General features: G+C 42.8%; 2 protein-coding genes and 1 long non-coding RNA gene across 5 annotated transcripts; 2 read left to right on the top strand and 1 right to left on the bottom strand.

The window, feature by feature from the left end:
* The first annotated feature begins 39,837 nt into the window (after positions 1–39,837).
* On the top strand, positions 39,838–45,408 carry LOC133798759 (D-xylose-proton symporter-like 2). The gene is made up of 14 exons (XM_062237229.1): positions 39,838–40,171; positions 40,420–40,508; positions 40,611–40,689; positions 40,795–40,854; positions 40,996–41,062; positions 41,150–41,274; positions 43,314–43,415; positions 43,585–43,953; positions 44,039–44,086; positions 44,217–44,279; positions 44,416–44,496; positions 44,657–44,755; positions 44,857–44,994; positions 45,097–45,408. The coding sequence occupies exons 1-14, from the start codon at positions 40,127–40,129 to the stop codon at positions 45,226–45,228; spliced, it is 1,497 nt and encodes a 498-aa protein (XP_062093213.1). The 5' UTR covers positions 39,838–40,126; the 3' UTR covers positions 45,229–45,408.
* A 1,638-nt stretch (positions 45,409–47,046) lies between these two features.
* On the bottom strand, positions 47,047–49,260 carry LOC133798758 (uncharacterized). Its single transcript, XM_062237228.1, has 8 exons — positions 48,981–49,260; positions 48,763–48,871; positions 48,557–48,672; positions 48,349–48,468; positions 48,139–48,228; positions 47,810–47,958; positions 47,436–47,703; positions 47,047–47,344 (listed from the first exon to the last, which is right to left on the bottom strand). Exons 1-8 carry the CDS (start codon positions 49,203–49,205, stop codon positions 47,192–47,194), a joined length of 1,230 nt encoding a protein of 409 aa, XP_062093212.1. The 5' UTR covers positions 49,206–49,260; the 3' UTR covers positions 47,047–47,191.
* A 10,377-nt stretch (positions 49,261–59,637) lies between these two features.
* LOC133794838 (uncharacterized) lies at positions 59,638–61,988 on the top strand. Of its 3 annotated transcripts, none has more exons than XR_009875323.1 (4): positions 59,638–60,416; positions 60,497–60,571; positions 61,039–61,100; positions 61,536–61,988. It is a non-coding gene; the product is annotated as an uncharacterized LOC133794838 (long non-coding RNA). The 3 variants fall into 3 exon arrangements; XR_009875322.1 differs by having other exon boundaries at positions 60,199–60,416; positions 61,819–61,988; XR_009875324.1 differs by lacking the exon at positions 61,039–61,100.
* The last annotated feature ends 10,101 nt before the right edge of the window (positions 61,989–72,089 follow it).

Genomic DNA, 72,089 nt, shown 5'->3' with positions numbered 1-72,089 from the left:
GAACCTCTTGTTTCCTCGCAACACATTGAAGAAGGGGACACATTTGTCAGTGGCCTTAGATACGAAGCGGCTGAGTGCAGCTATCCTTCCGGTAACACTTTGGACATCCTTATGCTTCCGGGGGGAAGGCATATCTATGGACGCCTTAATTTTCTCAGGGTTTGCCTCCACTCCGCGGGAGCTGACAATGAAACTGAGGAACTTCCCAGACGAGACCCCGAAAGTACATTTCTTCGGATTCAGTTTCATTCCATACTTTTGGATCACGGCGAAAGCTTCCTCAAGGTCGTCACTGTGGTCCCTGGAGGTCTTGGATTTTACCAACATGTCGTCTACGTACACCTCCATGTTCCTCCCCAGCTGGTCCTTGAACATCTTGTTTACTAGACGCTGGTACGTCGCCCCAGCATTCTTCAAACCGAAAGGCATGACCACGTAACAGTAGACACCCTTGTCCGTGAGGAAGCTGGTGTGTTCCTGGTCCGCGACATGCATCTTGATCTGGTTGTATCCGGAGTACGCATCCATGAAGGATAAGAGTTCATACCTGGAAGTAGCGTCTACCATCTGATCGATTCGCGGAAGAGGGAAACAATCTTTTGGGCAGGCTTTGTTTAGGTCCGTGAAGTCAATGCACATTCTCCAGGACCCATTGGGTTTCGGGACCAGAACCGGGTTGGCCAACCACACGGGATAGTGTGACTCCTGGAGAAAGACTATGGACATCAACTTGTCCACTTCAGCTTTGACTACTTCGGCCCTCACTGGGTCTAACGGCCTCCTCTTTTGGCGAACTGGAGTTGCAGATGGGTCTATGTTGAGTGCGTGGCACGCAACATTAGGATTAATCCCCGTCATATCAGTGTGGGACCATGCCAGGATATCCTGATTATTCTTCACAGTGGCCACGATCTTTTCTCGAATGGCCGACGGAAGGTTTTTCCCTACCTGAATGACTTTGGTGGGATCTCCCGGGTTGAGGATCACCTCTTCGACTTCCTCCATCAGCTCTATCGCTCTCTCGACCCCCACTCTAGGGTCGATTTCGTCAACGCATGCCCCTTGGGCACCCCCAGTTTCTGGTAAATCTCCCGCTAAAGGAGCGGCAACAACCGCCTCCTGGACCGTGTAGACGGATCGGACGGAGACGTTATAACAGCTTCGTGCACTTCGTTGGTCTCCCCGGAGGGTGCCGATACGCCCGTCGTCGCATGGAAACTTCAGGCATAAGTGGCGTATCGAGGTTATGGCCCCGCAATCGATTAGAACCGGTCGGCCTAGGATAGCATTATACGCCGTGGGGCAGTCGACCACTACAAATGTGCAGTGCTTGAAGGCGCAAGAGTCGCTTTCTCCTCTGAGGGTGACTGGAAGTTGAATTTTGCCTAATGGCATGAGTGCATCCCCATTGAACCCCTAAAGCTGGATGGGGCATGGGGTCAGGTCTGTCTCGGTTAATCCGATAGCGTGGAAGGCAGCTTTGAAGAGGATATTTACGGAGCTTCCATTATCGACAAGGATCCGTGACACCTTCTTATTGGCAATTTGAGCTTCCACTACGAGGGGATCGTTGTGGGGGAAGTGCACATGTCGGGCGTCATCTTCCGTGAAGGTGATGGGAAGATCCATCATTCGGGGACGCTGAGCAGGTGACTGAACCAAGGCGCACATCTCTCCGGTGTGTTCTAACTCCCTCAAGTACCTTTTTTGGGAGTTGCGGGTGCTTCCGGCAAGGTGCGGTCCTCCGGAAATGGTGGCTACGTGTCCGTCAACGGGTGGCGGAGCAAGGCCGGGCGGATATGGGTTTCCGGGTCCCGGAGCCAATAAGGCAATGGGTGCCGGAGAGGTTGGAGCAGGGAGCGCTGGGAACTGAGACCCAGGAGCTTGGGGGTGACCGGCTCCAGGAGCGCTAGCGGTCCCCCTCTGTCCCGGAGAATATGCAGCTCCGTGAACTACTCCCTGTCCGGGATAGATTATGGGTATCCTCACCCATTGACCGAGGTGTCCCGCTCTTGCCAGGGACTCGATCTCATCCTTCAGCTGAAGACATTCGTTTGTGGTGTGCCCCACGTCTCCGTGGAACTCACACCTCTTATTGGAGTCTCGCGGACGCCTTCCTCCGTGAGACACTTTCGGGGGCTTCCTGTAGTTGACCATATTACAGGTCGCCCGATAGACATTCTCTCGTGAATCTATTAAACTGGTGTACTCCGTGAACTTGGGCTCATAGTCCTTCCGGGGTTTCTTTGAATGGTCTCCCCGGTTGGAGTTTCTTCCGCCTCGTTTATTCCGTGATTGGCTCAGATTTCGTTCTGGGCCTTCTGCTTGTGGTTGCGATGGTCCGGGAGCGATACTACATCCTGTTTGTACAGCTCCGTACCCAGAGAAATGGGTTTGACTCGGCGTCTGAGCAGACGCGGAAGGCCCATACACGCTTGGAGTGAACTGGGCTCCTGGAAGCGTGAGGGCTGGTGCGGGAGCTTGCGAAGCAAAGCTCGGCGCGGTCACGGAAGGTGTCGGAGCTGGGGGAACTCCAAAGGCCTGCTGGTAGGCATCCTCAAGGTTGATGATTCCCTGAGCTTTTGACATGAATTCGGACAGCGTTTCTGCCCGTCTCCTTTGCATTTCCCCCCATAGCAGGGAGCCGACAGTAAGGCCCGATTGAAGGGCGATCAGCTTCATGTTGTCGCTGACCTTGGTCTTAGCAGCAGCTTCCATCATTATCTGAGTGAAAGCTTTGAGGTTCTCATTGGGTAGCTGCTTGATGTTGGTTAAGGAACCAACCTCCATGTCGTGGTCTCGGGCAGCAATGAACTGCCTTCTGAATGCAGACTGTAGCTCCTTCCAACTGTGGATGGATCCGGGAGCTAATCTCTTCCACCAGTCCTCCGCGGACTTGGTAAGGGTGAGTGAGAAGCACATGCATTTGGCATCCTCACTGACGCGTGCCACTTGCATCATTTTGTTGTATTTAGCTAGATGGGTGCGCGGGTCTGTCCTCCCCTCATATAATTCTATGTGAGGCATTTTGAAGTTATCCGGGAGGGACGTTTCCGCGATCCTCCGAATACATGGTTCTGGGTCCTCCTCCTCGGAGTCTGACAGGGCCCCACTTTGCTTCCGGACCAGCTTGGTCAAGGCAGCGATCTATTCCTCGAGCCTCTTTGTATCACTCTCCGGGAGGTCACGTCCCCGGAGCTTGTCATTAAGATGATTTCGCAGGTCATCTCTGCGAGGCCGGGCCTTTTCTCCTTTGGCCTTTTCATACTTGGCCTCCAACCTTCTTCTTAGGTCCACCGTGGACCAGCTATCTTCGGAGTGCGTGTCCGCAGCCCGACCGTCCTGGTTGACGGAATCACTGGGGCGGTTGTTCCTTCCCCTAGGCCTGGGTGCCTTAGCACCGGGCCCTTTAGGCACAGAGTGCCCCCTTGGGGCTGAAGGACGTCTGGGCTTAGGAGCGCCAAAGACCTTTTGCGCGCGGGGGGGGGGGGGGGGGGCAGTCGGCCTGGTGATTCACGCCTTTAGGAGGTGCAGGGGCGTTAGTGCGCACAGGCTCCCCAACCTTTTCTTTGCCCTTGTTAGGGGCGGCTTTGGATGGTCCAGCAGCGGCTGGATCCGGCATGGTGGCATCAGCACCACCTAGAACAGAGGCATCCTCGTCCGAGTCGCCTAGATCTCCGAACTTGCTTTGGAGGCGCTCCATTATGCGCTGCATTTTTTCGGAGACGCGCTCCTACTCAGCAAGCTTGGCCTTAGTGACCACCAGTTCTTCGGCTACTTGGACCAGTTCTGGATCCTTCTCGTAGTAGTAGCCGTGTTTGTAGTAACCGTCTCGGACATACTCTTCTTCGCTTTCTAAGTATGTCGTATCTTCAGTACTGACCCGATCCTGGCGGGATGTCGGGTCTTCACCTTGGTGGTCCGAGGGTTCGTTTTGTACCACATCTTCCATCATAGTATCGGGGTTGACCCTAGCATTTTTGTCAACCGCAGATTTTCTCATAGTCACCATCTTTTCAGTACGCAGAAAAAGAGCTGACTAACAACTTCCTACAGCTCTCAATGAAAGCACCAAAATGTTTACCGAGTTTTTCGGAAACGAATACGAACGGAATAATAAAAAGATAAGAACTGTAGAAGTGCAGAAATGTAAATAAACAAACAGTGTTTTTACGTGGTTCAGGCGTTAACGAGCCCTAGTCCACGAGTCGATGTTATTATACTTGTAGAAAATAACAGTTAAACAGGTGGTGTACAAGAAACTCACAACCTCACAGTGTTTCTCTCGGGTTCTCTTGGAGAAGATGAAGCTAGAGAGATTTTAGTAGAGTTCTTGCTATGTGATTTGTTGGCCGTCCCCACTATCGTAAAATGAGGGGGTCTTTATAGCTAGGGTTTTGGATTAGGGTTTTTCTCTACTCACATGAGTCTTAATTACACCAGCCATAAATAGGGGATACAATTACCGTAGTCGCCTGGCTACCAGGCTCTATGTGGGTATATTTACGTGAAAGTATGGGGAATACACAAAGGCAGCCGTCTTTTCCAAGTTGTCAGCGGAACAGTAGGCAAAATGGTACTTTTAGGCGTGCTGGGATGTGTGCGGCCTTGACCTGTCGGGCGTGTCAGGCGGGATCCTGTGTCAGGCGGATATCATTCCAACTATGCCTCCTCCATGACTCGACCGCTTGGTCTTGTTCCGTGCGAGGCACGGAACTGTTTCTGCGAAGGCAACCTGAAGAGCTTCTCCTGGAAGGAGCTTCCCCGAAGGATATCCTTTCGGGAGTCCGGGAGAGTTGACGAGCTTCCGTGTCGCGTTTGCTTGAAAGAGTAAGCCGGACACTAAACGGGAGAGGCGAAGCCTTTCTGTCCACCCGCGAGCTCTGGTCACCTACCGTGAAAGACTTTGATAATTCTGCTTCCCCGAGGATATCCATCTAAACGCTATCCGGAAATCTGGATAACAAGCCACAACCCACCCCTGTCTAGAGGCCCAGCTTCACCAAATAACAGACACGGGCCATGGCCCAACACTCCCCATGCCGCGGCCCGCCCTGCATCCTCAGCTCCCATCTGCTCCAGAGGACCGCGACACACCAAGAACAGAACCGCAACTCGACCCCTTCGAACCCATAAAACTCACCATTTTTAACAATCAAACCTCACTCAATTCAACCCAAATCCATCCTAATGACACGAATTAACTTTCACAAACACTTTAACATATTCCCAGCAGTAAAACCCAACAAAAACCTAACTTAGAAACTCATCAAAACTACACTTCAATCTATGAAACCCATAAGCTCAAAAACTCTAAAACCCAGCCAAGAAAACACAAAATTTAGTTCAAAGCTTACCTCAATTCCTGATTGAATCCTTTAGTTATCACTGAGCTAATCCCCAAAGTTCCAGCTCAAATTCTTGAGTCTCTAGCTAAATCCTCTGTTGGTTTCAATAACTTCCTTGAGAGAGAGTTTGAGAGTTTAGGAAAAGGTGAGTGAGCTGAGTGAAAAGGGAAAGGGTCAGTTTAGCTAAATTCTATTGTTTTCTTAATTTTTGTTTTATCCACCCTTATTTAATTAAGTTAATCCCAAAGCTTGGGGTACCAAAAACGTACCCGAGGGCAAAATGGTAAATTTCCCCAGTATTACCTCCTAAGCTTCCTAACCTCAAATATATCTCCAATTATTTATTTCTATAACCCGATAACCCAAATAACTGTCTAATACCAAAAATACCCCTTAACTCGCCCCGAGTCAAGTATTGGGTCCCGTTGTGACTTTCCTGCTAACTGGCTCCCTAGGATCGTCTCTGTAACGACCCAAATTTACTAATAAGGCTTAGGGGCCTTGATTAGTGTGTCGGGAGAGCATAATTGGAATATATGTGATTTAATGATTAAAATTATGCTATATGACTATTTGAATATCTGAGATGCATGACTATGTGTATTAGTATGCATGTAGGCCCTGATTAGGTTAGAAAGGGCATAATTATAATTTTGGCCCGTTGAGGGCATAACTGTATATATATGTGATAATTTTTTAGACCACATTTTTATGTGGATATATTTGTGATCTGTGATTCGAGACGATCCTAGTGAGCGGGTTAGCGAAAAAGTCACGACAGGGATTTATACCCGGCTCGAGGCGAGCCTGGAGGTGTAAATGAGAATTTAGAGAATATATTGGGGTTAATTTTGACATTGAAGAATATAATTGGTGACTAGCTAAGCGTCGGGAAGAAAGCGGTAAATATTAGAGACACTTGAGGAATTAGCGGGAATTGGGTGAAATGACCAAAATGCCCTTAGGTGGATTAAAAGATTTAGAATTAAAGGGGAGGCTATTGTGGTCATTTGGCTTATAAAGGATAGGTATAACTGAGGCTTTACCCTTAGTGGAACTTGTAGAAAGAAATAGAAGTCTGAAGGAAAGAAAAGAAAGAAAAAGAAGGGAAAGAAAGGGGAAGGAAAAAGCAGGGCATTTCCAAGGTCGGTTTGGGACCTCTTCCTCATTTTCATCTGGGGGTTTGAGGCTAGAATCAAAGGAGCCTAAGGCTGAGATTGTGAGCTTAATGTCTTGATCAGATTGGGGAAATCTAGCTGGGATTATTCATCAGTTGAGGTTTTCTTTAGTTTCTGGTTTTCATGTTGAACTAAGATGTCTAAGCTAAATTTGATGGGAATTCTAGGGAATTCAAGCTAAGGGTTTGAGGAGGAGTAATCCAAGGAGGTGTAGAGGCTAACTTAAGGTCGAATCCCCATTGAAGGTATGAAATTCTAGCTCTAAATTATGAGGTTTTGGTTGTTTTGCTGAAGTTTCTGAGTTTGAGGTTCAACCATGGTGAATTTTGAGATTGGGAGTGCATGTGTTAAAATTTTATGTGGTTGGGATGCTTGGGATGAGTTAGACATGTTAGTAAGCTTGATTCTAAGTTTGGTGGAAGTTTGGAGAAGTTTTGGTAAGGATTGGCTCAGGGAAAATCGAAGGAGGGAAAAACAGCATTTGTTGTTCTGTGACTAGCGCTACAGTGCTAGCCTTTGGGCGCTGTAGCGCTAGGCCATATACCCTAGGATGATTTTGGGCTCTGTTTGTAGCGCTGCAACACCCTCATTAGAGCACCGTAGTGCTACCCTATTTCCAAAAAGGGGTTTTTGTTGGGTTTTATGCCCTTATAAAACCATGTCGGACATGTAGCACGATTTCATATTATCAATAAAAGTAGTAGAAATCATTTAGTTTGACAACTGTGTTGCTTGCTTGTTTTATTACATGATTATTGAAATTGTAATGCCCCAGATTCCCTATTATGGTTAATGGCTGGATTAGTAGGCTGGGAGGGCCATAATTGTTTAATTATGCCATTAAATGTATTTACGCATGCTTGTGAGAATTATATTATAATATGATGTTAAATGCGTGCATGTGAGTCCACATTTGTTTACAGGGGTGTTTTGGTAATTTGGCCCGTTGAGGGTGTTGACGCGGTTCTTCGCCAACAGGTAATTAAGAGAAGAGAAAGGGACTAGTACTGAAAGTAGAACCGTCACAGATATGAAATCTTATAGGATGAACTAGGTGACTCGAGACACTTTTTTTTAAGTGGTTCGAAGGTTAAAATCCTCCTACTCCACTAGTCAATATTATTGATATCTTCTGGGTATTTGGTTTACACAGTATATAGTTCTTCAAAGACTATTTTTCCCAACCCCTATCAACTCCCAGGGTCTCCATATTTATAGGAGAAGGCACCTGGAAGTTGGTAGGGAGGTCATCCCGTGACCTTACCATTTGTCATATCAACTCTGTGACATTCATGATTAATTCCTAAACCTGACACATAAGTGTGGTATAATCAGCATGGAAGGAGAGAATGGGCCGCACGGCCCAATCCAGCTGTGGGTGTCTGATACGCACGTTCTTGCTGCGTATCCGAGAAGTCAGGGGGATATCGGACACGTGATGTCAGATATATGCACGTTTATCTTGCGTGTGTTGACTTCATAGAGGGTCAGAGCTTCGTGGGCAGCCCGTGCCATGAGAAGCTCGTAATACGAGCTTCTCCCCTGATCTGACTTTCCGCCTTCTGATTCTGGGCAATTTGGGCGAGCTAATATCCTCGGTCTATGGCGCCTCGGACTAAACTTGACTAATCCGAGGCACGACCTTCTAATAAGCCCGTGGGAAAACCAGGGCGTACATCTGCCCCCCAAGCTCCTGCTCGTGGTACGTGATGTCATATATAGGAGACCACAGTAGGGGCTTTCAGACTTTCCCCACAACCCTTCACATTCCATTCTTTTCGCAGGCGTCTGACACGTGGAACATCGTGGGTGGCGACGGTACGTTTTACGAGAACCGCATTTAATGGCCTAGCCTATTGCCCAGCCGTCACTTCAGGTTTCGAGTGGAAGGCCTCAGATCCCTCACTAGGGTCACCTAAGGGTCTTCTACACGTGATCCTTTCCTGGTATAAAAGGGGGTGGCCACCCTACGCACGGGCCACCCTTTCATTCAAAAAATTCTCAAATTTCCTTCTTCTTTCTCTGATCTTCCGAAGAACGAAACCCTCACCTCTGCTGCCCCCACTCTCCTTGTTCAGGAAGCTTAGGCGCACAAGTTTCTCCAAAGCTTTGGAAGCCACTGCATCAATGAAGCCCTCACCAGCGCAACACTCTCGCTCATCACCCAGCAATACACTGTAAGTTTTCTGACCCTGTCCGTTTTGAAAATATGCTACTGTAGCTTAGGTAAGAAAATTTTTACTGTAGTCGCATGCTTGGGGTTTCTGGGTTGCGTGGGTATGGAGGGTGACAGCCCTTTTTAGACTAGGGCACTCTTATCGTAGGAAATCTCCTTGGGGCATGGGTTTCAAAATGCTCCTTCAGGAACCATTTCTGGGTAGGATCTTTAGAAATTTTGGGTGCAAAACCGGGTAGCTTAGGGAATACGCCTCAAAAGCGGTTTTGCAACGTTCTGCCTGCTGAAACTTTCCCCCCAAGGCAAGTTTTTACTCTGAACCTCCTGACACACGAATTCCGAGTAATCGGGGATCTGTTAAGGGCATAGGCGCGTGTTCATTGTACCGCGTGGTTCCACTCTCCCCGGGCTGGGCTTACCTCAGCTCGGGTAACGAATAATTGGTTCGTCCTCCCGCTTAGGTCGCCTTTTCTAAAGTGTTTCTTTTGTTCGATAGGCGACCAGATGGCCCCGAAGAGGAATCTGTCCCAGAAGAACGTGGGAAGCTCGGCCTCCCAGAAAGAGAAAGGAAAGGCGGTGGTGCCTAGCTCGCCGATTCCCCACTTTGGGCCGGCCGTGGAAAAATAGGTCGAGGTTGCCCCCGACGCATTTTTTGAGGCGGAGAGAATCGTCTCGAAGATAACCGACCAGGCAAAGAACACCAAAATCTTCCTCAACCACAACATTCCCCTGGGGAGGGCCTCCGTAATTGCCCGACCTGCTGCGGAGGGTGAGCGGAGCTGCACGCCGCTCGACGAGTCGTTCGCGGCCTGGAGCGGTGAACACTTCAAGGCAGGGGCCTTCCTCCCCCTGGATCAGTACTTCGCTGATTTCCTGAATTATGTGGGGTTGGCCCCATTTCAGCTCCCTCCCAACTCTTACCGTCTGCTGGCGGGGTTGAGGTATTTATTTTAGAGGCATGAGTGGGAGGTCCCCACTCCTGTCGACATACTATACTTCTTTTGCCTCAAAGCTAGCCCGGACCAGCGGGGGCGAGGCGACGGGTTCTATTACTTAACCCGTTTCCCTAATACAGCGGCGGTCATCGAGCTGCCAAGCCACCCGAATGACTTCAAGGACCAGTTCTTCATGTCAACTGGGTTCCGCAATTGCGATCACCATTACTTTAATCGCCCTCGTAAGTGATCCTTGACCTCAGCCCGCCTTTTAAGGGTTATTTTGTTTTAGCTCCTCCCTTATTCCACTTCTGATTTCACCCAATCTTGCAGCCATCTACGCGAGGACCGAAAAATCTGCGACCCTCGGGGGTCAATACGAAACACTGGCGAGCTTGCCCCCCAGTGAGAAAGACTATCGCGCGCTCGTGACGGACGAGACGATGGTATACTGCAAGCTGATTTTCCCAAATCAGACTTTGAACTTGAAGAGGCCCCGGGGGCCGCCCCCAGCTCGCGACAACCGACCGACCGTCGTGGAGGAGATTGCCGACGACGAAGGTGAGGAGGAGGGCGACGAGGTTCCTCTCGTGATGAACAGGAAGAGGACCTTTGAGGTCGCCCAGAGGATGGGCGAGGAGAGGGTCCAATCCGGAGCAGCCGCGGGTCCTTCCAGCCAAGGTAACCCTTACTTATTTAAGAATGTAGATAGGGCCACTGCAGACCCCCGGCTGGTTAGGTTCAATCCTAGGCAGATCGTCCATCGTCACGGGAGGAACTCGGACCTGGACACACTCCTCCTCCATTGTGTTGACCAGCTCGTGCTGGATCACCAAGAGAGTCGGCCTAGGGGTACCGTAGTAGTAGATAACACCCTAGCTTTTAGGTCGATCATTTTTTAGGAGTATGGGACCAACTTACGCACGTGGCGTCGCTCTAGAGGGGCATCTATGCTCCGGGGGTTAGGCAGTATGTAGAGGAGTCCAGCCCCGAGTCAGAACCGGACCTAGAACCTGCGCCAGTTCGTGAGATAATCGCCTTAGGTTCTTCCAGCTCGGGGGGTAGGGCTCCCTTAGCATTCATTTACTTGTTGCTTTTAAACTTTCGCTTCTATTTCTGTATGATTGGATCCCTGTAATAACCATGTTTTTTGTCCTTGGCAGAAGAGATGTGTCAGCCCGGAGGTAATCTGTGGGGCGTGGTCTTCGGCGGGAACCCCCCAGCGGGGCAAAGGTTGAAAAGGCTTCGAGAGTCCAAGAGCTCGGCTGGGACCTCCACCAAATCCCCGGCTAAGGAGAAGGAAAAGACCCCGCCGCCCCAGCGGTCTCCACCAGCCACCCAGAACGTGGTACTGGAGGTCGGGACTCTAGACGTACGCATCCCGGTCGATCCCCAGGATCTTGGAAGGATCCCAGAAGCATTCCGGGGGACGGTGTATGAGTCGGCGAGCTATGTCGTCGGCCGCTTCTACAAACTCAAAGAGAAGAATCTCCGGGCTATCGAAGCAACGAGCCCGGTCCGAGTCATAGAGTCTTCGCTGGACATGACCCTAACGGTAATCTGCCCCACTCTTTTAAAGCTATAACACTTGCACAATGCCTTGTTTCTCCGCTTAGCCAACTTATCATTCCTTTCTCGCAGGGCATTGCTGCCGCTCATTGAGGTATCGCTAGGACCAAGGCTAAGCTCGAGGAGATGGAGGCTGAGTGCCAGGCCGCCCTCCAGGAAGCTCAGGCGGCGAAAGATGCGCTGGCGGCTTCGAAGGTCGAGCTAGAGAAGAGCCGCTCCGAGAACCGAGAACTTAAAACCTCCCTTGCCACTTCGCGAGCAGATCTCGAGGCAGCGAAGACCGAGGCCCAGACTGCCCTGGAGGCCGCCTTGGAAGCCGAGCGGGCCATCTCGGAGCAGTCCATGCAGGACCTGTTCTATCACTGCTGGGCCCATAACCCGGATGCAGACTTTTCTTTCATGCCGCCGGACCTCTGGGCTTTTTTGCTGCCGAAGCTCCAAGCCCGACTAAACAAAGAGGTACCTCCCTCGGAGACTGGAGAGGCCTCCGTCGTGGCGGAGCAGGGCGAGACCGCGACCTCCAAAGGGCCAACTGATGGGGCTTAGGACACTTCTCTTTGAGCATTTTGAACTATTTTATTTTGTCTTTGTAATTTCAACTTATATATTTTTTCATGCCTTTGGCTACGCTTCATCTCTTTATTTTTATAAATTTAGTTCGGGTTAACCGTTATTTATATCCCGAGCTCTTTAAAGAAGAACCACGGTCAATACATTTTAGTTATCTTCTAAGTTTTATGACCTGGTTAAAACCAGGAACTTATTTTGAAAACTTAGTCCACCTCAACTTTTATCCATATCCCGAGCTCTTTAAAGAAGAACCACGGTCAATAAATTTTAGTTAACTTCTAAGTTTTATGACCTGGTTAAAACCAGGAACTTATTTTGAAAACTTAGTTCGCGTCAACTTTTATCCATATCCCGAGCTCTTTAAAGAAGAACCACGGTCAATAAATTTTAGTTAACTTCTAAGTTTTATGACCTGGTTAAAACCAGGAACTTATTTTGAAAACTTAGTTCGCGTCAACTTTTATCCATATCCCGAGCTCTTTAAAGAAGAACCACGGTCAATAAATTTTAGTTAACTTCTAAGTTTTATGACCTGGTTAAAACCAGGATAGGACTTAGTTCGTGTTAACCCTTATCCATAGATAAGAGTCAACATCCAAGTCGTTAAGGAGACCTGGTTATATCCAGGTACCATATGCCCCCCAAGTAACTGGGAAAGGGTCTTTCGTGGTTACTTTAAAATCACACTTGCAAATAAAGAGAAACATTTGATTTTTATTTATACATAGAAAGTGGCCTTCCAGGCCTTACAAGTGGATCATTGATAGTATTTCTTTAGGTGGATGGCATTCCAAGTTCGCGGGATCGCCCCTCCATCAAGTCGAGCTAACTTATAAGTTCCCTCCTTGATGACTTCGATGACCTGGTATGGTCCTTCCCAGCTCGGTCCTAAAACCCCCTCTCTGGGATCTTTCCCGGCCAGGAAAACTCTTCTTAAGACCAGATCGCCGACGCTAAAGGCACGTCTTTTGACTTTAGTGTTGAAGTAGCGAGTGATCTTTTGTTGGTAATGGGCGAGTTGGAGTTGTGAATCTTCTCGCCTTTCATCGATAAGGTCTAGCGAATGACATAGGAGCTCATGGTTCCTATCTTGGTCGTAAGACCGGGCTCTATGCGACAGGACTCTAACTTCCACGGGGAGGACTGCTTCACTCCCAAAGGTTAGGGAGAAAGGAGTGTGACCTGTAGAAGTCCGATGCGAGGTCCGGTATGCCCACAAGACTTGGGGGAACTGTTCTGGCCAGACCCCCTTTGCCTCATCCAGCCTTTTCTTGAGGCTTGCCTTTAGAGTTTTGTTGACAGCCTCGACCTGGCCGTTCGCCTGAGGATAGGCCACGGACGAGAAGCTTTTCACGATCCCGTGCCTTTCGCAAAATTCGGTGAACAGGTCGCTGTCAAATTGAGTGCCGTTATCGGAGACGATCTTCTTAGGTAGGCCAAATCGACAGATGATGCTTTTAACCACGAAGTCTAGCACTTTTTTTGATGTTATTGTCGCCAACGGCTCTGCCTTGGCCCACTTGGTGAAGTAGTCAATGGCTACCACGGCGTAACGGACCCTGCCCTTTCCGGTGGGCAGGGCGCCTACCAAATCTATTCCCCAGACGGCGAATGGCCAAGGAGACGAAATCATTTTATCTCGACCGGAGGAGCTCGGGCAACCACAGCGAATCGCTGGCACTTGTCGCACCTTTTCACATACGAGATTGAGTCTTTGGACAGAGTCGGCCAATAATAACCTTGCCTGAGAACCTTTACGGCCAGGCTCTGCCCCCAATGTGGTCCCCGCAGAATCCTTCATGAACTTCCTGGAGGATGGCCTTCACTTCACTTGGAAGAACGCACCGGAGGAGAGGTAGGGAATGCCCACGTCGGTATAACACTCCCTCGACTATAGTATATCTAGGAGCTTGATAAAGGACTCGCCGTGCGTCGTTACGCCCTTCGGGTAACTTGCCCTCGACGAGATACTCAAGAATGGGAGTCATCCATGTCGGCCTAATGTCAATCATTTCAATCTCTGCCCGATCTCCTTCTATACTTGGTCTCTCCAAGAATTCTACAGGCACCAACCCCAGGGTTTCCGTCTCCCCCGAGGTGGCGAGTTTGGCGAGAGCATCTGCGTTGGCGTTCTGCTCCCGAGGTATCTGTTCGACCGACCCTCGCCCAAACGCAGACAACTCGGACTTTACCTTTGCCAAATAGGCGGCCATCTTGGGTCCCCGCGCCTAGTATTCGCCCAGAACCTGATTCACCACGAGCTGGGAATCGCTGAAGCACTGGACAGAGCTCGCCTTTAGCTCATTAGCTATCCTAAGTCCGGCCAACAAAGCCTCGTACTCTGCCTCGTTGTTAGACGCCTTGAACCCGAACCTTAGCGCCGAGTGGAATCTATGTCCCTCGGGGGATATCAGAATGATTCCGGCCCCGGAGCCGCTCTCGTTAGATGAACCATCAACGAAGATCTTCCACGACAAACGCGGGGGGGCGACCTGAGGTAATTCTTCCGATGGATTCTCCTGGAATCCCATGCATTCCGCCACGAAGTTAGCCAAGGCCTGACTTTTTATGGTAGTTCGGGGAGTATAGAAAATCTCGAATTGACTGAGTTCGACCGCCCACTTTAGCAAACGTCCCGATGCTTCAGGCTTTTGCAAAACCTGCCTTAAAGGCTGATCGGTCATGATGTGCACAGAATGGGACTGGAAATATGGCCTGAGCTTTCGTGAGACCGTGATTAGGCAGAACGCCAGTTTTTCCATCACTGGGTATCTTGATTCAGCTCCGAGGAGTCTCTTGCTGATGTAGTAGACTGGTTTCTGACCCTGATCCTCTTCTCGTACCAGCATAGCACTAGCTGCGTCCTCAGTGACGGCCATGTAGAGGAAAAGAGGTTCTCCTGCCTTGGGTTTGGATAGCACAGGTGGTTCAGCCAAATGCGCTTTCAGGTCGAGGAATGCGCTTTCGCATTCCACTGTCCACTCAAATTTCTTGTTTCCCCAGAGTAGGTTGTAGAAGGGCAGACACTTGTCGGTTGACTTGGAAATGAACCGGTTGAGCGCTGCCACCCTTCCTGTGAGGCCTTGGACATCTTTTCGCGACCTGGGGGAAGGAAGCTCGAGCAGTGACCTGATCTTGTCGGGGTTTGCCTCGATTCCTCGGGTATTTACTATGAAACCCAGGAATTTCCCCGATGCGACGCCGAAAGTGCATTTCTGAGGATTGAGCCTCATGCCATATTCTCGCAGTATGTTAAAACATTCTTCCAGGTCGGCAACGTGGTTGTCGGCAGTCTTTGACTTGACAAGCATGTCATCGACGTACACTTCCATGTTTTTTCCGATCTGGTCCGCGAACATTCTGTTTACTAGCCTTTGGTAGGTCCCTCCGGCATTCTTCAGGCCAAACGACATGACCTTATGGCAATAGACGTTAGTCGGGGTCATGAAGCTGGTATGCTCCTGGTCTGCTGGATTCATTGCGATCTGATTGTAGCCTGAGTACGCGTCCATGAAGGACATTAGCTCGTGCCCCGCCGTGGCATCCACCAGCTGATCGATCCTCGGCAATGGAAAGCAATCCTTGGGGCAGGCTTTATTCAGGTCAGAGAAGTCGATACAGGTCCGCCACTTCCCGTTTGGATTTGGAACTAACACGGGATTGGCAACCCAAATGGGAAATTTGGCTTCGCGGATGAAGCCACACTTTTTGAGCCGGGCTACTTCTTCTTCAAGGGCTTCGGCTCGGGTCGTCCCTAAATGCCTCTGCTTTTGAGACTTGGCAGGGATGCTTTTATCTAGGTGGAGCATGTTCATGATGACGCTCGGACTGATCCCTATCATGTCTTCGTGCGACCATGCGAATACGTCTAGGTTTCTCTGCAGAAACATAGTCAGCTCCTCTTTTCTTTTGTCATAGAGGTTCTTTCCGAGCTTAACTGTTCGTGATGGGTTTTGTTTATCAATATTCACCTCCTCGAGCTCCTCAATAGCCTGGAGCTCGGACCTGTCCTCGCCTATCCGGGGGTCAACGTCCTCACTTATGGCGAGCTTTTCTTCTCCGGGAACCTGAGGTTTTTCAATCTCAGGGGCCGCCTTGGGTCCCTGGGATTCCTCTTGGCCCTGAATGGCCATTGTTAGCTGCCCGGGTTTAGATTTTCCCTTCATAGAAATGTTGTAGCATTCCCTGGCAGCGAGCTGATCGCCCTTGATAGTACAGACCCCTGTTGAAGTAGGGAACTTCATGGCGAGGTGCCGGACGGAAGTGATAGCCTCGAAAGCTATGAGCGTAGGTCGGCACAAGATGGCATTGTAGGCAGCGGAGCAGTCAATGACCACGAACTCGAGTAGTCTGGACACTGTTCGAGATTCTTCTCCTAGGGTGATCACCAGCTCGATCGTCCCTATCGCTGCTGATCCTTCTCCCGAAAAGCCATACAGCATCACCGAGGTCGCTTTTAGCTCGGCGACGGTCAGGCCCATCTTTTCTAAGGTGGATCGGAATAGGAGGTTCACCGAGCTCCCATTGTCCACCAACACTCTCCTTACTTTCCGGTTAGCGAGCTGGACTGCTACAACCAAAGGATCGTTATGAGGGAATTGGACATGGCCTGCATCTTCTTCCGTGAAAGTTATCGGCTGTTTCTCTAATCGTTGATGTTTCGACTGACGCTGCTCCGGGGCGAACTCCGCTCCGTTATGAGCTTTTAATTCATTCACATACCTCTTCTGGGCGCCTCTACTCGTGCCAGCCATGTGTGGCCCTCCAGAAATGGTGGATATCTCTCCCTCGACCACGGGAGGAAGGACGTCCTGATCTACCCGAGGCCCGGGCTGAATGGCCGGGACCTCCGGAACGGGTCGACTTGCCGGGACCCTGTTCAGCGAGTACTGCGCCAAGGGGCCTGCTCGGATGAGAGTCTCGATTTCATCTTTGAGATGCCTGCAGTCGTCGGTGTTGTGCCCGACGTCGTTATGAAAACGGCAGAATTTGGAAGCATCTCTCTTTCCCTTGTGGTGTTTCAATGGCTCCGGCCTCTTCCAGGGGACCCGAGTAACGTTGGCCAGGAAAATATTTTCCCTGGACTGGGTGAGCTCGGTATAAGTTGTGAACACGGGCTTGAATTTATCCACAGACTTATTCTTCTTCTGGCCGTGTTGGCTATTTTCACCATGCCCTTTTCTTTTGCCACCACCGGGCTGGTTATTCTGCGCGACGTCGGGAGTCGCCACTATGATCTTCGTCCCCATCCCAGCGGGCTTCTCGGGGACCTGGCTGGTCCCTGCAGCTGAAGCTTCAGCTTCTTCTAAGTTTATCCACTCTTGGGCTCTGTTAAGGAATTAGCTAACCGAGCTAACTCCCCTCCTTTGAATATCTTTCCACAGGTCTCCGCCGACCAGGATTCCGGTCCTCATGGCCATGAGCTTGGAGCTATCGTCAGCGTCCCTTGCTCGAGCAGCGACATTTGCAAATCTTCTCAAGTAGGCTTTCAGCGTCTCACCGGGCTGCTGCCTCACGTTAGCTAGGGAATCAGCCTGGACTCAGGCGGCCTGAGAGGCACGAAATGCCCTCTTGAAGTCAGCCGAAAAGGTCTTCCAGGAGCTGATTGACTGCCTTTTACTCTGCTTGAACCATTGCCTGGCAGGCCCAGTCAGTGTGGAAGGAAAGATCAAGCAACGCAGCTCCGGGCCGATGTTATGGGCCATCATTAGGGTGTTGAACATCCCTAAATGGTTAGATGGGTCTCCGTCCCCGTTGAACTTTGACAAGTGGGGCATACGAAAGCCAGAAGGGTATGCCGTTGCCGCTATATTGGGGGCGAAGAGTTCCATCTCGTCCCCTGAATCATATTCGTCTTTTTCTTTTTCCGATAGGAGCTTCTTCATCAGTTCCTCCATTTGAGTTAGGCGCTCTAGGGTTTTGTCCTGAGATCCTGGGTTATTCCGGTGCTGTTCAACAGCTCCGGACCCATTGTACATATTAGGTGGGTTGTTGCGCCTCCTATCTTGAGACAGGTTATTTGGGACATTCCCTCCGTTACGTACTTCGGATCGGGCTCCCACTGAGCGGGCCTGGCTACCATCCCTAACTCGATCTTCTCTGTGAGAATTGAGGCGGTCTCGAAGGTCGCCCCCCTGAGTAGTCTGGTGACTCTGTGCCGAACTTAGTTGTTGACGCAGGTCTCCTCCCGAGAGATTACTCCGTCGACTACCGGTCCAGTGACTCCTACTGGACAGGCTCGGGGTGCGTCTCTGGCGGCTACGACCTGATCCTTCCCCTGGCACCCTGCTGCGCCAGGAAAGCCCAGCTGACGGCGGGTCTCCCCTACTACCCCCGTAGGCCGGGATGTCCCGGACGGGCTGAGGAGACGGATGTCTGATTGGAGAAGGAGGATGCCTGACTGGGGAAGCGATCCTAGTTCCATCTAGACGAATCAAATTTGGTGGGGCCTCTCGGCCCTGCCAGCTTGCTGATCTCGTTCTGGGCGAGCTGGATGAGGCGCATGACGGTCTTCGGGGACGGGTTGTCGTCGCTGGCCCTCCCGGGCTCTTCTTCGGGAATTTCCTCGATCTCTCCTGGGCATCCTCGAGGAAGGCTGAGAGCTAGGAGTTGACGTCCTAACCGAACGGCTGTATTGCTGCTGTCCGGTTCTAGGCACTTCCCTGAAGTTTGCCTCGTGATGGTGTGATGAAGGGGTGGAGTTGGCTGCAGGGAGCCTATCCGAATGGCTACGCCTGGATCGATTACCTCGGCGAGACTTAGGAGCCTCACCTTGCCTCTCTCCAACGTTAACGTTGGTTGCGAGAGGGGGTAGTCGGTCCAGAATATCCCAGATTTGATGACCAGCGGCTGCTAACTGGCTCCTCAGCTGAGCATTCTCCATCTCCACCGCAGTATAATAACATGGGTCCGGATTAGGCGGCCGGGGCGCTGAACTACCAGTGTCGTCATGGCCTGCCGGCTGCTTTCCTGGTCTCTGCTGGACTTCAGGAATTTTCTCATCAGGAATGGCAACATGGTGGGCCTCCTGCCCATCCTGCTGTTCTGCCTCGTTGCCATGTCTGGATCGGGTAGTCACCATAGTTGGATGTTGGTGGTAGTACTAATCGAACTTGCTCTCAATGAAAGCACCAAACTGTTGACGCGGTTCTTCGCCAACAGGTAATTAAGAGAAGAGAAAGGGACTAGTACTGAAAGTAGAACCGTCACAGATATGAAATCTTATAGGATGAACTAGGTGACTCGAGACACTTTTTTTTAAGTGGTTCGAAGGTTAAAATCCTCCTACTCCACTAGTCAATATTATTGATATCTTCTGGGTATTTGGTTTACACAGTATATAGTTCTTCAAAGACTATTTTTCCCAACCCCTATCAACTCCCAGGGTCTCCATATTTATAGGAGAAGGCACCTGGAAGTTGGTAGGGAGGTCATCCCGTGACCTTACCATTTGTCATATCAACTCTGTGACATTCATGATTAATTCCTAAACCTGACACATAAGTGTGGTATAATCAGCATGGAAGGAGAGAATGGGCCGCACGGCCCAATCCAGCTGTGGGTGTCTGATACGCACGTTCTTGCTGCGTATCCGAGAAGTCAGGGGGATATCGGACACGTGATGTCAGATATATGCACGTTTATCTTGCGTGTGTTGACTTCGTAGAGGGTCAGAGCTTCGTGGGCAGCCCGTGCCATGAGAAGCTCGTAATACGAGCTTCTCCCTTGATCTGACCTTCGGCCTTCTGATTCTGGGCAATTTGGGCGAGCTAATATCCTCGGTCTGTGGCGCCTCGGACTAAACTTGACTAATCCGAGGCACGACCTTCTAATCAGCCCGTGGGAAAACCAGGGCGTACAGAGGGTATAATTGAGTATTTGTTTGCATGTTAATGATATATTGTGAGACCACATTATAATGTGGATTGGTTCGAGTATTTCGACATGAGACGATCTTTAAACATGATTTATCGGTTTGGTCATAACAGGTTTGAGCTCGGGGCTCGGGGTAAGTCTCGGGGTGATATTAATGGTTATAGTGTTACCGGGGATTTTAGGGTAACGGGATATGAATTATTGGTGTTTGAGGATATTGAGATTAGTGGGAATTGGGAAGCGTTAATTATGATTAACGGTGTAAGCGGGAAGTACCAATTTTGCCCTTGTGATGGTTTTAGAGGCTTTGGATGACACAAGGGTATTTTGGTCATTTTAGGGAGGATATATGTGACTTTAGGTGGTTGTTGGCTGTAGAAAGTGGTAGACTAAACAGGACAAAAATAGAGACTCTCATCTTCCTTTCCCGTACACAATTTCCTTCATTCTTCCTTTGAGGTTTTTGAGTTCTAGGTGGGGATTCAAGCTAGGAAACTCAAGGGTTGGCTTGGTGGCTTGATTCAGCTTGTAAGGGAGGTCCAAAACCGGTTTCAAGGTGAGTTTTAGCCTTTGGTTTCAGGTGTTGCTCTGTTTTCGTTTTAGTTTTCAATTCATGGTTTTTGATGTGGGAAGTGAGAATCAAAGGGGGTTTTTGTGTTGTTTTTATTGGGGTTCGATGAGGGTGAGCTATGGGTGTTATTTGGGGGTTTAATTGAGTGTTTGGGGGAGGTTTGGAGTTGGTTCGAAGGGTTAGTTCCAAGGGAAAACGCAGGGGAGAGTTGGCTAGTGCGTGTTGGTTTCTTGGCTGGTTTGCGAAATGAGCCGCGACCTGTCTATGGTGTGCCACAGCCTGTGATGGCTTAAAAGGTAAAAATGGTTCTGTCAGGAGGGTGAGCCGCGGCATGGCTCTGGTGAGCCGCGGCCCATCAGGGCAGGTTTAGCCAAAATGATGTTTTTAGCTCGGGGATTCAAACCTTAGGCCTCGGGGTTGAACCTAGTACCTAGTTGAGTTATGTTTGATGTCCCGGAGGCTAGATCCTGGTTTGGGAATCCTCAGTTATCATTTTTATTGATGAATCCTATATTTTGGTTATGACCAGGTGACTGTCAAGGAATTTAAAGGTTGATCGTTCTCAGGGTTCGTTCATATAATAATTCTCACTCGAACCAGAGGTAAGAAAACAGTGTATGAATACAGTTGCACCCTGTATAGGTATATGACATGCATGGTTTGATATTGAGGCATGTTGGTTGATTTATGTGGACATGGATTGCATATTAAATGCTAGTGAACGCTGATTACCTGTTTGAGACACTAACTAGTCAGGGACCGACTCTAAAGTCGATGATCATGCATTGAATGGCTCTATGGCATTAATGCTAGACCGACCCTAGGGTCGAAGAACTTATAAGCGCTTGCCTGGTCTACGACCAGATGACTATAGCCAAGGTATATGACCCCGGTGACAGTTTGTCACATGGCTAGGGGACGTTGTCCATAGCTTCGACTCTAGAGTCGTGAGGAAGGTTATGTTGGTGACTAATCACCATGCACCTGTCCTGAACAAGCTTATGAAAGTATCACTTATCAGTTAAGCCCTGGTGACCCTATCGTTACATGGCTAGAGGGAGCGATGCTCATCATTGTGACTTTTGGCTATTGTCACCTATTTGTTTGGACTGATAGTCCTGAATGATTATTATGATCGTTGTTGATATTATATCATGCTATATGGTGTTTTCTTGCTGGGCCTTGGCTCATGGGTGCAATGTGGTGCAGGTAAAGGAAAGGAGAAGCTTAACCAACCCTGAGTGGAGAGCTTGGGCGATGTTGGGAACATACAGGGCCGCTTGACCGCCACGGTCAAGGAGTTCTCAGAGGGACTAGGGGTTTACCCTATTTTTGCCGCTTAGGCCGGCGGGGATTGTAAATTTGAAACTGTAGCGACTCTTTTGTATTATGGAAATCTTGTAAACATTTTAAAAGGCTCATGAGCAGTTTATTTACTTAATGGAATATATCCTTTCCTTTTTACTGGTTTTCACCTTATCCTGATAATAGCACCTAGATCACATTTTTAACCAAAGGACTCGGGTAGCGAATCAAATTTCCGGTTCACTATTCACCGTAACTGTTCTGGGGTAACCAGGGCGTTACAGAAATAATACAAACATTTATAAAATCCTGAACATATGGATAGTTACAATTATAGTGACTAGGTCACAGTGGATTATAGTTGTAATTATATGTTCAAAAGAACGAGTCCTAAGATTAGATCAGTGCATTGGATTTTCACTGATTAGGCAATCTACGATATGATCTACTTACACATTCAGGGTGTGATGTCTTATCCAAGGCATCGACCAAGTAGATAAGATCGGATGCATTTAGTTACATCGGACTAGGACCGATTTTGATTATTGATTGATAAATAAGTATTGTTGTTATCAAATCTAATCAATGTCACAGCGTTGACCATATATTAAGTCGATCTTAATTCTGAGTGATAATATTCTACTAATTATATTATTTAAATCTTTTGACTTGTTCGTTACCAGCTTACCCTACGGTCTAGCCCATACTTACATCTTGGAGATTTATTAGTGTAATTGAGGGAGTATTATTCATAGATACGAAATCTATAACTTCTGTATGAGAAGTGAAAAGATGATTTCCTTAATTGCTTTGTTCAAAAGGTTAAATGATTGAGATCTCATTTCTGTGATTAAGTTCACGGAAATATCATTTATAAGGAACTTAGTGGGAGTTAAGGATAAAATACTGATGAGGGGTAAAACGGTAATTTGCACCCAGCTCGTTAGTAAGTCATCGATAGAGGATTGACTGATTGTAATAGTTATAACAATGGATAACGTATTTATGGTTTTGAAAATACGTTCTATGAATTCAAGAGTTCAATTCCGAGTCTATAGTGGAGTCACGATGAATTAATAAGGTAGTGAAATTATTCGTAAATAAATTCACGGTAACTTGTTGGAGCTTGATTTCATGGATCCATGGTCTCCGCATCACCTTTGAGTAAATCATCTAGAATGTCTCAATTAATTGATTTAATTATCAATTAGGATTTTTAAAAGTTGACTAGGTCAATTTTGGAAAATTTACAGAGATATGAGATTTAGAGAATAAAAGAGAATCTTTGGGTAAATTTATTAATATTGATAAATTGGTATCAATATAAATAAATAATATTAAATCAAGTTTCAAATTATAATTAGTTAATTTGAATAAGGATTTAATTAATTAATTAAAAATAAGTAAATAAAAGGTTTTGAATTTAGGCCCGGTTGGGATTTAAATTCAAAACAAAAAGATTGGGCCCAAGTCCATTTATGGCAGCCCAAGGCTTTTATTTTTGTTTATTATTTTTTAAATTTAAATAAATCCCATTAAGTTGCCTATATAAGGAATATGATATCTAGGGTTTTCAGAAGCAAGTCAGTCTCAGTTGATTTGGGTAAGTGAAAACCTAGACACTCTAATCCTTTCTTAGCCACAATATCTTCTTCTTTTCTAGATCTCTGTCTCATGTGTTGAGAACCAGCCCACACTAGTTCTAGGTTGATCAAAGGCTTGGTGAGGAAGACTGTGTTGCTGATCTTGTTCAATCTCTTGATAATACTCTGCTACAGAAAGGAATCAAGGGTTAGAGAGATTGAAGGATGGAGTTGTTCCAGTTCCGCTGCGTAATGTAAGTTTTTACTTTACTTTGTATTTGTATCAATTTCATAGGAGCATGTTCTAGGAATTTGCATGTTTGTTTGATAATATGTAAATTGCATGAAAATAAATAAAGATCCTGCACTGAGTTTTTCCTACAGTTTTTGAGTTATTTTCAAGGGTTTTTGCCCGGGGGTTCGGGGTTCGATTCCACCACCCCGTTTGGTGGAATTGGGGCTTCCCGAGGGCTCGGGATTGGTCCCGAGGTTAGGTTTTGGACTTGAGGTTTGGTGATGATTCTGATCTATGCTTGTGACTAGGTGTATGCTAGGGCTCAAGAGGGATCGTGCTCGAGGATCAAAGTGAACGAAGCTAGCGAATCTAAAGGTAAGAAAACTGCACCCGGTTATGTGTTTGTGATGGGACTAAGTGTTCCCAATATCTGTATAATGTCAAAGATGGTATTATGCCATGGGACATGTGATAAACGGCCTAAGGGTGCAGTATACAATATTTGCACACAGGGCGCGGCTTGGCCACTGGTAGCCGAGGACAGCTTAATATTCACCGAGCTTGGTTTAAGCAGGCCGGAGTCAGTGGGATAAACAGAGGGTGCAGCCTAAGGGCGCTAACCCTAGTTATCATTTGTGAATTGATTATTGATATGAAATGATATGTTTGGTATGCTAAGTACTTGATTATCATGGATGCTTAGACTGTTGCGGACATGTTTATGTGAGATGAAATATTTGACTGTCTGTTGATTGATTATGCTCTGTTATTGTGTTTTCTTGCTGGGCCTTGGCTCACGGGTGCTACGTGGTGCAGGTAAAGGCAAAGGCAAGTTGGACCAACCTGAGATGGAGAGCTGTGGGGCTAAATGTACATAGTCAATTGTTCGGCCGCCATGGCCGAGGAGTGGATCAGGACAAGGAATGCTTAACAGTCTGTTTTGCCTTAGAGTGGCTAATTACTGTACTTAGATCTTGAATCTTTTGTAAATGGTTTTAATCTTACTATTTTTGGGATTCCGTGTAAACAGAAAATGTTTGTTTATAAGAAATGCGGCTTTTGAGACCAAATCTTTTAACCCTAGTTCCACTGTAGTTTCAGTAACACGTTTGTAATTAAATGACTTGATTAACAAGTCTAGCACCTTTATAAAAACACATTGTAACAGTCTTGGCTATCCAGGGCGTTACAGTCTCAAGCCGCATGCTACAAATATATCCACATAATAATGTGGTCTTCACAATTATAACATATGATCACATTTATGCCCTCAACGGGCTAAAATTACATATATACCCCTTTAAGCTAAACATGGTCTACATGAATACTAATACTCTTAGACATGCATTTCATATATCCATATAATCATATAAGCATGCTTATCACAGAATCATGCATTAAATCATTTAATTCACACATAAACCAATTATTCCCTCCCGACATACTAATAAAGGCCCTTAAGCCTTATTTGTGATTTTTGGGTCGTTACAACTCAAGTGTCTCTTTATACACACAATATGCTCTCTCATTAATGAGCACCAAAAGGGTATTTTGGTCTAAGTATGGATCCTAACCCAATGAGCTCGTTATAGTGATTTAGGTGGGTGCTTCCATGTGCTTCAAGTATAGTTAATGTAATGTCCCAAAATTCTTAATAAGGCTTAGTGCCTTGATTAGTGGGCCAGGAGGGCCTAATTGGATTTATCTGTGGTATTATTGAATATTTATGTGATTATGTGAATTACATGAGTTATATTGTAATATGACTAATTATGCATGTTTAAGTGTATTAAATATGCTTAAAGACCTGCTTTTGTTAATGTTATCCCCGGTTCTTCCCAACATTCACAGCTCCGCATATTGAGTTCATGGGCCACCCTGAAGGGATTTAAGGCCCAAATCAGGCCCAATAAATGGGGCAGGAGTAAGTCTAAGCGATCCAAGTACCAGTAAAGCCCACACATTGTCTCGGGAGAAAAGCTGGGACCGTGAAGCCGACATGTTTCATTTTCCCGAACCCCTTGTCTGATGTTAACCGGGGTGCGATGAAGAAACTGTTTCCTCAAGTCTACAAATGGACCGAGACAATAGTGTATAAACCCGGATCCTGGTAAATGAACCAGGGTCCTGGTAAATCAAGAGGGATGTTAGTAAACGAACCCGGAACAGGCACCCAAGTTGGGTGTGATAAGTGGTCCCCGATACTGACTTTACTCCGAGAAATACGGAGTTGTGTCTCCATAACTAACCTGCAGAAGAGGTTACATATGGAATGTCACCGTCATTGCATAACTGTACCGCCACTACTCTGAAGGATCCTGTCCCACAGATCTCCTTCGAAGCCCACGCGAACCAGACTGAAGCTGCATACTGTTGTTAGTCTTGTAGCGTGGTTACACTCAGGCCGGCCCAGTGGGCCCTAGTTAGTGCATCTTATTTATTAAAAATCTTTGTATTAAGCCTCCATCAGCAAGCAAATAGTGTTTATACTCTTATTGGGCCCGAATTAATCCGACCCAAACCCAGAGCACTCAACTGCCTATAAATATGAACAATTGTGTGTTGGAAAAAGGGATCCGATTTCTCTCTTGTAAACATACACTGTGCTCAAATTAAGAGAGATCTCATTACTTAAGCTCCTAAAAGCTCTAATACAATCGACTCGTGGACTAAGGCTCTTTAACGCCCCAATCACGTAAAATTCCTAGTGTGATAATCTACGCTCTTCGCTTTCTAAGCTCTCTTAACTCTTATAATTGTAGTTTCCGAAAAACTCGGTAAACAGTTAAAAATGGGCATTTTCGTAATTTTGACCCATTGATGGTATAATTGTAATTATATGTGTTATATGTTTGAGACCACATTATTATGCAGATATATTTGAGATATTCAGCACGTGTTGGTCCGTTGGAGCAAGTTAGCGGAAAAGTCACAAAGCAGATTAATACTTGGCTCGAGGTGAGCCTAGGGGTATTTTGGTAATTTGGCAAATTACCGATAATTATTGGAGTATGAGTTATATTTGGGGATAATATTGGTATTTTGAGGATTAGTGAAATTAATTGGGAATTTTAAGTGTAATTTGAGGTTTATGAGAAGTGATGTTGAATGACCAAAATGCCCCTGAAAGTTGCCTAAGGTTTTGTCAAGGAAGGGGCCGAAGGGTCTTTAGTCAAGGAGTTAGACAATAGGACTATGTCTGAAGCATTTCCCTCACTCTCACGTGTAGCTCTCTCTTTCTCTCCTTCAAAGTGGTTTTCTTAGTCTTTTGAAGACTTTGCCTTGGAGGATCGAGTTTGGAGGTGATTCAAGAGGATTAGCTTGCTATTGAGGATTAGGAGCTGTCAAGTTAAGGAATCCAGCTGGGGAATTTGAATTCTAGGAGGTAAATCCAAACTCTTGAAGCTTTTGAGTTTTTTTAGTGTTCTTGGGAAAATCCTTGGATTTTGAGTTTGGATGTGTCTTAGAGGTTTTTGGTTGTTGTTTGTTGGGTATCTAAGTTGTTAGAAATATTTTGGTGGTCGAAATCGGTTGGATTGTTGTTTTGGGTGTGGTTTGAATTGGTTTGTAATTTCTGAAATCGTAGAAAATTTTGGGTTTCAGGGTGGCGCCATGGCGCTTGGTAGGAGCACCACAGCCCGCTTGAAGGTCCTCGAGGCTGAGATTTCCTCGGACCGCCTTGGCGCCACAACCCTTAGTGGGCAACGCCACGACGCAAAATGAGAAAATATTTTGTGTTGGCTCTCTACCAAGTGGGGTGCCACGACCCTTAGTGGTGGTCGTCGCAGCGCAAAATGCCTAGAAATCAGGTTGGCCTCTCGGCCTAGTGTGGGGTCGTGACGTAGCTGGGAGGCGCCGCGTCGCTAAATGGGAAAATTTTGAATATGTGGCTTAGGCTTTTGGAAACTCGAATCAAAGGGCTCAAGAATGATTCCACTACCCAGTTTAGTGGAATTCAGGGTCCCGAGGGCTAGGGTTTGGTCTTACAGTCCTTTATTTGTTCAGTTCTTGATGAATATTCCTTGTTATGGTTGTGACTAGGGAGTATTGCTAGACTCGGAAGGAAAGGATTGCACTCAAAGTCGCTATATTAACTTGCTTAGGACTCGAGGTAAGAAAACTACACCTATATGTTGAGATTAGGGCTGAGCCCTGGTTATCGAACGTGGTTATAACCACACTTGGAATGTTTGTTTAAACATGAACAAATGTATTATGTATAGTTGTGTTATGTGTGAAATGCATATCTGTTGGTATCAAGTTGGAAAGCTCAGCTTATAAGCCGTGGTCGACATTAGCATGCGGAATGCAGGTCGTTATGGCTAGCCCAACTCTATAGCCGCTTGAAAGGAGTGTGGTATGCACTCGTGTGGTTCTACGGATGCGTAGATGGATTGAATGCCTGCTTTAGTGTTGATTATAACTAGCTAAGCATGTTATTACTGAATTATAACATGTTGATTATATGATGCTAGTAATAATTTATAACTTGTTGCTTATCTGTTCTACTGTGTTTAAGTTTTTTTTTTTTTTGCCAAAATTTTTAATACCTGATACTTTAATTAACTTTAATTACAAATTTAAGTTCAAATGAATCGTTTAGCGAGTCTAGCACTATTTTAAACACATAGTGTATGCAACGCCCTACATCCTTAGAGTCGTTACTAAGTGAGTTTAAAAACGTGCAACCACTCGCTAATCGAGGCTTTTAAAACAAATGTGTAACTAAATCATAAGCATAGTAGAAATTTTAGAAATGACTCTATTTCATTAGAAAATCATAAAAGTTAACACTTGGGATACCAAAATATTGTTTAGAAATATTTACAGCATATAAGTACAACCAAGTTGGCTAAACGACAAAATCTAGGTTTTATTACAATCATCTCCCAAAATCCATTGGCTGTAGCAGCCAGGCAGGCCAAACATGTGCACGCCGCTTCATGTCCGCTACACTCATAGTTGGTTGGCTTTCTCCTTGCCCTTACCTGCACCACAGAGCACTCGTGAGCCGAAGCCCAGCAAGAAAACCCAGAAGCAGATAACATATGTAAAACAAACACATAGCATATAAACAGACCATCAATAGGCTAAACACATACGGCCAAGCCGTCCCAGGCGCTTTACCAAGCCCTGGATTCGCAGTCCACACCGTGAGGATATCCCAGGTATCCTTTGGGTCTCACCCTAGCAGCTCGTACTCCACGTGCTCAACGCTGCTCCCGCCCCCTGCCGTACTCAGCCTAGCACTCAACGTGCCCAACGCTGTTCCCGGCCCTTTGCCGTTCCCGGCCCCCGTCGACCTCGGCTTGCGCCGTTCCCGGCTCTTGCCGAACATTTACACAATGGCATTCAAAGCATAATAAACATATACAGAATACCAACAATTACAATCAAAGGGTTACGCCTTGCAATTCAAACATAATGGGGCTCAGCCCTGCATACAAGCTCTATGGGAATAGGAGTTTTCTTACCTACGTCCCGAGCTCTCCGAGCACCGATATCCCGAGCACAGTCCTCTAACTTGAGCCTCGCCGAAACCCTAGTCACAACACATTAACAATATCCATATATCAAGTTCTAATCCATTAGATAACTTTGAGCCATAATTATAATCTCTGGAACATTGAATTTCATCAATCTGGTTGACAAAATCCATCCCGAGCCTTAACCTTTGAGTTCCCAAGCCTAAACACCCTTTAAAACCCAAGCTGGCACTAAGAACCGCGACCCTACCCACAAGCGCCGCGGCTAGCCTCGAAACAGAGGCTAGCACCTCCCTGAAGCATGCACGGGCTGCGGCACGCCTTGAATGTCTTAGCCTCCCATGGCTGCGCAGGTACACGGGCCGCGGCATGCCCCTCCTAGGGCCGCGACCCTCACCTCCAAACCCAGAAATCTCCATCCTTTTCCTGCATTTTCTTCAAACCAATTCACCCAAAACCAAACTAGCAATCCTAGGTTATCACCACAAAGATTCTAGCCCAGTCTTAACATCAAAACCTATCAAAACCTGCTCCATAAACTCAACTAAACACCCTTGAACAGATCAAATTCTACTCACATGCATATCCTAAGAACATAGCTGAAATTCAAACATAATTCCCATAGTTAAAGCTTACCCTTGCTGAGTTATGCTTCAGAGTTGATTCCTCTAGTTCCCAACCTCAATTCCTCAAGCTTGAAGCCTTGATTTTCTTATTAGAGTCTCCCAAGCTCAGCTCAAATCCTTAGTTCTTGACTGACTTCTTTCTTTTGCTTATTTCCTTGAGTTTATCTTAGAGAGTAAATATGAGAGAGAGAAAAGCTATCTTCAGCTGAGAAAGGAGAGTAGATGTCGGTTTCTAAGTTTCTAAACTCTTCCTAAAATTTGTTTTATTTAACTTAAACTTTAAGGTCACCTCAAAGCTCGGGGTGCCAAAAACGTCCCCGAGGGCAAAATGGTAAATTTCCCCAATATTCCTTCCTAGACATTCTAACCTCGAATATATCTCCAAATATTTATTTCCATAACCCGATAACCCCATAATACATCTAATACCCAAAATACCTCTCAACTCGCCATGAGTCGGATTCTCAACCCCGTTGCGACTTCCCGGCTAACCGTTTCCCCAGGATTGTCTCGGATCGTGCTGCACAGATAAATCACATACATATCGCATTTATCACATTTATACCCTCAGCGGGCTAAAATCTCAAACACACCCCTAATAACCAAACTGGGCCCACATGCATATTTAATTCAACTAAACATGCATCTTTATCACATACTCACATAAATTCACATATTAACATATTAAATCATTTATTGCCCTCCAGGCACGCTAATCAAGGCCCTAAACCCTATTAGCAAGTTCAGGTCGTTACAACTATCCCCTCCTTACAGAAATTTCGTCCTCGAAATTACCTGAAAAACTCGGGATACCGCTCCCTCATCTCTGACTCAAGTTCCCACGTCGCCTCCTCAACCTTGTTGTTCCGATGGTCTTGCTCTGCAAGACTTTATCTTTCCGGTCAAGTACCTGAACCGGCTTCTCCTCATTGGACAAATCCTGATCAAGCTCCAGATTCTCATAACTTAGAACGTGCGTCGAATTTGACACATACTTCCGAAGCATGGATACATGGACAACATTATGAACCCCTGATAAAGCTGGAGGCATCGCTAGTCTGTAAGCTACCTCTCCAACCCGTTCTAGAATCTTGAAGGGGCCAACAAACCTAGGGCTCAGCTTGCCCCGAACACCAAACCATTTCACTCCCCTCAAAGGTGAAACCCTAAGAAACACATGATCACCAATCTGAAATTCCACGCCCCTGCATTTCATGTCCAAATAACTCTTCTGACGACTCTGGGAGGCGAGCATTCGCGCTCTAATCTTCTCGATCACCTCATTAGTCCTCTGAACCATCTCTGGACCCAGGTATCTTCTCTCACCTGTCTCATCCCAATGAATAGGTGATCTACACTTCCTTCCATAAAGCATCTCGTACGGAGCCACTCCGATGGTCACTTGATAACTGTGTTTTACGAGAACTCTATCAAAGGGAGATATTTACTCCATGATCCCCCAAAATCTAGCACACAGGCCCGCAACATATCTTCCAATATCTGAATCGTCCTCTCAGACTGTCCATTTGTCTGAGGATGATAAGCGGTACTAAACCGTAACTGCGTGCCCATAGCCTTCTGTAGACTCTCCCAAAACTTGGAAGTAAAGGTGGGGTCTCTGTCGGATACTATCGACCTCGGAGCCCCATGAAGTCGTACAATCTCCTTCACATACAATTCAGCATATTGTTCCATAGTATAAGTTGTCCTAACAGGCAAAAAGTGGGCGGACTTGGTATACATATCCACGATCACCCACACCGAGTCATGCTGTCCCACGGTCCTCGCCAAACCAACCACAAAGTCCATGGTAATATCTTCCCACTTCCATTCCGGGATCCTCAGAGGCTGCAACAACCTTGCTGGCCTCTGATGTTCAGCCTTGATCTGCTGGCAAGTTAAGTACTTGGCCACATAATTTACCACATCCCTCTTCATGCCCGACCACCAATATAAAGCTCTCAAATCCTGGTACATCTTCGTTGTACCCGGGTGAAAAGAATAGGGAGTGGTATGTGATTCATCTAAGATCTCCCGCCGGATATCAGAATCCATCAGAACACAGATCCGACCCTTGTACTTCAGTATTCCCATCTCTGAAATAGAAAAGTCCTTAGTCGCTCCGACTAAGACATTCTCCCTGTGACCTCTCAACTGGGAATCTTTCCCCTGCGCCTCCTTGATCCTCTTAAGGAGTGTAGACTGAAGAGTGATGTTGGCCAACTAACCAACCACCAACTCTAAACCTGCTTTGGTCATCTCCTCAGCTAGCTTATCAGATATCTACCTTGAACTAAATAACTGTCTTGGGCCTTTCCGACTCAATGCACCGGCCACCACATTAGCCTTCCCAGGATGGTATAGGATATCACAGTCATAATCCTTAACCAACTCCAGCCACCGCCTCTGGCGCATATTCAGATCCTTCTGAGTAAAGAAATACTTTAGGCTCTTATGGTTGGTGTAAATCTCGCACTTCTCACCATAGAGATAATGTCTCCAAATCTTAAGTGCGAACACCACCGCTGCCAACTCCAAATCATGCGTGGGATATCTCTGCTCATATTCCTTTAACTATCTCGATGCATAGGCTATCACTTTACCAGCTTGCATCAACATGCACCCCAAACCCTGTCTGGATGCATCACAATAAACCACGAACTTTTCGTTATCTTTCGGTAAGCTTAACACTGGCGCGATGATCAATCGCTGCTTCAACTCCTTGAAACTGTTCTCACATCTGTCCGTCCAGACATACCTTGTCTTCTTCTTTGTTAGTTCTGTCAATGGCATGGCTATTCTGGAGAACTCCTCAATGAACCATTGATAGTACCCCGCTAAGCCCAAAAAGCTTCTCACTTCAGGAACATTGCTCGGTCTAGGCCAATCTCTAACCGCCTCAATCTTACTCGGGTCAACCATAATCCCCTCCTTACTAACAATATGGCCCAGAAATGTAACTTGTGGTAACCAGAACTCACACTTACTGAACTTAGCATATAACTTATGCTCCCTCAACTCTTGTAGAACCAAACGCAGATGCTGCTCGTGCTCTGCCTCTGACTGAGAATACACCAAAATGTCATCGATGAACACAATCACAAACTTATCCAGATAATCCCTGAAAACCATATTCATCATGTCCATAAAGGCTGTTGGGGCAGTGGTTAATCCAAAGGACTAACCAGGAATTCATAGTGTCCATACCTCGTTCGGAAAGCGGTCTTTGGTATGTCCTCCTCTTTAATCCTCAATTGATGGTAACCCGATTGGAGATCTATCTTGGAAAATACTATTCTTCCCTGTAACTGATCAAATAAATCGTCGATCCTAGGTAGTGGATACTTGTTCTTAATAGTTAACGTGTTTATCTCCTTGTAGTCAATACGCATCCTAAGGGATCCATCCTTCTTCTTAACAAACAATATTGGAGCACCCCATGGCGAGAAACTCGGTCTGATGAACCCCAAATCAAGTAACTCCTGCAACTGAATCTTCAATTCCTTTAACTCCAGTGGAGCCATTCTGTAAGGTGTCCTAGATACTGGCTTTGCTCCTGGTACCAACTCTATAACAAAGTCAATCTCCTGTTGCGGCGGCAACCCTAGCAAATCTGCCGGAAACAAATCCAGGAACTCACACACCAATTTAGTCTCACCCAGTCCAACCGACACCACCCTAGAGGTATCCACAACGCTCGCTAGAAATCCCATGCAACCTTCCTGCATCAGATCTCTAGCCTTCAGTGCTGAAATCATTGGTACTCGCGGTCCACTAACCGTCCCCACAAACACAGAGGGTACCTCCCCTTCCGGTTCAAAAGTCACCATCCTGCGCTTGCAGTCATTCGTTACCCCATACTTTGATAGCCAATCCATCCCTAGAATCATATCAAAGTCGTCCATCTCTAACTCAATCAAATCAATAGATAATTCCCTACCATCTACCTCTACTGGCAAAGCTCTAATCCATTTCCTAGAGACTACAAGTTCCCCTGTTGGCAACAAAGTCTGAAATCCCCTAGCATACACACCACTAGGTCTACAAAGCTGATCTATCACTCTTGCAGATACAAATGAATGGGTAGCCCCTGAATCAAAAAATGCAGTATACAGAGAACCAGCACTAGAGATCTGACCTATCACAACTGAGGGGCTAGCCTCCGCCTCGTTCTGTGTCAAAGTAAATACCCTGGTAGGAGCAAGACTGTCACTCTGCTTCTGCTCCTCCTTCTTGACTTGAGGGCAATCCCTCTTCAGATGACTGGCACTCCCACAAACAAAGCAGGCCCTGATCCTGCACTCACCCTGGTGTCATCGCCTGCACCGTGGACACACTGGAAAGCTCCTCCAGTTATCACATCCACCCTGACGGCCTGTAAAAGCACCCCGTGCCCTCTTATCAGGACTGGGGGGAACAAAGGAATCTGGGGCCTTCCTCTTCTGCTCACTAGAACCTCCACCCCGACTGGATCCAACAAAAGGAGGCATTGTCCTCCTGGCATCGCGCCTAACAGCGCTTTCCTTCCAGATCTGATCTTCGGCCCTCTCAGCTGTAAGGGCCTTGTCCACTACCTGGGCATAAGTAGTAGTCTCTGGATCCAAAGTAATATTCACATCGCAGGCAATCATAATGTTCAACCCCCGCACAAACCTGTCCCTTCTTGCCGCATTCGTCGGCACTAAATCTGGCGCAAACTTCGCCAATCTGTCAAACCCCAAAGCATACTCTGTCACTGTCAATCGGTTCTGAGTTAGGTTGATGAACTCGTCAACCTTCGCAGCTCGAACCGCCACACTGTAATACTTCTCATTAAATAGATTTCTGAACTCATCCTAAGTTATAACTGTTACATCCCTTCTCTGGACCACCACGTCCCACCAAATGCGGGCATCCTCTCTAAACATGTAGCTAGCACAAGCTACCCTCTCATTTCCATGAACCCTCATAAAATCCAAAATCGAGGAAATCATATTCATCCACTGCTCTGCCCGTGGTGGGTCTGGTCCACCCTCGAAGGTGGGAGGATGTTGTTTCCTGAACCTCTCATACAAAGGTTCCCACTTATTCTCCATAGCAGACTGAACTGGCACTGGCGCCACAACCTACTGAACTGGCAGCCCAGTGACCTGAGGTGGGGCCTGCTGCCTCAGCTGTCGAAGCTCTTCCTATGTCCGCTGCAGCCTCGCTTCCATCTCGACAAACATCTCTTGCCAATTCTATGGGGCAGGTGGAGGGTCCTGACCCTGGTTGTCATCCTCGGCCCTACTGCCGCAGAGTCTAGATGATTGTTGAGACATCTTAACAAATATGCCTACAACCAATGACGCCGCTCATCAGGCATGATAACAACATCCAAAACCACCTCCCAAACACATTAGCCATCCACAAGCAGTAACTCATATAGCATACAGATAGCATATAACACACAACGGGCCATGCCCTGGCATCATGCATATGTTAACTCATTCGTCATGCTCTGTACAAAATAAACAGGTAGATAGGGCATTCAAACACATATTCAAGCATATTAGTCAATCATACCAACCAACCCCGAGTCGAGCTTGTCACTGACAGCGAGCGTACATGTTCGGTCAATCTCCAGAACCAATAACATTGGCTCGCTCTGATACCAAGTTGTAACACCCTACATCCTTAGAGCTGTTACTAAGTGAGTTTAAAAACGTGCAACCACTCACTAATCGAGGCTTTTAAAATAAATGTGTAACTAAATCATAAGCAGAGTAGAAATTTTAGAAATGACTCTATTTCATTAGAAAATCATAAAAGTTAACACTTGGGATCCCAAAATACTGTTTAGAAATATTTACAGCATATAAGTACAACCAATTTGGCTAAACGAAAAAATCTAGGTTTTATTATAATCATCTCCCAAAATCCACTAGCTGTAGCAGCCAGGCAGGCCAAACATGTACACGCCGCTTCATGTCCGCTACACTCATGGTTGGTTGGCTTTCTCCTTGCCCTTACCTGCACCACAGAGCACCCGTGAGCCGAAGCCCAGCAAGAAAACCCAGAAGCAGATAACATATGCAAAACAAACACATAGCATATAAACAGGCCATCAATAGGCTAAACACATACGGTCAAGCCGTCCCAGGCGCTTTACCAGGCCCTGGATTCGTGGTCCACACCGTGAGGATATCCCAGGTATCCTTTGGGTCTCGCCCTGGCAGCTCGCACTCCACGTGCTCAACACTGCTCCCGGCCCCTTGCCGTACTCGGCCTTGCACTCAACGTGCCCAACGCCGTTCCCGGCCCTTTGCCGTTCCCGGCCCCCACTGACCTCGGCCTGCGCCGTTCCCAGCTCTTGCCGAACATTTACACAATGACATTCAAAGCATAATAAACATATACAGAATACCAACAATTGAAATCAAAGGGTTACGCCCTGCAATTCAAACATAATGGGGCTCAGCCCTGCATACAAGCTCTATGGGAATAGGAGTTTTCTTACCTGCGTCCCGAGCACAGTCCTCTAACTTGAGCCTCGCCGAAACCCTAGTCACAACACATTAACAATATCCATATATCAAGTTCTAATCCATTAGATAACTTTGAGCCATAATTATAATCTCTGGAACATTGAATTTCATCAATCTGGTTGACAAAATCCATCCCGAGCCTTAACCTTTGAGTTCCCAAGCCTAAACACCCTTTAAAACCCAAGCTGGCACTAAGAACCGCGACCCTACCCACAAGCGCCGCGGCTAGCCTCGAAACAGAGGCTAGCACCTCCCTGAAGCATGCACGGGCCGCGGCACGCCTTGAATGTCTTAGCCTCCCATGGCTGCGCACGTACACGGGCCGCGGCATGCCCCTCCTAGGGCCGCGGCCCTCACCTCCAAACCCAGAAATCTCCATCCTTTTCCTGCATTTTCTTCAAACCAATTCACCCAAAACCAAACTAGCAATCCTAGGTTATCACCACAAAGATTCTAGCCCAGTCTTAACATCAAAACCTATCAAAACCTGCTCCATAAACTCAACTAAACACCCTTGAACAGATCAAATTCTACTCACATGCATATCCTAAGAACATAGCTGAAATTCAAACATAATTCCCATAGTTAAAGCTTACCCTTGCTGAGTTATGCTTCATAGTTGATTCCTCTAGTTCCCAACCTCAATTCCTCAAGCTTGAAGCCTTGATTTTCTGATTAGAGTCTCCCAAGCTCAGCTCAAATCCTTAGTTCTTGACTGACTTCTTTCCTTTGCTTATTTCCTTGAGTTTATCTTAGAGAGTAAATATGAGAGAGAGAAAAGCTATCTTCAGCTGAGAAAGGAGAGTAGATGTCGGTTTCTAAGTTTCTAAACTCTTCCTAAACTTTGTTTTATTTAACTTAAACTTTAAGGTTACCTCAAAGCTCGAGGTGCCAAAAACGTCCCCGAGGGCAAAATGGTAAATTTCCCCAATATTCCTTCCTAGACATTCTAACCTCGAATATATATCCAAATATTTATTTCCATAACCCGATAACCCCATAATACATCTAATACCCAAAATACCTCTCAACTCGCCCTGAGTCGGATTCTCAACCCCGTTGCGACTTCCCGACTAACCGTTTCCCCAGGATTGTCTCGGATCGTGCTGCACAGATAAATCACATACATATCGCATTTATCACATTTATACCCTCAGCGGGCTAAAATCTCAAACACACCCTTAATAACCAAACTGGGCCCACATGCATATTTAATTCAACTAAACATGCATCTTTATCACATACTCACATAAATTTACATATTAACATATTAAATCATTTATTGCCCTCCAGGCACGCTAATCAAAGCCCTAAGCCCTATTAGCAAATTCGGGACGTTACAGTGTAACAGTCATTAGTCATTGATTAGTAGAACATTACAATTAGTTAACTTGACTATCCCATTATGGTTTCAATTAAATAATATGCACTATACTATGTATACAAATATACAATTATCCCTATATGCTATTAAAAACACAAGTGTGAACTACACTTAATTATGTTTATCGAGATAAATGTTAACATTCCTTACTTTTTTGGTGCAAAATATAGCTTCTGGCGGAGTATTTTTTTTACAGGAAGACAAGTGGGTGGAATATGCAGAGAATGGCATGGTTGGCTACACTACGTAACTGACCATATGGTGATGCGACAAGTCCTACTTCCCTTTTCTATTTCATTATATGTACGCTTAACATGAAAAATGTTTCCAGCTTCTGATGTTAAAACCAAAACGAAATGGGATTAAGCACAAGAAAAGTTTCTCTAGAGAAGGTGATGAGTATATCTACCACAGGGAGACTTGACAAGGTACCAGCCTTAGCAACCAACCAAGTAAATTTTTCCCAAGAGCTTTGAGAAAAAAAAATGTTTTTTCTTTGTTTACTGTTCTTCCAGTAATAATAAATGGTCTTTCCCTTGGTGTGAAATTTTATATATGTTCACTGGAAACGATGAATCTGACTAGGCAAGTAAATGGGGTGGGTCTACCTCATCTCGTTTCCGCCCCGCCCTGCCTCGATTAGTTTCTTAGAGCGGGGCGAGTCGCCCCGCCCCATTTAACATTTTTTTTAGAAATATTAAATTATAATTTTAGAATTTTCTCTAAGCCTAAATATTATTTTTTATTGTAATCTTTATATTTTACACTTCGTATAAACTACACTATCAAATATTATATTTTGTTTTTTTATTTTAAAATTTATAAAATAAATACAAGAATAAAAATAAATTATATAAAATATATTTTTCAATATTTATAATTCTTTCCAGTCTATATAGAATTAAAGATATTTTAAACTACATATATAATATCAATTTTACGTACTATGTATATAAATAGCATTAGAGAATTAAGTTAGAATATAGAAAAAAAAAATTGGAATGCCTAAATCTCACTGTGAATGGAACTTGTTGCAGATTGTTATAACAGATGCCCTTTACCTGACACATACTTGGGTTGATGCATTGTGGTTGAAGGATGGTGTTTTATTATAAATAAACGTGTGTGAACTAACTAATAATATTAACCAAATTTGATTTGAGTACCACCCAAAAAAGAGATCTTTCCATGGATGAGTTGCAGGATGTTTGAACTTATTCACTCAAGCTTTCGCATATATAGCATTTAAAGGAGTAGCACACTACAACACCACATTGTCTTTTTGTGAGTCATATCATATAAATGGCTAGAAGAAAACTTTGGCCATGGACATTTATTTCTTGGGGTCTATTTTCTCCATCCAACTTTCTCGATAGACACCAAAAACTTGGAAGCCAATGGGAAGGGTTTGGTTGGAATGTGTGTAGAAACTTGGAGAAACAACGTGAAAAATGGAAGAGTAGACTGACAGAAAGCTCTCACTGTTTGCTACCCCTAACTAGTAACTACCACGAAATTAGTGAAGGAGAAGCTTACAACAGATCATCATCACTAGGTAATATACAATGACTACCATGTGATTGGCTTATATCTTACTATATTCATTATCTTTATTATGACTGCCACAAGATAAGTTCTGCTCTCTCACACTCATGTCTCTTGAATATGAAAGAGGAAATTTTAAACATGTTTTTTTTTAATAAAAAAAAACAACTTGAAGTAATAATATTAAAAAATCATCCCCGACTTTTTTTGTTTTTTCAACGTGGATTGTGAGGTTTTATAATTGGATAAATAGGAAATTTTACCCCTAAATTATGACATTTGTAGAGTTTTGCTCATGAATTTTTTTTGTGGCAAAATTTTTTCTTGAATTATAAAAACTATTGTAAATGTACTTCTTATATTACATATCATTTTTTTTTTTAAATAATTTGCTCATATAATAACTGATGTTCTGCTAATATGGCAAGATTCAACAGTCCTAAGAGTCAAATACATACATATATAGTGGTATAATGATAAATTTTGAAGATATATATCTGCATTTTTAGAACTAATTTTTGCATGTTTAACGTCGACAATCTCGATTTCGACTAACTACAATTAGTTAAATAGACTATCATATTGTAACTATGCATATGACACGTAGCTACATAGTAAACTGCTTATAAAAATAAATAGAATATATCAAATGGGACATGTTTGGAGTGATTTCCACAGTATAAGGGGCATTTTTGCCACAAAAAGTAGTTATGGGAAAACCTCTACAAGACTCTAGTTCAAGGGGACAAATTTGCGGCATTGCAATATACACATCGGCAGTAAGACTATCTATGAAAAAACAAAACCAAAAGCACAATAATGTACTCTAATGTGGTGGTTGTGAAGAATATAATAAATTTTGATTGGGAAAATAAAAATCGTACAACTTAATATATATAATTATATTCTCTAAATCTCACCTAATATATCTGAATTGAGCTCTTTACCCATTATTATCTTCTTCCTTTTTGTCGCAATGAATCTTTACCCATTATTATCTTATTCATTGCGACTCCAAACTCTTTAACTCAACTGTGTACATACTACGTTTTGTGCCCAACACATACAGTACAAAACTCAAAAAGAATTCAACTTTTGATCATTGACCTCACAACAAAGCATATCTCTCTTCTTTTTCCTTGTTCGGTAGTCAAAAGCGCCAAAATTTGATCTTTCCACATATTATATCTCTGGGTTTCATTTCTCTCTTATTCTGTTTTAGATATTCCAAGTTATGGCCTCTGATCCTGAGCAGCCCGCTCTCACTTCTATTGGAAAGGTTTGCCTAACACCTCATTCTCAACTTGGGTTCTCTTCTTTTTCTCCGTGTCTGGGCCTCTGATAGTCAACTTTTTTCTACTGTTTGAGATTTTGTAATCAAATTCTAATTTGTGTGGACGATGAATTTCTCTTCTTCTTCTAAGCTTACTTCTTTCTTTCTTCGAAAACCCAAATGGGGAGTTGTTTTAAACTTGCTAAGAAAGTCTTCTATTGTTTTGTTTTCTGTTGTTTGTTATGTAAGAAAAGTCTTCGGGTGAGATTGGAAATGAAAATGAGCCTCTTCTCAGTAGGGTTCAACATTCAGATAACTATTCTGTTGTTGCTGCTATCCTCCCGTGAGTATCTACTATCTTTTGCTTAATGTCTCTTAATCTAAAAGAGTGAGTTTGAAAGTTTTTAAAGTCATATTTCTTTCATGTTGGTTTTGTGCTCTTCAGATTTCTATTCCCAGCTCTAGGTGGGCTGCTCTATGGATATGATATCGGTGCCACTTCTTGTGCTACAATTTCTGTACAGGTAATGAATGATATGATTATTTGTTTGTGTATGCTTCATTCTTGATTTCCTATTTTTATGTGTTCTATATCCTGGCTTTGTTTGTTTGATTATTAATCTTTGCAGTCAGCCACATCAAGCGGAGTATCATGGTATGATTTGTCTTCTGTGGATGTTGGTCTCATAGTAAGCTTTTACACCTGATTTTCTTTTTAAAGTTTTTGTATCACTATTTTTGCTGTTTTTTCCTGCCTCTAGTACAAGGATGTTCAATTTTAGACCAAGAAATTGTGTGTATAAGTGTTATGTTTCCATTGGATTTTGCAGACCAGTGGCTCATTGTACGGTGCCTTGCTTGGCTCTCTGTTGGCTTTTAATGTTGCTGATTTCCTAGGTTTGTGATCTAATGTAGTTATACAACTGAAGTTTTTATGATATGTTTCATTTCTTGATAAGTGTGGATGTTTAATTTTGTATGAAGGGCGAAGGAAGGAGTTGATTTTATCAGCTTTGTTCTATCTCATTGGAGCTATAATTACTGCAGTGTCGCCTAACTTGCCCGTCATGGTCGTTGGCCGTGTTATATTTGGTATAGGAATCGGACTGGTAATGCAGTATTCTCTATCCTATTTTATATTATTTTTCTCCTTTTTACACACTACCAGTTGCATATTAATAGACTCTAGAACAGAATATCAATGCTTGAAAGAATGCTGGTGTGTTATCTTTATTGAAATCAGATGCAGAAATACAAATACCAAGTTTTCGAAACACTTGGTTTTCAAATACCTGAAAGTAAGTTTTACTCTCAATTCAATTTGCAAAATTCGATAACCTAAGGCAATAGAGCTAGGACCTATTTATACCACTGGCCTGACTAATAAAATAATAGAATTCTAATTTCTAATTACATCTTTAGGTAACTTGTCACATCAGCAAAACAATTAAACCAGTCAAATCAAACAATACTGCCCACTCTTAACATTCCAGCTTAACTACTTTGCTTGCCGCGTCTATGATAGGTAAGCCTTATGGGAGATCTAACATTACCCCCAGCCCAAACTTTCACCTTGTCCTAAGGTGAATATCTGGAAATTGATTGTCGATCATGTTAAAGTCCTCCCAAATTGCTTCGAATTCCGGTTGCGACTTCCATTTGATTAGTTCTTCTAAGTCTCCTTGTGCCCCTGCCTGTTTTGGCCTCACATTCAACAAAAAATTTGGTTCTATTGACAATTCCAAGTCCTCTGTGATCTGATTTGGGAGAGCAGTAGTAGTTAGACCTGACCCATATGCCTCCTTCAGTTGCAAAACATGAAAAACTGGGTGGATTGCTATTGTTGGGGATAACTCCAATCGCTATGCCACTCTCCCGACTTTAGCCAATACCTTTTGGCGGTGAGCTTCTCAAACCTTCATTTGGATTGAGTTTTCTGTCGAGAGGGTTGTAACTTCAAGAAAACTAAGTTGCCAACTTTGAATTCTTCAGAATGCCTCTTCTTGTCTGCATAGTGTTTCATTTTCTGTAGGGAGCAAAGTAAATGCATATGGAGGTCATCAAGAACTTTATCCCTGTCTTTTGAAAGGGAGTCCACCACAGAGACGAATGTGGAGCCTGATTGGTGGCTGAATGGGTAGAAGTATTGTACCAATACTTCACCCAAGCTAACCACTTTTCCCATTGTTTTGGTTTCTCATTGATAAAACACCTCAAATAAGTCTCAAGGAATGGTTTACCACTTCAGTTTGACTATTTGTTTGGGGATGGTAAGTCGTACTTAATTTTATAGTTGTTCCCTCTAATTAAAATAGCTCCTTCCAAAATTGGCTCAGAAATATTTGGCCCCTGTCGGAGATAATTGGTTGAGGTATACCATGGAGCCTTATTACTTTCTTCGTAAAAGCAGCAGCTACTGTAATTGCAGTAAATGGGTGTTTTAAAGCTATGAAGTGTGCATTCTTGCTTAGCTTGTCGACTACTACAAATAGGTGTCCCAAACCTCGAATTTTGAAAAGCCTTCAATGAAGTCCATGGACACTTCATCCCACACTTGCTGTGAAAGAGCTAAGGGTTGCAATGAGCCAGCTGGTGTGGTAACTTGGTAGATCGCACCGTTGGACAAATCTTATCACTTCTTGTCTCATCCCTGTCCAAAAAAACTCAGATTTCAACTTATGTTATGTTTTAACTTCACTTGAATGTCCTTTGACTAGGGAGTTGTGGAATTCTGCTAGGATATAAGGAATTAGTTTAGACCCTTTTGGAATTACTAGCCTGCCCTTATAGTATAACACCTCATTTTCCACATGGAACCCTTGGTGTTGCGGATTTTCCACTAATGAGAATCATTCTTAAATGTAATATGGTGTGTGTTAATATAGAATCCTATTCAATATGTACTTGAAATTATCATAGTAGAAAAATTAATAATCAAACATAAACATCTGAACAGAAAATAATAACTAGGAATCAGACCTTTAGAGCAAATGAGAAATGTCATACTGAAATGCATTTCGTATTAAAATATCATAAAATGCTTCATGCTTGTCTTATATGGAAGATAATTCACTTCATACTCCTAATGTGTATGTTTGTGCCTGCAAATTACACTAAATGTATAATTTTTTGTTTTCTTCTTTGTTAGGCAATGCATGCTGCTCCAATGTACATTGCTGAAACAGCTCCATGTCAGATACGAGGTCAACTGATCTCTCTTAAAGAGTTCTTTATAGTACTTGGAATGGTTGTAAGTTCTTTAACTTTGAATCCGGGTACTAAGAATTTGTTTCAAAGTTTCTTTATGCAATTTAAGTACAAGAACAAAGTGCTTTTTCGGTATTAGAATTCTCATCGAGTAAAAGATGTAAATTCCTTTAATTTTTACCCCCACAGTAATCCCTCGGGACTTTGTATAGGCAGGTTATGGAATTGGAAGCCTTCTTGTTGATGTGCTTGCTGGTTGGCGCTACATTTACTCTGCTAGTGTTCCATTGGCAATTGTTATGGGAATTGGAATGTGCTGGCTATCCGAATCACCTAGGTGGATTCTTCTGCGTGCCATACAGGGGAAAGGAAATATGCAGGATTTAAAAGAGAATGCAATACTTTGTTTGCGCCGGCTTAGAGGTCCAGCCTTTCAAGACTGTGCTCCTGCAGAAGTGGATGAGATGTTGGCTGAGCTTTCTTTTGTTGGTGAAGAGAAAGAGGGTTCAATAAGGGAACTTTTTAGAGGAAAATGCTTAAAAGCCCTTGTAATTGGTACAGGATTAGTCTTGTTCCAACAGGTATTTTTAATTGGTTTTCGCTATACCTATTGAAGTTATTAATTGCGAAAAGTTTAGCTTACATGTGATACCAATTTCATGACAGATCACCGGGCAACCAAGTGTTCTATACTATGCTGCTTCTATATTTCAGGTACTACACTAATATTTTATCAGCCATACTTGATTGGGCATTGATGAAGAAGAACCTATTTACTTCAGCAGCTTTAGATGATAAATTTTAGGCTTATTATTCTTTCTTCCTAATCAACATCATTTATTAGAGTGCAGGGTTCTCTGCAGCATCTGATGCAACTCGGGTCTCAATTCTACTCGGTGTGCTGAAGGTAAACTTTCTCTTCTTTACCATAGGAAATAGAAAAATGAGCCCTTTTTGTGTCGTTTTGATGACATCCAAATGTTCTTAACACGCACTCTCAACTCTGTTGAAAATATGTCTGACTCGGTTTTCTGTAATTGTAGTTAATAATGACCGGAGTGGCTGTTCTTGTCATTGATAGACTTGGAAGGAGACCCTTACTGCTCGGAGGTGTTTCTGGAATTGTGAGTGCTTTTTTATATTCCTTTTTTTTTCTTTTTTCTTTTTTCATGTGGGGAAAAAGAAGAGCTTTTATGAAGCAATAAGTATAAACTGGATTACAAATTCGTAGTAATCGCAACGAATGACAAAAAGAATGAACCTCTTTTGATTGACAAATGACAGGTTATCTCTTTGTTCCTTTTGGGATCATATTACCTATTCTTGGATAATGTCTGGATTGTGGCTGTTGTAGCATTGCTTTTGTACGTTGGCAGTTATCAGGTAAGTCATGAAAGCTCTTTTTGTTCTATGTAAAATCTCTGATATCATAATTAGGTTTACTTGATTTTCCAAATTGGTGACTGAATACACTGATGCTGCAGTTATCCTTTGGTCCTATCGGATGGCTAATGATATCGGAGATTTTCCCATTGCGACTAAGAGGGCGGGGACTGAGTATAGCGGTGCTTGTAAATTTCGGTGCAAATGCCTTGGTGACATTTGCATTCTCCCCTCTTAAGGTGCTTAAATTTCAAACCTTTTGAAGTTCTTAACGTTTTTTATTTTTTATCCTTTGCTTTTGAGGAATCTTATAAACACAATCTTTTGGTTGGGATTTTCAGGATTTGCTAGGAGCTGCAATCTTGTTTTATGCATTTGGGGTGATAGCAGTGATATCTCTTGGTTTCATATTCTTCGTTGTGCCGGAGACAAAGGGGCTTACTCTTGAGGAAATTGAGGCTACTTGTCTTTAGGAATTGCTGTGCTGCCTTCAAGTTATAGTTAAAAACAGATATGTCACATGTGGCTGTACTTGTAGAGTACCTAAACTTGGGATTCTCGTCTATTTTTTTAGCTATCTATAATAATAAACGAAAAGTGCTAATTGTTTAGAGGATGAGTTCAACATGGACTACGTAGTGATTTTTCATCGAGTCTTGTGTCAAAAAACTAATTACATGTGATTAACAGAAACTGCTCTTCAGTCTAAGCAAGGTTAAACGAATGCAAACTCAGGCCAAACGTTAAACATCCATTGGATGTATTAATTATATTGATTACATGGAATCAAAAATTTCACATAAAGCCACACAAAAAAAATCACATAAAGCCCAATAAAAAGAAAATTACTTAGCTAGCTCATGCTGAACTTGTCCTCAGGACTACTAATAGCATTGTCTTGTGTCAAAAAGATTAAAACATGGGTGTTTTGGCTAAAGAACATTCTGGGAGAACAAGAATTGAGCAATAGGATAGTTATATATAGAAAGTAAGAAGAATGAGGGACCATGTTGGTTGTAATGGATTGAGCAATAATAACACTTTAGAGTTTTACATCTCTCGAATACCCAAGATGTTTTGTTGTATGAGTTTTGATTGGAGTGATACAGTGGCTTTCTTGTTCTAGGGTTTGTTCCCATTGTATTGAATCCTTTATTTTGGTCATGATCTCTTGATATTGCATTGTTCTGTGAGAAAGAAACCAACTGGGTTCTATCATAAGCCTAAGCCTTCTCCAATATTATGAATAACATGATGTGACCATCATTGAGCCTTTTCTGTCTCTCTCTCCTTCCTTTGATATATGCTTCTTTATTTTTTTTCATTTGAATCTAAATATGTGTTTGTTTGTGGGAACAAAATCATCCCAAAGTTTCCCATGAGGGAGGCTTTGAATCTTAAACAACTCAACAAAAAGGCAAATGCTTGTCTGAAATATCATACCATCTCTGTACCATACAATTACATGAATACAAATTACTTATTTTGTTATTATAAATAAAATTAAGCTTATTTGTTATAAAAATTCTCAACCAAACCTTCCCAACCTTTTAAAAATTTTGCATCGAAGTCATTTTTCAGTTTTCCATCCACATTTTTGTTAAATTTAGAATTTTGTAACCACCTTCTTCAACCTTAGACCCCTAAATTTAAATGCTAGCATTAATTTTTTTTTCTTCCACCAAACAAGGATAACTTTAAATTTATTGAAAAAATATATTTTATAGTTAGTTTAGATTCATAAACATACTAGATTTATTCTAATATAAAATATAATTAAAACTTTGTTTTTTAAAAATATTTTTAACATGGTTGCAATTAATAGTTGTTATTATAATTTATGACAATTACAATAACTATATTATAAATTCTTCAAAAAAAAATTATTAATATGTATTTTTTAATTCACAATATTATGTATTTACTGTTGATTTAGAAAAGAAGAAGAAGAAGAAGAAGAAGAAGCCAACATTTAAAGTTTGACACTAGATGCAAAAAAATATATGGTTAAGAATTTTTTGCCACAAAATTCTATTTTTTTCTAACAAAATATTTAGATGGAAAAGTAAAAAGGATATACAAAGTTTTCGAGAAATTGGAATAAAAAATAAATCATCCAAAGGCAACTTGCAGCTTCTAAAGTGCCAGCAGATGCCATGCTTGAATAGTTGATGTAAAATCATTTTCCATTTACAGTTATAACTAGATCATTTATTTCTTCTTTTTCCTAAGTAGAAAAATTGAGTTAGTTGATGTAATTCTACATCAAAATTTTGTGTGAACTCTTATAAGAATAAAAGTAAAACCATTCAACCATTCAAGGGATTACAAAACTAATGCATTGTTACATATGATATTTAATACCCTAAAAAAGTAGTCAGTCAAATCTCATTATAATCTTAATTTTTGAGAGAGGCAGCCATACAAAAACTCAGCCTACCTTCTAAACAAACCAGAACTTTGAAGTGTTTTGCTATAGTCTGCAATGATTGTAGAGTTCTTCACCAACTCCCATATCTTGGCAGAATTTTTCAACCACTCACGTTCACTCACAGTCTTTGAAAAGGAAGGATGACTCATTGATAAAACCTGAATTAGTCGAAAACCCAAGTGGTCTCAACTCAACATTATCTCAAATTAATGAACCAAAGAACAAACTTACACATGAATAGAGACCTACCTTATCCCGCAACTTCCATAGCATAGAGTTATGACTTTCATACTGATTTGCATGAGAGTCATCTTTATGCTTAACTGGGATTACGAACAACTTCGGGATCGTTGAATCTGGATCTCCATTTCGAGTGCTAAGAGCTGAAGAGGAAAAGGAATCATCTTTGGCAATGTTTCCAAGTGTTTCTCTCATGAAAGACGAAGAGCTAAAATAATGTGTAATTGTCTTCTTCAGTTGCATGCAATTACGTTCAGTAAGATCTTGATCTTGCAGTCTATTAAAACGTGAGTAGAAGAGAGATAATTACATTAGTTTCTCTACTCATTTTTGTCTTTTAAGACTTACTCATGAAAAGATAGTACTTGGAATTTAACACATACTTTGTATGCACAAAAATTGGAGCAGCCATGTAGTCTCCCCCTTCGTGAACCTTATCTTTACCTTCCGTTTCAGGCCCTGAAGTAGAGCTCTGAGTAGGAGCAGGGGTTAGGGAAGACGGATCAGGTATGCCATGTTTCAGTAGGTCAACCTGTGATGCCAAATTATGGCAGTGAACATCTTTAAGAGAATCTTAACAAAATATACATGGAGAAATAATATTGAGAATTTTAAAAACAACAATGTAGTAAAGGTAACATTTTGCTGAAAAATAACAAAATGTGATAAGATTAGATATTACAAAGGAGGATAAAGTGGGTAGGAGAGATACCGTGGACATCAAACGCCACATGTTGTGATCATGAACTCCTTCGGATACAACCAACAAAGTGTGGCAAATGGAAGTCATAAGAACAGCAAGCTAGAAGAATTCCTTGCAGCACCCATGGACCAAGAACCACTTCATTAAGTAACCATTACCAAAAACAAACGCATAAACATAAGCAACAACAACAACAACAATATTAACTCACTAATTTACCTGAATGCTCATAATTTCATGAGCTAACTCAGCGGATAAAGATTCACCACTTAGAACTGGAACAGAGGATGACCCATCAGGCCTCATCATCTCTGCTAGAACAGAAGGACTGAAAACAGGCTGCAACTCCCAAGGGGAATATATACTGTCAAGGAATGTGTATAAAACACTACAAAAACATAGACATGTTCTAGCACAAAACCAAAACCTGGGTATCGAGAAGAATAATGCGTTCAGCAGAAACTCTGGGTTCAATGCCCATACTACAGTGCCTCGCCATTGCTGTCACATCCTCTGACTGTATTGTATATGGCGGCAGCATTCCTGTGCGCTAGCGTTAGTCACAAGTACACAAATATATACATACATGACATTTGCAGCAATAAACATAGAAGATAAAAGTTGAGAACCCACCAGGAGAGGTGGCGTCAAACCCATAAAGCTCGTTCATAATCATGGACTTGCCCACTCCAGGAGGACCAATCACCCCCACCACCGTAAACTCGGTGTTCTCAGTCAAGAACTACAAAATTCACCGGAAAAATTACAGTAAAAGTTTTTGCAGGTAAGATGTTTGAAGAAATGAAACTCGTTTTTTTGTGAGTAGGGAGTGAACAAGGATTTATGCTCACGGGAAGGAAGCGGTCGATGTGGAAGTCCCAGGAATCTGATAGAAGGTTGAGGGATCCGACTGAAGGTAGACGGGACCGAAGCGACGTCGTATCGTCCTCCCCGCCACCGCCGGTGCGGCCGAACTTAGCCGATACAGGAGCTCCGGTAACTAATCCGGGTTTTGCTAAAAGGATTTTGGGAGGAAGAGGAGACGAAGAACCCGTCCCGCCACTGGACCCAGCCATTGATCAATTTTCTTCTGCTTCTTCTCTTCTCTTCTCTTCTCTCTCTCTCACAACCAGACTGTCGTTTTAAGTCTTTACTCAACACTCAACATGCTTTGACGACATGTCGTTCCTTCTCTTCTCTGTTTTGCTTCCGATAATGTAATTAGACGTACAAAGATAATTAATACACTTAAATATTTGTTAAAAAAAAGTCAAATATAATTTATTTTAGTGGAAATGATATATTTTATGACTTTTTTCAACACTTAAAAAAAATATGAGAGTTTTTTTAAAAAAACTATTTTATGGTTTTTTTCTTGTTAGAATTCTTAAGTTTATGGGTTTCTTTTCCCAATTTTTAATACAAAAATTAGTTAAAGCTATCATTTTTTTTGTGGCAATGAAATATATTCAATGAAAAAGTTTATAATCTTGAAGACTAAATAGTTTTGAAGAAAGGAAGAAATATCTTCTAGTCATACAAATTCATCGTCCACCCTAAGAGCATACACTGTTAATCCACAAACTTACAATATCCTCTAACAAATAATCTAAAACCATTGCAATAAGATGATCGATTGGAAAAAACAGTCACAACTGCTAAACAATCTTATTCAACAAAACTTAAAGGAAGACCTAACATTAGGCTTCAATCTAGTGCTACCATTAAAGCTACACACTCGGAATGTGTTAGTGAAAAATAACCTATAAAACAAAACACATCATTAGTAAAAAAAGTAAATCAAAATAGAAAAACATAAAATAAAGCCAAGCCTCCATTTATTAATAACCAAAACTAATTTCTTTACTAATTAAATTTTATTATATTAAAAGGATATTTTTGTAAATTCTTTATTATTTTTTACTGTAAATTTTTATCAATTCATTTTTCAAATCATATTTTTTTAAATGTTTGGGTTAAATAACTAGTTAACTATGTAATTAGTGGTAATTGAGGGATATCAATTACACTTTCCAATTCTCATAGCCCCCAAGAGAATTGAGTGTAATTATACTGTGTAATTACTATCAATTTCAAAACGTATTTATTACATAATATTATTTTTCTGTGTAATTACTAACTGTTTTGTCAAACATGACAATAATAATTCATAAGTAATTACCACTTGACTTCCAAACACATCTTGTATTTTAAAATATAGTGTAATTACTTAGATATGTAATTACTACCCTAGTAATTACACATCCTAGTAATTACAAAGCTGTTTCCAAACACGCTCTAGACGTTCTTATCAATGTAATCCTTTACAATTTTTGGGTAACCAGTTGCCTAGATTATGAGTAACTCATTACTACCATCAAGGAACTCATTCTCATCTTAGGAGTAACTAATGACCTATATTATGGGTAACTAATTACCATCAGTATAGATAGTTGGTTATCATCAGTATGAATACCAATTACTTATAAGATATAAGATGGTAATTGTAGTGGAGAAAATTAGTCTACATACCAAAAGCCCAATAGCCAGCTGGACTAGCCAGTCAGGCCCAAATTGACATATCTCAGGCAGGCAACCAGACTAGCCAGCCAGACCCAATTTTAAATATCTCAGGCAGGCAGGCAACCAGACTAGCCAACCAGGCCCAATTTTACATATCTCAGGTAGGCAGGCAACTAGACTAGCTAGCCAGGCCCAATTTCACATATCTCAAGTAGGGTCGGCCCTTGGTTAAGGCGGACTAGGCATGTGCCTAGGGCCCCCCAGAGCCCAAGGCCCCAAAATTTTGATTAAAGTTATAGAGTTAGACATAATACAATATTAAATAATACGAAAATATCATGAAATTGAGCTTGGAGTAGTGGTTTGTTACCTTTGTACCCTAGTCAAATGTCTTAGGTTCGAAATTGTGCTATTACATTTTGATTTTTTTTTTTTAAATAACAAAACTGAAGCTAAGAGGTTTCGAAGCTTGGATCCCTTAAAATTAAAACAATCATTTACCATTGCACCAAGTCACCATACTAAACTAATAGTGACTAGAAACAAATTTATATAGAGGCCCCAAATATTTTTTTTTGCCTTGGGCCCCAAATAGCTTAGGACTGCCCTGATCTCAGGCAGGCAGGCAACCAGACTAGCCCCTAATTTTACATATCTCAAGCAAGCAGGCAACTAGACTAGCCAGCCAAGCCAAATTTTACATATCTCAAGCAAGCAACCAGACTAGCTAGCCATGCTCAATTCGACATAAGTAAGTGGCTCATATTTGTTATATGGACCATTCAACAATCAATCCATACCCGAACCTGGACCCAGACTCGGATCTGAATGCATCAATCAGCTAGAGACGTCAAAACAGTCAAGACACACGTCACCCCTCCCATGAAACTCGAAAGGGAATTGATTGGAGCGAGTCAGACGAATCAAGAAGATGAAAAATTCACCAGACGAAGAACGACTATAAGAAAAACTTGAAGGGTTCGAAGAGGGGGATCGAAAAACAAACATTTGAACTATTCTCTCACAAGTGATATTCTCTGATTTAAATTATTCTCTCTAATTGAATCAGTCAAACTAGTCAACCAAACTAGACTCGACTCTCTATTACTCATCTTTTATTATCGATTATTCTTCATGAGCATTAATGCCTGACCGACCTTAAGTTCGATGAAAACCAAAAGCGCTTGTCTAGTCTAAAGGCTAATTATTTAGAGCCAGTGCCAAAAGGCTAAGGTGACCTACACATCACATGGCTAGGAGGGTATGGGACCTCCGAGATAGACTTACCAGTCATCTGACCAGGATAGACTTATCAGTCATCTGACCGAGATGTACTTATCAGTCATCTGACCGAGATAGACTTATCAGTCATCTGATCAAGATAGACTTATCAGTCATCTGATCAAGATAGACTTATTAGTCATCCATACAGAGATAGACTTATCAGTCATCTAACTGAGATAAAATTATCAGTCATCTAACTAAGATAGGCTTACCAGTCATCTACACAGAGATAGACTTACTAGTCATCTAAACAGAGAATGACTTATTAGTCAACTAATCAGAGAGACTTATTAGTCATCTACCTCAAAGTGAGAGACTTATTAGTCATCTACTCAGAGCGCAGGACTCCATAAACATTTATTTGTGCCTGCTTGCATGCATGAGTAGGGTTATTACTGCTAGGCATGCCTATTATGACTTAGTAACATGTTATTACTTGTTCATGAGCATATTAAGTTTTCTTGCTGAGCTTCGGCTCACGGGTGCTATGTGGTGCAGGTAAAGGCAAAAGAAAGTTGGACCATCCTTGATTTGGAGAGCTTAGGTGACGATGTGTACATATGCGGCTGCTCGACCACCACGGCCGAGGGTTGAAAGAGAAACTAGGGTTAAACCCTATTTTGTCGCTTAGGTCCGCTGGTTGTAAATATTTTGTTGTAATTAACCTTTAAATTATATTTTTGGGATCCCAATGTATATGGTAAACGTTTTAGTGAAACATTATATCTTAACCAAAAAAATTAACCCTAAACCGCTAATCATACTTAGTTACACGATTATGCCCAAATGACTCAATTAGCGAGTTTAGCATTGTTTAAAAGAGCAAACCGTAATGGTCCCTGGAGATTAGGGCGTTACAAATATGATCTCAGAATGCAAGTTATCGGTTTGGTCATAACAGGGTTGATTTCGGGGCTTGGGGTGAGTCTCAGGGTAATTTGAGGATTAGTTCATTACTGGGAATAAAAGGGTAATGGGATATGATTTATTAACATTTGAGAATATTGGGAATAACAAGAATTGGAGGGTATTAATTATGATTAACGAGATAGGCATGAAATGACTATTTTACCCTTGGGGGCTGTTAAGGAAAGAAGATAAACCTAGGGGCATTTTGGTCTTTTGACCTAAAGGATATATATACTACTTTAAGAAGTTGTTGAAGCTTAAGAAAAACAGAGTGTTTCCTTCCTCTCTCTCCTCAATCATCTCCTTCTCTTTCCCTTTGAATTTTTGAAGCTCAAGTTGAGGGTTCAAGCTAGGGAATTGAGGCATAAGGGTTTAGGCTTGTGTTCAGCCATTGAAGAGGATTCAATTCAAGTTTAGTTTAAGGTAAGGTTTTAGTTCAATTTTCTGGTTCCTTGCTCTGTTTTTGGTGTTAGTTTTGAGGTTGGAGTTTTGATCATAGGAATGGGAATTTGACGAGGTTTTGAATGGTTTGAGGCTTAGGTTTTGTTGGTTATATGATGGACAAGTTGTGGTAATAGTTGGGAACTTTGCTTTGTGGAATTGGAAGTGTTTTGTAGGTTTTTTAATTGAGTTCGAAGAGGAAAAATAGGGGTTTTTGGCTAGGTTTCAAGTGGGGTCGCGGCTCTATTCTAGAGCGCTGCTGCCCAAGCTTGATGAAGAAGCAGAGTGGTGTTGAAAGGCCATAGGGCTGCGGCATGGGGGAGAGTTGGCCGCGGCGCGTGTTGGTGGTTGAAGTGCAGGCGCCTCTATTTGGGGAGGCGAGCCTGACATGGGGGAAGGCTGGTCGCAACCCTTAGTGGCATTTTTGGCCAGAGATGTGTTTTCATCGTGGGAATCCAAACCTTAGGCCTCGGGATCGTTCCTACTACCCGATTTAGTGGGATTTGATGCCCCAGAGGCTAGGTCTTGGTTCGAGAACCTTTTATGAATTATTTTATTGATGGAATCCCATATTTTTGTTATGACTAGATGATCGCTAAGGGATTAAAGGATCAGTCGTTCTCAAGGGTCGTTCATTTGTTATTTCACACTTGAACCAGAGGTAAGAAAACTGCACCTAGTATGTGATGCATGTGATGCATGAGAAACATATGATTAGGGCATGACATGAATGTTGAATATGACATTGTTCAGAGCTTGAGTCTCTGCATTTGTGCATGATCATAATTATGCTAGCAATTGTTAAGTAAGCATGTTGAATGCCCTACATTTTGATATTTTACATATGATATATGTCTGGTTGCACTGCTTACTTGTGCATGGCACTGACTCATTAGTCAGAATCGGCAATGGTGTCGGTATTAATTGTGAAGCTGTGACTCATTAGTCAAGTTCGGCAATAATACTGAGCACTGGTCATATGGTATTGACTCATAAGTCAAGAACAGTCTTAGCATGTTTAACGCAAGCCGATAAAGATTAGATCTAATCAACATCAGCATTGAATGACTCATCATGAGCATTAATGCCAGACCGACCTCAAGTTCGATGAAAACTAAAAGCGCTTGTCTAGCCTATGGCTAGTCACTTAGAGCCAGGGCCGGAAGGCCCAGGTGACTGCATCGTCACATGGATATGGGTGCTGAGCCCACGTAGTGACTCACTCATCAGTCACTCATCTGGTTTAAGTTAGTGACTCACTCATCAGTCACTCTTATGGTTTAAGTTAGTGACTTACTCATCAGTCACTCATCTAATTAGGGTTATACGCCCCATCATGGTTAACAGAACCTCAAGTGTTAAATCACTCATCTAATTAGGGCTATAAGCCCCATCATGGTTAACAGAACCTCAAAGTGTTAAATCACTCATCTGATTAGGATTTACTTGACAGTCATCTATTCAGGAGGGCAGGATCCCCCATCATTATCTGAACTTATTTGCATGCATGAATAGGGCTATTATTGCTAGGCATGCCTGATATGATTTTGTAACATGTTATTACTATTCATGAGCATATTGAGTTTTCTTGCTGGGCTTCGGCTTATAGGTGCTATGTGGTGCAGGTAAAGGCAAAAGAAAGTTGGACCATCCTTGAGTTGGAGAGCTTAGGTGATGATGTGTACATATGCGGCTACTCGAAAACCACGACCGAGGGTTGAAAGAGGAACTAGTGTTAAACCCTATTTTGCCGCTTAGGTCGACTGGTTGTAAATATTATGTTGTAATTAACCTTTAAATTATATTTTTGGGATCCCAATGTATACAGTAAACGTTTTAGTGAAACATTATATCTTAACAAAAAATTTTAACCCTAAACCGCTAATCATACTTAGTTACATGATTATGGCCAAATGACTCGATTAGCGAGTTTAGCACTGTTTAAAATGCACACCGTAACAGTCCCTGGAGTTTAGGGCATTACAGTATTGGATGTTGTTATCATGCCTGATAAGTGACGTCATTGATTGCAGACATACTGTGATAATGCCTCGGAGATCAATCAGACTCCGCAGCAATAGGGTCGAGGATGACAACCAGGGTCAGGACCCTTCACCTGCCCCACCGAATTGGCAACAATTATTTGCCAAGATGGAAGCTAGACTTCACCGAACTTAAGAAGAGCTTCGACAGTTGAGGCAACAGGCCCCTCCTCAGGGCATTGAGTTGCAGGTTCCACAGGCTGTGGCACCAGTGCCAACCCAGCTTGCTGTGGAGAATAGATGGGAACCTTTGTATAAGAGGTTCAGGAAGCAGCATCCTCCCACCTTCAAGGGTGGACCAAACCCACTGCGAGCAGAGTAGTGGACGAACATGATTTCTTCCATCTTGGATTCATGAGGGTGGAAGGGAATGAGAGAGTAGCTTGTGCCAGCTACATGTGGACAGATTCAGTATCAGGGACAGTATGAAGAATGGTATTAGTTTGGCAGAAAGAATTACTGGTTCAGTTGAAGAAGTATTTGGCTTGGGGATGGATTAGACGGCGCACCGTACCGTGGGATTCGTTGACATCGTCTGCTAAGGATGAAGGGTTTAAATTCCCAGTTACAAGACAGGACAATGTCTTTAGGAATTGATCTTCGGTCTGGTTATTACCAGCTGAGGATCAAGGAAATAGACATTTCAGGAATTATTACTTGTACCAAGTGTGGTGTAATGGATTATTAGTAAAGGTACATAATTGACTTAAGCTTCAACAACACAGGTAAGTTTGACAAGAAGAGAGTATAGGAATGATATGAACAAGTTATCTCCAGGTTTGTTAGGATGTGTTGGACTACTCCCCAGTTAGAAGCAGAATGTGAACGACTACTACACTGATGATGTTAAGACTGAAGAAGCAGAATCATAGGTAAGGCTCCAGAAGGTGTCACTTTAGATCTCGTCAAGGGTATTCAAGGTCATGCTACAGAAAGGGAAGGGATCAAGTATGAAGAGATTCAATCTGAAGCCACAGAGAAATTACTGAAGAACGTCTGAAGGATAGGAAGTACAACAAGACCGGTGAACATGTCATCGACTACATAAGTATCTTTGGAGGACAACCACACCAGAAACTAGAGCAACAAAAGAACCTAAGGGTAGACTGAATGGACAACTTTGTATCAGATTTTCAGACGACATTATAAGGAATGGTTAGCACCCTGTGGTATAGGAATCTGCATGTAGTGGATGGTTACAGAAGGGTAGTGTGTAGGATCTTGACTCTGTTTAAAACACATGAAATTGTAAGCGATGCATCAAGTCTAAGACACGCCCAGTTATAAACTGAAGGGATGATGGTTTGAGCCTCGCGATAGGAGAAAGACTGGGAACATGGTCGGCATACAGGGAACATTAAGTTGATGGTGGATGCATAGTGTAAGGGATTTGAGCGTTTGGTCATCTGTGGATGAATAACCTTGAGACCAAGATTCAGTGAGACTTATGGGTGATTCATGTTAGAAACCCTTGACTATACAAGGGGAGACATAGTCTAGAAGTTGATCTCCTATTTGGGAAGATTTGTGTCAGTTGGGTAAGACGCCATGGATTACCAGTAAGGTCAGACAAGGTAACGATTGAGATGGATATAGCACCTGTGATTGGTTGTGGACCAATATATATCTCTATGGACAATGAAATTTAGAAAGAGGATCTTGTGAGAATGGTTAAGAATACTACCATCGTAGTATGAATTAAGAGATGGAGATCCTAGATGAACATTGTACTACCTCCTTAAGCATATTGTAGTGAGGGAGACTAAATGGATAACAAGATCTGATACTCGTACATTGGGAGGTAAAAATGATATAGAGGTGGATCGTAAGAGCATACCACATTAGATTATAATTAAGATGATTGGATATAGAAGGTTGCAACTCAGCAGATTGAGTTAACACACTTTGGTTCGTGTGAGCGGGTGATGTAGCATGGTAATTGATAGTGTCGGGTTGAGACCCTTTAACCTTCCAAGTTCTAGAAAGGAAATAGAGAACAAAGGGAATAAGGTTAGAACCTAGAATTATTGACTGTCTAAAGATAGAATGGCAATCTGAAGGATTGATGGTTATTTTAAAAGAATTACGCATTGAATGTGCAAGTGTCTAGGATATTAAGAAAAGTATAGTCCCTTGATGAACAATCACAGTGATGAATACCAGATTACGGCTAAGGTGACTCGACATAAGATGTGGTAAGATAGAAAGCAAGAAGTACTAGTTTTAAGAAAGGATATGAAAGATAGTGAGTTTCATGATTCAGTGTTGGTTTGGGGGAAACCAATGAAGCTGTTAGAATTATTAGGGCAGAAGTATCTGCCTATCTGAAAGAACGTAAGTGTAACACCCTGGATAACCAAGGCCATTACACTGTGTGATTATAAAAATGCAAAACTTGCTAATCAAGTTGTATAGTTGAAAATGTGACCCTAAAGTCGTAATTAGGTTAGGGTTGAAATATTTTGGTCATAAACAGGAAATTTCTCATTAAAATAAACGTTTAATATATGGGATCCCAAAATAGGTTTTAAAGAACAATTTACAAAATTTCAAAGTTTATGTACAACCACAAGCCACTCTAATGGAAAAATAGGCACTTTAGGTTCTCCTGTCCTTGTACCATTCCTCAGCCGTGGTGGCCAATCAGCTGACTATGTACATTCTGCCCCAGAGCTGTCAAACTTAGGACTAGTCCACTTTGCCATTGCCTTTACCTGCACCACGTTGCACCCGTGAGCCAAGGCCCAATAAGAAAACCATAATACAAAGCATAAATGATAATCAACAGTCAGATAATTCACAAATCCTCAATCAGATACTCAGCGGGTCACATTATACACATAATCAATAATATAAATCCGCAAACCAACATTCAATCATCCAGATAATGAGCATGCCATAATGATCATATTAATAACAATAAACATATCACACAATATCCAAGGTCGACGCCCTTAGGCCGCATCCTCTTATTATCCCACTAACTCCGGCTCGCTTAGGCCGAGCTCAGTGATTATATACTTAACCTCAACTACCAGTGGTCGAGTCGCGTCCTGTGCGCAAATATTAATTATGGCATGCTTAGGTTGTTTATCTCATGTCTCCATGGCATAATACCATCGTATGACATCATATACAAGTATAGGGAACTCTTAGTCCCAACATAATCACATAGCCGGGTGCAATTTCCTTACCTTTGATTCTGATTGCTTTGGTTAATGAAAACAACCCTCGAGCACGATCTTTTCTGAGCCCTAGCGTACACCTAGTCACAATCATAAAGAGAACCCTCATTAACATTCAATTCCGTAACCTAACTTCGGAACCAATCCCAAGCTCTCAGGAAGCCCAATTCCACCAAATGGGGTGGTGGAATCGACCCCCGAGCCCCCAAGCAAAAACCCTAAAAGAAAACCTATAAAACAACTTCTAGAGGCAAGGTAGCGCTACAGTGCCACTAGGTGGGCGCTACATCACTACAAATAGAGACAAAATCCCCCAAAAAAATGAAGCATAGCGCTACAGCGCTACAACCAGCACATGCAAACTTTCTGGGTTTTTCCTTCAAACTTCCCCGAGCCAAAGCTCCACCAAACACCTCCAAACCTTATCCAACCCCAAAATTGACCTTACAAATCACTATAACTCAACCAAATCAACCAATCAACATAAAAAACCTAGCTAAAAGCATCATCAAATACATAAACCAAACTTGAGCTCAAAAGCTCAAGAACATCATCAGAAAACCAGAAACCCAGAACTTCAAAGTTAGAATTGGTTACCTTAGCTGAGTGAATTTGACCCTAGGTTGCCTTCAATGCCCTTCTATACCTTAATTCCTCAAATCCCCAAGCCAGGTCCTTAAATTTCCATCCAAAATCTGGATTCAAATATCAATCTCCGCAAACCCAGAAAATTTAGACAAAACTTTAAACCTTACCTTAATTGGTAGCTAATTCCAGCTGAACATCCAAGCTTCACAAAGAATCAAAGTCCCAAGCTCTAGCCTAAACTTCCTATGAGTTTACAGCTTCAAGATCCAGGAGAAAGGGTGAGAGAAGAAGAAATCGTGTGTGAGAGGGATGAAGTGTTCTATTTTTTCTTCTTTCCTTTCCTTTAGTTTCTAACCCTTTCTACAACTTCCACTAATTCTAAAAGAGCAGAATAACACGTATCCCCCTTTTAAACATCAAAAAACCCTTTTACCCTCCCAAATATTGTAGCACCCACATTATTTTGATATATATAGCCAATAATCACATGATTGCATTGCATTACATATCATACAATATGTATAATTTGAGCATATGCATATTCTTATAAGTGTTCTCATGTATAAGTATAAAAGTTGTGTATGTGATGTCTATATGTATGCTCAATATTATTAACCTTGTGGCATTTGAGTTGTCTTTTATGGGTGTTTGATGTGCTCAAGATATAAGAAAGTATGAAAAATATGGACAAGGCATGGAATTAAGTGATGAAAGTGAGATATAGAAGGCAAAATAGGTTAAGTAGTGAAAAATAGTACAATGTCGATTACTAGTATTTCGGTGTAAAATTGAGTATTTATGGATTTACCAAATGTAATCGAGGTATGATTAAGGTCTCATTGATGATGTAAAAATGGTTTTAGAACTATTAGATCAATTCTTGATGGGAGGTATACATAATCAGTGGTATTGATGCAAAGTCAAAACGAGCTTAGCATAAGTGCGCTACGCTCGATCGGGTAAGCATAACTATTGGGTATGAAGTCATATGGACCTAAGGTTTGGTGTGAGTGTTTTACACATAAGGATAATAGGCCTAGCAGATGATTAAGTCGAAATTATTGAAGTGATAAGGTTTTCATAAGTCAAAAGGTGAAATGATGAGATGAAAGGTGTCAACTTTTGACAATAAGGCTAAATCATTGAAAATAAGGAATTTTCATCAACCTTATCACTTTGCACGACCATTATTCTGAAAAATAGAGAGAAAAGAAAACCAAAAACCATTTCTTGGCTGGTTTGAAGAAATTCTAAGGAGATCCAAGTGAAAGCAAAGCCAAAGAAGTAGATTAAGCTTAGTTCTAGCCTTTTTATGGTAAGTTCTTGTACTTGGAAGTTAAACTATGTTTTTGAATTTTTCTGAAAGCTTATATATGGTGTTTTATCCTTTTTAAGATATTTCTTGGGGTTTCCAAGTGGTTTGAGGTTTAGAAAAGCTTGAAGAGATTGTTTTCGCCGAAAAGTTGCTCGGTAAGTGAAATTTTGTGTTTTATGAGGTTTTTGGGGTTCTTGGAGTACAAGATGATTTTTGGTTATTTGATTGAGTTTATAAGAGAGTATATATGTTTATAAATGTTTTAATAGATGTGGAGACTCATTTAATTTGGATGATGATCTAGGAGATAAGAATTTTATCAAAATCGGTATATGATAACTTTATGATGAATCATGTTGGTATTTGGGATATATGGTTATGGCAGGTTAATTGATGTTGATTATTGGTGGATTTTGATATTTGAGGATAGCTAAAATTAAGGGGAAACTCTGTCAAAATTTCCCCAAATGTCTAAGATAAATCTAATGCTCGATCTAGGTGGTTTAAGGCGTTTTAGGCATGTTTTGGGTATGAAAGTTGATATGATGTTTTATGGGTATTTTAAATGATAGTTCAATGTTTTACTGCCTTCATTGTGATGAGAAATCCATGCCATTGTCAGGATAAGCATATCAACACCTAAGACATCACTTGTTACACGGTGAAATATATTGTGGACAAAAGGTAAGTAAAGTACTCAACTGCAACACAAGAATTATGTGTTATGTGAAAGTATGCATTATATGAATATTTTGTGAGTAAGTGGTATTAACATACAGTGACACTTCATCATAAATTTGTATGCATGGCATAATAGTGATATGGTAAATTATTATATGATATAAGACCATGCATGATATTATGATGATTAATTATATGATGTCTTTGCAAGTTTTGTGCAACATAAAAGAAAGTTGTAATAAGAAGTTTAAGTTCAGTGCCACTGTTTTGAAAAGGCAAATGAAAGTGTTAATAAGTGTAAACGGAGGCCTATAGTAGGCTTATAGTGGCTGCCCAATAATTTGGGCTAGGTTTTAGTGAACCAATTATATTGTTTGCCATAATTCCGTTTTTATTTCTCCTCCATATGAGTTATTGTTATATGTATTGACACCACAGTGTGTGGCCGCCTTAACTCTTGAGCCTGACGGGGCAACGATGGAATAAGGTTTTTAATGTGCCCTACTGTGGTGATGGCTAGCCGGAGGAGAACCCATGGGATTTTATATTGTATGTGTAACAAGCCCTGCAGGCATTGACCAATTCAAACAGTGTGCACAATATTAAGGGGCCCAAAATTTAAAAAGAAGTTGTGTATGTCCATTGATATTGGGTAATCATTAGCATTGCATGCATTACTTTGCTTACTGAGCTTTAGGCTCACAGTTGTCTTGTGTTGCAGGTAGAGAAAGAAATGTGTGAATGACATGAGGAGAACTGAAGCATGGTCCTGACCCTGATTTGTACATATGAACATATCGACCTTTTGTGGGTTATTTCAGTTATCAGTGAGATGTTTGTAATAAAGTGTGAAGTTATGTTTTGAAAATAAATTGGGTTATTTAATACTTATGTATAATATGTTTGAGACCCACTTTATGTTTAATGTAAATAATGTGAAATAAGTTTTCAAGTTTTAAAAAAAAAAAAAATGTCCAAACTTTTGCAATAATAAATTATGATATAGTTTTAAAACGTAACACCTCAAATATGGTTTTAATTAAAATAAGTGAGGATGTTACAAATATAACCAAGTCTTTAATCACTCTAAGGTCATTTTGGTCATTTGCTCCCAATTCCCGCTAATTCCTCAAGTGTCCCTAATATTTTCCACTTAAATCCCGTCATCTAATTAATCACCAATTATTTTCCCCAACGCCTAATAATCTCCCATATATTTCCCAAATTCCCAGAAATACCCCTAGGCTCCCCCGAGCCGGGTATAAATCCCCACCGTGACTATAACACTAAACCGCTCATGTAATGCACCAAAATCCCTAATGTGGTTTAATGGCTAGATTAGTAGGTCGGGAGAGCCATAATTGTTTAATTATGTCATTAAATGATTATATGCATGCTTATGTGAATTGTATTATAATATGATGTTAAATGCATGCATGTGGGTCCACATTTCATTATATGGGTGTTTTGGTAATTTGGCCCATTGAGGGCGTAATTATATATTTGTGTGCATGTCGGTGACATATTGTTGAGACCACATTATAATGTGGATTTGTTCGAGCTATTCGGCATGAGACGATCTTTAAATATTAATTAGCAGTTTAGTCGTAACAGGTTTAAGTTCGGGGCTCAGGTGAGTCTCGGGGTGATTTTAATGATTAGAGCGTTGCCTGGAATTAAAGGGTAACGAGATGTGAATTATTGGTGTTTGAGTATTTTGAGAATAGCGGGAATTGGAGAACGTTAATTATGATTAACGAAATAGGTGGAAAATGTCAATTTTGCCCTTAGGAGCCTTTAGAAACCCTTATTTGACCTAGGGGTATTTTGGCCTTTTCACCCCTAGGATAGATATAAGCCATTTAAGGCTATAGAAAGAAGAAGAAAACAGAGCAACTTCAAGAGATTCTCCCGTACCTGTTTTCTTTCCTTTTTCTTTGTGATTTTTAAGCCTAACTTGAGGATTCAAGCTTGGGAAGTAAGTCTTGAGAGCTTGGGAGTGTGTTCCACCATTGAAGAGCATCATAATCTGAGCTTGAGGTAAGTTTCTAGCCATTAAATTCCTTGGTTTGCTCTGTTTTAGCTTTGGTTTTCAGTTGAGATTTCTAGGTTGGATGATTGGTTTTGTTGGGAGTTTTGGCTAGGATTATTGTGGTTGTGATGCTTAGGGTATGTGAGGATGGTTTTTGGGTTCATTTGGCATAAAAAATGAGGTTTGGAAGCATTGGAATCGAGTTGGAATTGAAGGAGTCGAAGGAAGAGATTTCAGGGGAGAATCTGGTTGTGTAATGACCCCAAATTCACTAATGAGGGTTAAGGGCCTTGATTAGTGTGTCGGGAGGGCATTATTGGGTTAAATGTGATTTGAATGATTTTATTGATTTAAATGCATAATTGTATGATTAGAATGATTGTAGGATTATATTGGTATTAATGTGATATATATACATGGTATTGTGAGAACCACATTATTATGTGGGTAGGTCTGCAGAGCACGACTCGAGGCGATCCTAGGGCTAGATAGTGGGAAAAGTCACAACAGAGCTTAACAGTTGACTTTGGATAAGTCAGGGGTAATTTAGGTATCGGGTAGCTATTTAGACTATCGGGTTATGAAAATAAATATATGGAGATATATTTGAGGTTAGGAAGTCTAGGCGGGAATATTGGGGAATTTTACCATTTTTCCCTCAGGGACGTTTCCGGCACCCCGAGCCTCGGGATTGACTTAATGGGATAAGATTAGACTAAATAAATAGAAAACAATAGACAGAAAATTAAACCAACCTTTATTCTCAGCCTTGACTCTCTATTCTCTCTCAAGGAAAACACAAGGAAGAAAACACTGAAATCTTAGGGGAATTCAGCTGGGAACTCAGAGAAATTCAGGGGTGATTTAGAGGCTTAGCTCAAGAACTTAATCAGGACTAAGGTAAGCACTGAGTTTCCTTTTCTGTGGTTAGAAATTCTGGGTTTTGGCTGGGTATTGAGGTAATTTTGTGGTCTTGATGTTTAAGAGCAGAATTAAGGAGGAGAGCTTGGGAATTAGCTTGGATTTGGCTTGGAGAAGTGGGTCAGTAGAAGAGGTAAGTCTCAATTCGTAATTTGGAGGTTTTAATTTGAGTTTGAATGGCTGGTTTGAGTGTTTGTAGTTCTTGAGTTTCAGAAATTGGAAATAGGATTCTAGTGGGTTTTTGGGCTGTATTTCTGTTGGGATGTGTTGTTAGAATCATGTTAAAGATGTTGTGATTAAAGGGTTTTGAATTAGGGAGCTTTGGGATGGCTTTGGATGAGGTTTAGATGTTGGTAAGGGTGGGTTTTCTGGGCACAAAGGGAAGGGCCGCAGCTCTGTTCTAGAGCGCTGGGGCCCTAGGATGAAGATGAGCCAGGAGGGCTCGGCCAAGGGTGAGCGTCGCAGCACCCAAGGCAAGGGCCGCGACGCGTGTCTCCTTCCAGACAAGCCCTTGGTTCTGTTTTGAGGGCAGGGTCGCAGCTAAGCTTCAAGGGCCGCAGCCCTTGGGCGCACACTTTAACATTTGGGGATCTTAGGCATGGGAATGTGGTCTAGAATGCTCGGGATCGATTTCACCATTGTGCTTGGTGGAATTCGGATTCCCGGAAGTTAGTTTTGTATCCGAAAACCCTTATCTGAATATTAATGGAACCCTATACCTTGGTTGTGACTAGGTGATAAAAGCTTAGGCTCGGGAACGGAACGTGCTTGAGGAGCGTTGCTCGTAATCAGTAACCGCAAAGATCAAAGGTAAGAAAACTGCACTGGATTGAATATCTGAAATGGGACTAAGGGTTCCCTATTATGTATGCTTGAAAGGATGGTATTATGCCATGCAAGCTAATTAGTGAACCAACGGCCTAAGGGTGCGAAGGGTTACACTAGCGCACAGGGCGCTGCTTGGCCACTGGTAGCTAAGGATAGCTTAATATGCACTAAGCTTGGTTTAAGTGGGCCGAAGTCAGTGGGATAAACAGAGGGTGCGGCCTAAGTTGTCGGCCCTGATTATTATGTGATATGAATGTTATAAGTGTTTGATTGCATCCATGATTCTGAATTTATGTTGAATAATTAATGTGGATTACATGATGAGAGTTCATGCTTAGTGAGTTTATTATCTGTTATTACTACTTGTATTGCACATCATGTTTTCTTGCTGGGCCTTGGCTCACGGGTGCTACGTGGTGCAGGTAAAGGCAAGGGTAAACTTGATTAGCCTTGATATAGAGAGCTCTATGAGCGGAATGTACATGGCTAGCTGCTCAGCCGCCACGGTTAAGGTTTAGGCAGGGACGCGAGACCCAAAGATTGTCCATTTTACCTTAGTATGGCTAATAGTTGTGTGTATTATTTTGGAAGTCTGTAATCCAACTTTTAAACTCTGTTTCTTTTGGGATCCCGTGTATATAACTGTTTAATTATATAAAATGAAACTTTTGAGACCAAAACCTTTTTAACCCTAGCTCATACATGTTTAGTGACACGTTTTAAAATTAATGACTTGATTAGCAAGTCTTTCACCTTTATAAGTACACAGTGTAGCGGTCTTGGCTATCCAGGGCGTTATAACTTGGTATCAGAGCGTCCTAGGTTTAAGGGTTCCTGAAGACAGGCTGGACATGTACATTCACAGCTAGAGACAAGCTCAAATCAGGGTTCGGTAATGTGCATATGTGTTTATATGCTTATGTGCCTGAAATGAGTTATGAATGCCCTTATTTATTGGATTAATAGGAAGCATGAGATATCGATAGGGCCTGGCCCTTGACTGTTGTGTGAGAATATTGGGGTATGTTTACTAGCATTGTCGTGCATGTAAATGAATGTATGGATGATTAATTGTATATCGTGCATGGATGAATGCCTGTTTTATAGCTATTGTGTAATGAGATTGGAGGCATGCTTATTAGCAGCCAGTGCATGAGGATGGATGTTCATATGTTGATTGTTTGTGATTGGTTATGTTCTTTTGGTGGGTCTTGGAAAAGTTTTACCCTGTCATCATGGTCTGACTGTCGAGTCGTTATTTGTAGATTGACTTGGATAGGTGTCCGTCCAAGAAAATCTACACGACTAGCCGGCACTAGGTCCGGGACCAGGAGTGATGACCAGGGCCAGATTCCTCTGCCAGTCCCTGAGAACTGGCAGCAGTTAATGGCAGATTTGCAGGCTCGATTAGAGAGCTAGGATGAGCATATCCGTATTCTGCGACAGCAGGCTCCATCAGGGAGTGCTACCCCTATCGTACCACCTGCAGTGGTATCAGTTGTGCAGTCAGGGGAGGTTGGTAACAGATGGGAGCCGTTATATGAGCGGTTTAGGAAATAGCAACCCCCAATCTTTGAGGGTGGACCGGATCCATTGAAAGTCGAGCAATGGCTAACCATGATTACTACAATTCTGGATTTCATGAGGATAGAGGGCCATGATAGAGTGGCCTGTGCCACTTATATGTTGGGGAGGATGCCTGCATTTGGTGGGAAGTGGCATCGCAGACCAGGGATGTTACTAATTTGAGTTGGGAAGGTTTCAGAGACTTGTTCAGTCAAAAGTACTACAATGTTGTCGTCAGGGCAGCAAAGGTCAATGAGTTCGTGAGTCTTGTGTAGGGCAATATGACTGGTACTGAATATGCCCTAAAAATTGATAGGCTCGCGAAGTTTTCACCAGATCTTGTGCCTACTGATGTCGCTAGGCAAGATCGATTTATCAGGGGGTTTAATGCTATGATAGCCCGGGATGTCAGGATCACAACGGTACCTGGAGGAACAACTTATGCCCAGGCTGTTGAGAAGGCTCTTACCGCTGAACAAGCGGAGAACAAGATATGGAGGGAAAGTGCAGTGAGACGTGAGGGGCACAGAGTGGTGCCTCCTTATTCAGGGACAGGTAGGGGCGGAGGCCCCAGTGATTTCAAGAGAAAGGCTCCTGATACTTCGACCGTTACTGGTCCTGATAGGAGGGGTTGGGGTGGTCAGGGTGGCCGTCAGGGTAGCGGTGAGGCATGGCAGACTTATCCAGAGTGTCCGAGGTGTAGAAGACGCCATCTAGGCGAGTGTCGGGCCAAGGCATGCTTTGTGTGTGGAGCAGTAAGGCATCTCAAGAAAGACTGCCCAACAGTGAAGAAAGGTGAAATAGGAAAGGTGGATAGCTTGACTCCATCTCGAGTATTCACCTTGACTCAGGGAGAGGCCGAGGCTAGTCCCTCGGTAGTGACAGGTCAGCTTTCTAGCGCTGGCTTTCCTTGTACAGTATTGATTGATTCTGGTGCTACACATTCATTTGTTTCTAGTAGAGTGATTGATAGATTGTGTAGACCTAGTGAGTATCGGACTGCAGGGTTTGGGACTTTATTGCCTACAGGGGAACTGGTAATTTCTAGGAGATGGATTAGGGCACTGCCAGTGATGGTTGATAGTAGGGAACTTTCGGTGGATCTGATTGAGTTAGATATGGAGGATTTTGATATGATTTTGGGGATGGATTGGTTAGCCAGATATGGGGCTACGATTGACTGTAGGAAGAAGATGGTTACTTTTGAGCCTGAGGGCGAGGGCCCTTTTGTTTTTGTGGGTGCGGTATGTGGACCGCGTACCCATGATTTCAGCGTTGAGAACCAGAGACTTGTTGCGAGGTGGATGCATAGGTTTTCTGGCCAGTGCAGTGGATACTGCTAGAGTTATGCCGGCAGGGCCGGGAGAGACCAGATTGGTGTGTGAGTTCTTAGATGTATTTCCTGAGGATCTACCAGGGTTGCTGTCGCGCAGGGAGATTCAGTTTGTGATTGAGTTAGCACCGGGGACAGAACCAGTATCTAGGACACCGTACAAAATGGCACCAGCAGAATTGAAAGAGTTGAAGATATAGTTGCAAGAACTTCTGGACTTGGGATTCATCAGGCCTAGTTATTCTCCATGGGGCGCTCCAGTGTTGTTTGTTAAGAAGAAGGATGGGACTTTGAGGATGTGCATAGATTATAGAGAATTGAACAAGTTGACTATTAAGAATAAGTACCCTCTGCCAAGGATTGATGACTTGTTCGATCAGCTGCAGGGAAAGACGGTGTTCTCAAAGATTGATCTTCGATCTGGTTATCACCAGCTGAGGATCAAAGATGAGGATATATCGAAGACGGCCTTCTGGACACGGTATGGGCATTATGAGTTCTCGGTCATGTCTTTTGGTCTGACCAATGCCCCAGCAGCCTTCATGGACTTAATGAACAGGGTGTTCAAGGACTTCTTGGATCAGTTCATCATTGTCTTCATCGAAAACATTTTGGTATACTCTAGTTCAGAGGCAGAGCATGAGCAGCATCTCTGACAGGTTTTGCAAAGGTTAAGGGAGCATCGGTTGTACACCAAGTTTAAGAAGTGTGAGTTTTGGTTGCCAGAGGTGACTTTTCTTGGGCATATAGTTGGGGCAGAAGGGACTAAGGTGGATCCGTCCAAGGTAGAAGCAGTAAGGGATTGGTCGAGGCCAAGGAACGCCTCGAAGGTGCAAAGTTTCCTTGGGTTGGCCGGTTATTACAGATGGTTCGTAGAAGGGTTTTCAAAGATTTCTTCACCGATGACAGAGTTGACAAGAAAGAATCAGAAGTTTGTTTGGTTAGAGAAGTGTGAGAACAGTTTTCAAGAGTTGAAGCGACGGCTTATTTCTGCACCTGTGTTAAGTCTTCCTTCGGAGGAAGGAAAGTTTGTGGTCTATTGTGATGCATCAAGGATGGGTTTAGGTTGCGTGCTGATGTAGAATGAGAAAGTTATGGCCTATGCTTCTCGGCAGCTGAAGGAGTATGAGCAGCGGTATCCGACTCATGATTTGGAGTTAGCAGCAGTGGTATTCACACTGAAGGTGTGGCGTCATTATTTGTATGGGGAGAAGTGTGAGATATACACTGGCCATAAGAGTCTGAAGTATTTCTTCACTCAGAAGGATCTGAATATGAGGCAAAGACGTTGGTTGGAGCTGGTTAAGGATTATGATTGTGATATTCTTTACCACCCTGGGAAGGCCAATGTGGTGGCAGATGCGTTGAGCCGGAGGGGCCCAGAACGGTTGTATAGTTCCACCTAGATCTCGAGAGAATTAGCTGATGAGATGGCCAGAGCAAAGATAGAACTGGTGGAAGGCCAGTTAGCTAATATTACCTTGCAGTCGACCCTGTTAGAGCGGGTCAAGGAAGGTCAGTTAGTGGACATGCAGTTGCAGGAAGTTAGGCAGCATGTTTTAGCGGGGGCAGCTAAGGATTATTCTATTTCTGAGACAGGTTTGGTTCGGTATCAAGGACGGATTTGTGTTCTGTCAGATGAGGGGATCAAACGAGAGATACTGGATGAGTCTCACACTATGCCATACTCACTTCATTCGGGTACCACGAAGATGTATCAGGATCTACGGACATTATATTGGTGGCCCGGGATGAAGAAGGATGTGGTAGAGTATGTGTCTAGATGTTTGACATGTCAGCAGGTTAAGGCTAAGCATCAGCGGCCAGCGGGGTTGCTTCAGCCTTTGGGTATCCCAGAATGGAAGTGGGAGGACATTACGATGGATTTCATGGGAGGATTACCCATGACAGCTGGACTTTATGACTCTGTGTGGGTGATAGTGGACAGATACACCAAGTCAATTCATTTTTTACCAGTGAGGTCGACCTATACAGTGGAACAGTGTGCAGAGTTATATGTGAGGGAGATAGTTCGTCTCCATGGGGTTCCAAAGTCTATTGTATCTGATCGAGACCCTATATTTACCTCCAAGTTTTGGGGAGCTCTGCAGAGAGCCATGGGGACTCAGCTGAAGTTTAGCATAGCTTTTCATCCTCAGACTGATGGACAGTCTAAGAGGACGATTCAGGTATTGGAGGACATGCTTAGGGCATGTGTGATTGATTTCAAGGGGTCTTGGAGTAAGTACTTACCGTTGATTGAATTCTCGTATAACAACAGTTATCAGTCCACGATTGGAGTGGCCCCTTATGAGATAATTAGGTAACCGCTAAGGAATTAAAAGGTCAATCGTTCTCAGGAGTCGTTCTTGTTCTATTTCTCGCTCGAACCAGAGGTAAGAAAACTGCACCCCATATGTAACATGCATGGTTATTCATGAAGCATGTTGAATGTGTAAATGTGGACATGGGTTGATTATTGAATGCTTAGCAAATCTTGCTCATTTGTGTATGGCACTGACTCATTAGTCAGAATTGGCAAAGGTGTCAGTATCAACTGTGAAACTGTGACTCATTAGTCAAGTTCGGCAGAGGTACTGGGCACTGGTCACACAGTGCTGACTCATAAGTCAGGAACGGCCTTAGCGTGTTCAACGCAAGCCAATAAAGATTAGATCTAATCGTCATCTGCATTAAATGACTCAGAAGACCGTTAATGATGGACCGACCTCAAGTTCGATGAAAATTAAAAGCGCTTGTGTGACTTACCCATCAGTCACTCATCTGTTAAGTTAGAGACTTACTCATCAGTCTCTCATTTGTTAAGCTGGTGACTTACCCATCAGTCACTCATCTGTTAAGTTAGAGACTTACCCATCAGTTTCTCATTTGTTTAAACTTGTGACTTGCTCATCAGTCACTTAGTATGGTTTACCAGAACCTCAAGTGTTAAATCACTCATCTGATTAGAGCTATAAGCTCATTCATGGTTATTGTAAACACAAAGAGATATTCACTCATCTGTTTAGAGCTATAAGTTCTGTATGATTATTATAATCATCAATTGGTATTATATTTTTACTATATTGTGTTTTCTTGCTGGGCTTTGGCTCATGGGTGCTATGTGGTGCAGGTAAAGGGAAAGAAAAGCTTACCCAACCTTGAGTGGAGAGCCTAGGTGATGTTGTGTACATATGCGGCCGCTTGACCACCACAGCCAAGGAGTTCTCAGAGGAACTAGGGGATTTACCCTATTTTTGTCGCTTAGGTCGGCGAGGTTGTAAATTTGAAACAGTAATGACCATTTTGAGTTGTAAATAACTTGTAAATGTTTTTATGGGCCCATGAATAGTTTTATGTTCTAAATAAAATATATCCTTTCCTTTTGATTGGTTTTCAACCTTAGCCTGTTAATAACACTTAGAAGCATATTTTTAACCAAAGGACTCGGGTAGCGAGTTAAATTTTCGGTTCACCGTAACTGTTCTGGGGTAACTAGGGCGTTACAACTTGGTATCAGAGTGTGCCAAGGTTAGGGTTCCTGTAGACTGGCTGGGCATGTACACTCATCACTAAAGTCAAGATAAACTCATGGTTTGGTAACTATTTATGTAGTTATATGCATAACTGCTTAAATATAGTATATATGCTTTACTTGTATGCATGAGACACCATGTTAAATCTGTGCCCTGAATATTACATCCTCAACAACCGTGCGCTAAATAGTACTGAAATTGCTGGAACATACTTATTAGTATTGTTGATTGTGAATTATTATGTGATACATGCTAAGTGCTAAATGCTATAAACATGTATCTGCTTGTATATTTGTATGACTGTGGAATATGATAATTGTCTGCTTGTTCTTAGACCGTAAGGCAACAAGAGGTTTAGTTATCACTACTTGACTAGCCGTATTGATCATTGTTTCAGCAAGGTATAAGCTAATAAGAATGAATCCAGGGCAAACAAATGCTTCAGCTGGCTAGAGTGATCAAGGCCAGAATAATAACAATCAGGGTCAAGAGAATGACCAAGGACAGATTCCACAGCCAGCTCCTGCAAACTGGCAGCAGTTGTTTAATGATCTGCAGGCTACAGTGTTGAGACAGGGAGAAGAGCTTCATCTCTTGAGACAACAGCAAGCACCTACAGTGGCTAGTGTATCAGAGGCACCTCCTGTGTCGGTGCCAGCAGCTGCCTGAGGTTGGAAATAAATGGGAACCTCTCTATGAAAGGTTCAGGAAGCAAAAACCTCCAGTTTTTAAGGGCAGTGCAGATCCTGCCAAGGCAGAGCAGTGGATGAGTATGA

The sequence above is a fragment of the Humulus lupulus genome, chromosome 8 (assembly GCF_963169125.1).
Source record: "Humulus lupulus chromosome 8, drHumLupu1.1, whole genome shotgun sequence".
Classification (NCBI taxonomy): domain Eukaryota; kingdom Viridiplantae; phylum Streptophyta; class Magnoliopsida; order Rosales; family Cannabaceae; genus Humulus; species Humulus lupulus.
The sequence above is the reverse complement of the archived record's forward strand: the minus strand, read 5'-3'. Positions and strand labels throughout refer to the sequence as shown.

Excerpts from the sequence above, each read along its gene's own strand:
- LOC133798758 (XM_062237228.1), bottom strand. The coding sequence starts at position 49,205 with ATGGCTGGGTCCAGTGGCGGGACGGGTTCTTCGTCTCCTCTTCCTCCC. Across the intron at positions 47,704-47,809 it reads CCAATTTTTGTGCATACAAA|ACTGCAAGATCAAGATCTTA; the intron begins GTATGTGTTAAA and ends ACGTTTTAATAG. Across the intron at positions 47,345-47,435 it reads TATGGAAGTTGCGGGATAAG|GTTTTATCAATGAGTCATCC; the intron begins GTAGGTCTCTAT and ends CGACTAATTCAG.
- LOC133798759 (XM_062237229.1), top strand. The coding sequence starts at position 40,127 with ATGGCCTCTGATCCTGAGCAGCCCGCTCTCACTTCTATTGGAAAG. Across the intron at positions 40,690-40,794 it reads GTGCTACAATTTCTGTACAG|TCAGCCACATCAAGCGGAGT; the intron begins GTAATGAATGAT and ends TAATCTTTGCAG. Across the intron at positions 41,063-41,149 it reads TAATGTTGCTGATTTCCTAG|GGCGAAGGAAGGAGTTGATT; the intron begins GTTTGTGATCTA and ends TTTTGTATGAAG.